At 39.2% G+C, this 72,089-nt stretch overlaps 2 protein-coding genes across 3 annotated transcripts; one reads left to right on the top strand and one right to left on the bottom strand.

Moving 5' to 3' along the window:
- Positions 1 to 30,475: 30,475 nt before the first annotated feature.
- Positions 30,476 to 44,026, top strand: ZNF518B (zinc finger protein 518B). Of its 2 annotated transcripts, none has more exons than XM_030238991.2 (2): positions 30,476 to 30,623; positions 38,070 to 44,026. In XM_030238991.2, exon 2 carries the CDS (start codon positions 38,276 to 38,278, stop codon positions 41,495 to 41,497), a length of 3,222 nt encoding a protein of 1,073 aa, XP_030094851.2. In that variant the 5' UTR covers positions 30,476 to 30,623; positions 38,070 to 38,275; the 3' UTR covers positions 41,498 to 44,026. The 2 variants fall into 2 exon arrangements, with proteins under 2 accessions (XP_030094851.2, XP_009097732.3); XM_009099484.4 differs by lacking the exon at positions 30,476 to 30,623 and adding an exon at positions 30,701 to 31,018.
- CLNK (cytokine dependent hematopoietic cell linker) lies at positions 42,658 to 70,906 on the bottom strand. The gene is made up of 15 exons (XM_018924972.3): positions 70,708 to 70,906; positions 68,108 to 68,270; positions 66,347 to 66,423; positions 66,004 to 66,049; positions 63,810 to 63,838; positions 63,470 to 63,489; positions 61,901 to 62,029; positions 58,965 to 58,992; positions 56,158 to 56,176; positions 55,069 to 55,132; positions 53,899 to 53,939; positions 51,340 to 51,473; positions 50,955 to 51,032; positions 50,668 to 50,823; positions 42,658 to 45,648 (listed from the first exon to the last, which is right to left on the bottom strand). Exons 1-15 carry the CDS (start codon positions 70,777 to 70,779, stop codon positions 45,520 to 45,522), a joined length of 1,185 nt encoding a protein of 394 aa, XP_018780517.3. The 5' UTR covers positions 70,780 to 70,906; the 3' UTR covers positions 42,658 to 45,519.
- Positions 70,907 to 72,089: the final 1,183 nt, after the last annotated feature.

The following is a 72,089-nucleotide window of genomic DNA, read 5'->3' as shown; positions in this document are numbered from 1 at the left end:
AGCACCTGGGAAGAATCCAGGCAGTCCACAGAGCTGGTCCACAGCATGGGCCAGAGAGAGCAAATGCTCTGAAGGAAAGAGTTTGTGGTACAAAGCTGAACTCCCTTTATGTGCTAATCCTGGAGAGCTTCTCAAGCTATTCCAGTTATTAGTTTTTCACTGGGGAATCATGAATCCACTCCTGTCCTTGCGCTGTGTGTCGTGTGCTGTGATGCAGAACGTCCCAGGCACAGCAGTGAATGGCTCCCTGCAGTTCAGGTGTGACACACTAGTGCCACCAAGCTTCTGATTTCTTGCCCTTAATCCTCTCGCTGCTGCCTCTAATCTGTCGCTGTTGACAGCTGCTCCATGCTGGCACTCAGACTCCTGACTGAAGGAAGCTGCTCCCTCCTCTACATCCTGGTTTGGCTGTGAAAGTCTTTCTGTTCCTCCCCTCCTCTCAGTTAAATCCAGTTTGACCATACCCACAGCCCTTTGGGCATCTCTCCTCCCTTGATATGACTTCTTTCCTTGCAGTCTCACTGGGAACTGTCTCTCTTCACTCCCCCTCACTCAAAACACAACACTCTCCAGCATCTGCCACTGTTTCTCCTTTCCCGTTTCCTCAATCACTTTAAAAGCCTCATCTTTGCCTTGAAGGTCTTTGTAGCTCCATCTCATTCAGCAGTCTGATCTCCTCTCTTACCTTGCTCCCCTTGCACCAACATGGCTCCAGTCTTTTCTTCAGATTGTTTTCCTCCTTTATTCCTCTCTGCAGGACTTTTTCCACATTGTATTTTTAGAGCCAGACCTGCCATCAGAGGTTCAAAGCTTTCATAAAGGGTGTCATACTTTCATTGTATATTTCTGGGAAGCTGCTGTGTAAACTTCACACACTACCACTTCTTTAACAAGGGGCTGCTACAAAGGCTTGAATCTCTGATTGGTATCTCCCTGTCTTGACCTATGTCCACTGTAGGACTGCAAGCTTGTTAGGACTGGCTCTGACTCTGACTCTGGTCTCTTTTATGAGCCTAGCTGCCAGGCTTTGCAAGATACTTTCTGAGAAATCTATATTGCTATAGTTTTTAAGATACAAGATATATTTTGTTTTTATTACACTGTATACCCAAGCAACCCTTTTTATATATAGGGTGACATATCTTTCAGTTTATACATTTTTATATATAGGGTGACATAGCAGTTTGGAATGCAAGTGCAGGTGTTAAGAACAAATTTCAGAATAAATATCCTACAGCACAGCTGTTGCTTTGATAATATTTTTTAATCACAAGTTTGATTTTTTTTTTCTATTAGTGTTCCAGAAAAGGAGCTGAGGGATCTTTCTCTCACCTGTATTTAAAATACCTCTAAGTTTGTGTGAAGTCCTTTGGTGTTTCTTGTCCATTGATTCTATTATACTTGAATCTCATAGCTGATAACATGGACTTATTAAGGAAGATGATGGTCCTCACTTGCAGCATGAATTATGTCAGTTTAATTTTTTAAAATATTATCTTTCATCACTTTTCCTATCAGCTGAATGTGAGATCGTACATGGATGGTGGAGCCTGGTGACAACTGAAGTACAATATCCAGTTGTGTTCTGCAGTCTAGGAAAGCATTGGTGTTCTCCCCATCTGTTCTCACTTCCATTGTAGTGGTTTGCCTACCACATAATATTAAAATGCTGATAATCCCCAGCAAAACACAGACTGAATGTTTGTTCCTGTTCTTATCATGTTCAAACAGACTTGCACGAGTTTCTTACTTTACCATCACAAATTGAAATAATACACTCTGATTTAGTTGCAGCATTCCCACATTACCATGCTTGTACCTGCAATGGGCTTCATAAATCAGCGCTTAATGAAAATTAAATTGGACGAAAACTATTTTATTTAGTTGTTTTATTTAGAAACAAATAGGAATTTTATCAACAGATGTGAAAGTCAACATGGTACACAGCTATGAATGTGGAAGAGTTAAAATTCAATATACATAAAATAAATTGATTATAAATAAAGAGTTTATAATATTATATTAGTGTTATGTCTATTCAAGAAGTACCTATGCAATGAATTTCTTTTTTGCTAGTTGCTATAACATAATTATAAAATCCTGCCTTTCCCAGCCTGCTGAGTGGCATTCCCAGAGCTGTAGGTGCTGTTTGCTAGAAGACAGTAATTGTGAACAAATTCTGACTTTATAGTGTATAAAATAGGGAGATCACTCTCAGTTAGGAGTATGCAGCTTCAATTCAAAGCAGTTGTGTGAATTGGGATGTATTTAGCATCTTCACTTTTCTCCATTCCAGAATTATTATTTAAACCTTTTTTTCTCATTATATAAATGCAGAAAACATAAAGTACTTAGTGTATGCTATAAATGCTGTGAAAAAATCAAACCATCTGTAGACACATGGTTAAACTCTGTGTGTATGAGAGAATATGTATGTGTTGTGCTTCTCCTACCAGCTGGGTGTGTCATTAGTTTGGTCTGATCAGACAGACAGTGCTCTGTGTGGGATTATAGCATGGACTTGTGAGCAAAAGGGGGACAGGGGGACAGATGGACAGAGCTGTGTAATCAATGTAAACACATTTATTATATAAACAAGCATATCTTCTTGATCCAGATAGCTTTTCCTTATGGACAGGTGGTGGCGTGGCCTTCCTTTTGGGCAGATGGGGTCATCAGGCTGATCTGGTTTTTGAAAATATGAGAATTAGGTTTATAACCGTGTTCTTTTATTTGTCTGGGTTTGGCTGTCTGTTCTTAGAGGAGTGTGCACACAGTGACTGATGAGCCCCAGCAGCCACACTGGTGGCACACAGGTTCCAGCCTGTTCCCACCGCTGCACTGAGCTCTTATTGTGGCACAGGTGAGACACTCTAAACACAGCACTGTTCTGATGGCTCAGACATGGAGTCAGTTTGGCTTAGAGTGTTCAAAAGCCAGGTCCTGTAGGTAGACTCCACTCTTTGATGCACTGTTTGCTTGCTGCTCATTTTAGACCAAACCAGCCTTTTTAACATGAAGATATTTTGCTGTTAAGAGCGATGTATAGTCTCATACAGCAATGGCACCATGTAATTCAAATCATGGCTTTTCTCACCCAAGATTAATTCTCCCCAGTGTGCACCTCAGATTTCTCCATCCCTCCACTCTGGGGAGAAGTGCCTCATTCTCAGAGGTGAAAACTCTTCCAGGCTCTTACCCACATGCTCCCATGCACCTTGCTACCCATAACCATACTGCTTCAGGATGCATTCCTGTGTGAAATTCCTAAATAGCTGTATCTTGGAAAAGTCACAACAGGTTCTTGGGACACACCAGTATGTGCATTCTGTTTACCCAAGGATGCTGCAGAGACTGAGGAGCCATTGTAACAAGGCAGAAAGCATCTCATCATAGAAGGGGAAGGTGCCATTCTTCATCTTGACAATAAATTAAATCTCAAATTAAAAAAGTGAAAAGGTTTATTGTTTTCATAACAATGCCCAAGGTACAGGGTGACTGCAGGGCTAGGCCCAAATACCAGATTACTCTCAAAACCAGTGAACAAATGATACACAGCATAGCAAACTGCAAAAACCAAAACCAGCCCTCCCCACACTCTCAAATTTGATGTACACAAGACATGGAATGTGGCATGGAGCAGGTAAAGGAACAAACAAGTCAGTGTCAAGAACAAGTAAGTCAATATTGCAGTGACCAACTGCTAAATAGATATAGAATTAGTTTCCTCTACCATGCTCTGATTGAATCTGTAATTATTCTGAACACCTGATGCCCTGTGTTGGGTGCCAGGAAGGACTGTGATGGGCTCACCCTGGATGTCAGCTCAGCCTCACAGAGCTGCTTGCTCACAGCTCCCAGCAGAATAAAAGAAAGAACTGGCATGGCAGAAATGAGAAAAGATGCTTTGAGATAAACTACAGTATAGTAAGAAAAGGATAAAAAAAAAAACAACCAAAAAACAAACCACATAACCCAAAGTGATGCAGAAGCAATCACTTCCCACCAACTGACTGCTGCTGATGCAGCCCCTGAGCAACAACCCCTCAGACAGAAAACTCACCACCTCACATTGCTGAGCATGGCACCAGATGTTATGGAATGTTCCTGGGATCAGTTGGGGTGAGCTGGGGTCAGATGTCCTGGCTGTATCCCCTCCCAAACCCTTGTCCATCCCCAGCCTCCTCGCTGAGTGTGAGAAAGAGAGGGCCTTGTGCTGTACAGGCAATTCATCTCAGCCAGAACCCACACACTACCATAGCTCTGTGCTTGTGGGTCTTAGAGATTTAAATTTGGATTTCCTCTTGGCCACAAGAGGGGTCTTTGATGATGTCAAGAGAAAGTGTTAGAGCCCTTCTTGAGATTCATACAGCCCTGACTGGATCTTGCAGAGAAGAACAGAGTGTCAACTCAGTGCTCCACAGCCTGGAATCTCTCCTGGAATCTCTTGGGTCTTTATTCCATGTTGGGAAGCAAAAAGGCAGGTTTTGGCATACTCAAAGGGGCAAAGAAACACAAAGGTCTGCTGTATTGCCTGTTATCTAGCTGCACAATGAATGTTTTCTTTTTCTTTTGCATGTCACATTCGATATTGCTTCCCCTCAGCCTGGTGGGTGGTGTGCACCAGCCATGATGAATGTGGATCAAAGGAAATTCTTTCAAGCGTAATCAGTTTTATTCCTTAATTGACCTGAAGGATGCTAAAACAAATAAACTAAAATTTAGCTGATAATTTTTGTTTGCCTGCTCTGCTGTGCTTGTGTTGAGGAGATTTCTGGAAACACTAAAAAGTCTGCTAACTCAGAAAACCATCCCTGGTTTGAAGCCTGACAAAACAAACAAATTAGGACAATTACTGCAACAGGAGTAAGTGCATAAATTTGGAAGCACATGGAGTACATAAATAATTTGTGCATATTATAAGAATAATTATGAAGACATGAAACTACCTGGAAATGAGGGTAAAATACAATATAGACATACCAGAATAGATGGCACCAGGCTGTCCTGATAGCTCTTCCCAGTTTTCTAGAGAAAGGCAAAGACATGAATCTCATATGGCTTTCTGTAAACACTACATTATCATTCTTTTGTGAAATGTGCTTGACATTTCTGTAGAAGTCCTTAAATTTTAGATTGATTGATGCTGTCAGGTTTTATTAATCAAGAACTCTCCCAGTAGCCTTCCTGCAGCCCAAAGGCTCTATATGGAAGAGTGGTAACTAAGGCATAGAAGATGGTGTAGAGACCCAGAGAAGTTGGCTTTAAGTCACAAGGTGGATCAGGAGCTTCCTTCCCCTTGTGGGTGGGTCATCACAGATGGGAGCTGGTGTGAGAATGGATGGGGAACTGTGAGAAAGGAGGGAAAAGTGGGATGTGTTGCAAAGGAATGCATCAGGACATGCAGCAGTGACCAAGGAAGCTCCTTGAGCATTATTCCTAGAACTGCTCATGTCTGAAATCTTCTCTTGTGATTCTGACTCAGTAAAAGCTTAAAAATGAAAATTCCTGATTGCATTGAACTTGAATGCTTTGTCAAAACAGAAGAGCATGAAATTCAGAGCACAAAGTGAAAGGTTAAGGTCTTGTAATCAGGGTGTGGCAGATACAAGTCTTCCTGGAAGGTCAGTGTTCCATTACAAAGCAAACACAAAGAAGGACCTGATAAGAAGAAGAAGCTGGATATCATTTTCTGTTGCCATGGAAAAGGTGAATGTAACTCCAGAACATACCAGGACAAGCATTTCCAGCAGTGCTGGTATGAATCTCAGTGAGAGGGCCTGCAGAGATTCCCCAAAGACTGTTTTGGCAGGACCACTGATGTTCCAAAAGGACCAGAAAAAGAGAGAGGCTACTGAGAGAGCTGGGGAAGGGGAGGTTAAAAGAAGATCTTTTTTCTGCCTGTGAACTCTTGTAGAAACTTCCCAGGTGAAGAGAGGAGGTATTTAAAATAAGAAGGAAGGTGGCACAAAAGCAGAGGCACATGTCCTTGTCATGAAGATACTTCAGAAAGACTCTCTTGAGTTTCTGTGCTGGTCCCTCTATGCCTTGCCTGAAAGGAGACCCTAAGGAAGCAGGTTCTTGGCTCTTTGTCAGGATGCCTCAGCCAGGAGAGTCTACCCAAGGAAAAGAGTGGCCTTTGAAGCTGTGTTTGTCTCATGCTAGTCCCTTCAGCTGACATTAATCTGTTAGGGTGGGTAAGAAGATTTAACCATTAGGCTTTTGAAGCGTCTTTAAATAATCCTGATTCTTGAAAATGCTGTCAGTAATAGAAGAAAAGCTGGATAGAAAAGAAAAATATCTCATTGTATTAAATACAGATTTCTGATCACAATAGTATAATTTCTTTTAGAGATATAACTGGTATTTTTTAACATTGGACATATAGTTGTAATTGTTTTTCTCCTTAAAGATGTACAATGGCTTTAAAAGAATAGGTTTTTGGCTAGTTATACAAGAATGAAAGGAATTAAATGCCTGAATTGTGTGCTAACACCCCTTCACACAGACCCTCATTCTTGCACCAGATTATTGTCTTTTTCTGCCACAATAATTACAAATTCTCTGAACCATGTAAACAGTCATTGACTATTTGGAAAAAAAAATTCTCTTCAGTGTCTTTTGTAGATGCCTACAGGATAATCCAGGAACAAAACTGCTGATTTATACAGCAATACTGCATGCCACTGGTCTGATTTATTGGGTAGCCCCTGTTTTGTTAGTTCAGCAAAACAAGAATGGTATTTTAGGAACCAGAAGTGCCAAAAAATATTGTTCATCATTAAAAATCCAACTTTAGGAGCAAGTTGAATTACTGGGGTGCCAAAGTAGCAGAGTTATGTCATGTCCTTTTTGTTATGGGCAGCTGTTAGCTTAGAGAACCACAGAGCTCCAAGGTTAGTGCTGGCTCACACGTGCCTGTCTCGATGCCTGTCTCAAGCAGGCTTGATGGTCCAACTGTGGATTTGCCATTATTGTGACATGTTCTGGCATTGTGTCATGCTCCATTTCATGCATCCTCTGTTCCAACTATGAGTAAATTGCAAAATGTGATACTCTTCATAAGCAAATCCCTTTTCTATGGGTTATATCTGAGAGTGTAGATGTGATCATGTATGAATTCTATTTGCTAAAGAGGTTTGATTTGATTAAATTTTTTTTTTCCAGACTTTTTATTTTTCTGAATCTCAGCCTTTAAATAATAATCCTCTTGCATGTTTTCATTGGTCATGATATCTAACATTCTTTAAATGTACAAAACAGAAGCTTAATTTTTTTAATGATTAACATTATAGCTGTCAATTGTGCTCTTGAATTTGGAGCAAGTATCACAGTAGTATCATTTCTTAGAGAGATATAAAAACTCCACCCACAGTTATTATCTTAAACTTTTTAACTCACTCTATATACTTTCTTCATACAGCCCTAGAAATATTTTCTCACTTATCTTAATTTTCCCTGTCTCCTATTCTTAGTACTTTCAGTTTTCTAAGAACACTGATTTCTTACAATTTTGCACATTTATTTTAAACAGTGACCAGTTGGTGAGGGTGGCTTATTTAAGTGCATATATATCTCTCCATACCCATACAGTGATATATATGGTCATCAATATCTCTCTATATAATGATATAACTGTACATCTATATCTCTCTCTGTAATGTCTGTTGAGGGTTTTCATCTCTATGCACTTGATTCAGTATTTTCTCCCATTTGCTTATTTACTACTGTTTCTAACAGTACTCTGTGTAAGCCAGTTTGTCTGCAATGTTACTTTTTCCTGCTTGAGTAAGAACAGTAGGTGACTGCAAGACTGATTTCCTTGTCAGTCAAAACAACAGTAGCTAGAATTATTTTCTAAGCATGTATTTACTGTTTGTTTCCATGAGTCTCACTCTTGATCATGTAAACATGTGTTATTGAATTTCATGGGTAGATTAATCCATGTCTGTACTTCCCTGTGTATTGTGGTGTGATCAGAAATTACAAAACTCCATGCATGTTTAATTTTTGAAAGATACCCTAAAGCAATTTGGAGGAGTTCAGTCTTTTTATCCCCATTTGACACTTGGTGGTACAATATGTTTCTGTCATGAAGAGAATAGAAATTATACAAAAGAAGTTTTTCTTCATAGCATTTTCTGTATTTTGATTGGATTTTTTCACTGTATTGTTTTAGTTGGTCAAATTTCCACCATATGCAGAATAATTATTACCTACATGAGTTATTTTTGAGACTTTCAACTTGAGATTTGGAGATATGTTTTGGTGCATGGGATTAGCTGTCTCTGAGGCCCTCTAATCAGTAATTCCTAGAAGGATATATGTTTTTTTGATGGGGTGTTTTCTGCATTAAGATACCTGTCACCTTCTTACACATTGCTTCCTTTTCTGGTGGTATCTAACAACAGTTCAGACATTGTTGGGGTGACATAGAACCAGCAACAAAGTGATTTGCTCAAGTACATCAACAAGCAAGTCCATAAGAGAGGTAAATAGTAGCCAGGATGCTTTCCCAATGATTGGACTGCACAGCCTGCTTTAAATTTGCATGTGTTACTATAAATATTTTTAACCCCGAAACTAACCAATTCTTTTTTCAAGAATAATTGCCATGGATATTAGTGTGCATTCTCTAGGTAGGTGCAGTAGATCCAGCATTATGCATTTAATTTTAATTTCTGCCCATTTAAGGGATTGTTCTATAAAATTAACAACTCTCATGCTCAAGATGCCAAGGCAGTTTTCCCTGTATAACTGAAGTGGTTGCCAGAGAAATGGCAAAAGAAACTTATAATTCTGTATAGCACACTGAAACGCAGGCTCACAGCTGTCTATACTAAATGTCTGATGCTGTCTCAGCCCTGTGTCCTAGGAGAGAAAGTGAATAATCACCTCAGACACACATGAGCTCTGTTTCAGGGTTTCACTCTGGTACCAAGCCTCAGCAACCACGGTGCCCAGCCCCCCTTGCACTAGGCTGACAATGCCCTGCTCATTTTTCAGACACTGCTTGCTCAGAGCTGCCATCCATGTGTGTGAGCTACCTGCACTGCTCTGAGCTGCTCACTGCCAGTGTTTGGCACACCTGGGGGACATTTTTCTCTGTGTTCTCTGAATGCAGAACCAAAAGGGGATTTGCCCAGTAGTACTTCTTAAATGGCAAGTCCTGATGCTCTGAGGCTCATGGAGGGACTGACAGACACTTGTGGAGCTTAAAAAGGCTGCAAAAATACAGATACATAATTTTAAGAAATTGTGATCAGTGTCCAGGGGTCTCACAAGAGCAGAGGATCAATAAAAATTTTAATTATTATCTGAAAAAGCTAGAGGAACTTGACAGAGCATTGTTTCCTCTTGTGCTTTTTCACCCCACTTTTTGGGGAGCTTTGACCTGTGCTCCAAGCCAGATCCTTTATGCAATACTGACACTAAAACAATTGCCATTTTGAACACAGGCAGAAGATGCACTGAGATGGCATTTCAGCAGTTGTTGACGTGCCTTCAGCAGCCAGCATGGTCATACATGATACAGCCAAGGGACACACAGGGCAGCTCACTCTTGAGCCAGAGACAGCCAAGGGGGGCAAATGCTGACCAGGAGGGTGGGACTGCAGGCCTTGGCAAGTGGGGCTGCCCTGCATGAAACTGGTTTCACCTCAGGAGATGCAGTGGAAAGAGGAGACCTCCTCACAGGGCAGTCAATTTATTGTTGCACTACAACAATGTCTTATCTGCACTCAAATGTTCAAGTATTTCAGATGTTCTTCCAGTTGATTGCAACATCTGCACAGTCAAGGTCTGTGAAAGTCATCCTGCCAATTAGTCTTCCAGAGCTACTCAGGTGGGTCAGCTGCCTGCCTCTGGCATGGCAAAATAATGCAGAAGGATGTGGGAGAGGGCTGCAGCTGCTTCTGATTCTTTCCTGTTCTTCTGCAGCTCCATTTCTGTCCTGTGGAGGAAGAAAAAGACATTTAGCAATAAAGCAGCTTTCTGTGCCTTGTAGCAGCATGGGTGAGTTCTCCACAAAGATTATGCATGTGGTTTTTGAAACATGCTCTGTCTGTGTTGTATTGAGGCCACAGCATATGATCATTCCCTTTCTGCTAAAGGGAAGGTGAGTAAACAACCACAGAAATAAGAGAACTGCAATGCTGAGAAATCGACCCATGGCACACAAGGATAATAAAAGCAGAAATACTGTCCCAAGAGTGATTATTATTCAGACAATTTACAAGAAATCTGCTATAAAGTTCAGTGTGTAAATTATTTTCATTTACAGGAATAGCAGGCTGAGCTTTTAGAAAATAGCTCTGAACTAGGCTGCATCATTGTCTGTAGAAAAACCAGCTGGTGGATCTCAAATTTGGTATTTTTGTTTCCCACAGCTTCAACATTTATGATTCTTCCTGATATATGCAATTCAGGTTTCATTTCTGTGCTGCAAATAGATAGTAAAATGACATCCAGGAGGCATTGGTTCATTGCCTTGAGACTTGCAAGAAAATAGTTTAAAAAGCAATCTAACAAGGGATCTAGCTTTCACATCCCTCACATTATCTGAACAAAATTCCCCTTAATTGATGAAATATTTGAATAAAACACAATATTGACAAGGCTCATTGTAACTTGTAAATTTTGGCTGTCAGACGGGGATCCACAAGAGGAGGAATACTAGACCAAAAAATTTGGTGTGTTTTCAGAATAAAATTGCACTTCAACAATATTTTATCATTGAGAAGTTTTCTAGCCAAATCCACCCAGAGTCCTATGAAAAGACAGGGATTAGATTTCAAAGGCTATAGAGACACCCTGACTAGTCTGGACTTGAAAACAGGTTGTAAGTCGTGTAAAAGGAAAGACTCACATTGTACTAATAACTTCTACTATTCTGAAGTGATTTAGGTCAGACAGAGATTATCTTTCACTGTTCAGAAGCACGTTAATCTCACAGTTTGTGTTTTCTGAATGTCAGATTCATAGGTATAACTGTGAACTAAAATACTGTCCTTGAATAAACTGAAATCCTGGACAATTTTACACATTTTTGCTGAGTGTTGCAGTGTAACAAGTCCTCTGAGTGTTGTTGATTCCAGAAGAATTATAGAAAAAATAAGCTAAAATAAAAAATAAGCTAAAATAAGCTACACCCAAGAAAATAAGGACAAATTTATCCTGGATAACTGGAAAATCAGTTCATGCAAATGTTTAACCTTATTTGAAATGATGCTGATTACTGTCTTGTAAATGGTGCTGTTTTAAGAAATGGCTAATCAATAGCTGTATGAACTTTCCAGAAGACAGAACCAGAATGGGTTCCAGATGGGCTGGGGGTAGGTGGGGTGGGAAAATAAAACACATCTTGATGGAATCCCAGTTTGGAGGAACTGGTCTTGTTTGTCAACTGCATTAAATGCTGAAAATGTTTATTTATTGGTAAAAAATGATGTAGAAAGATTTGATTTGATGGCACTTTTCCAAGCAAGTTTTACAGAAAGGAAGAACATTTATTTTAATTCTCGTCAAAGCTCAGAACAAAAGGGACCCATTTAACTTTCTGTTTTCCATTAAGATTAAAATGGCACCTCTGCTAAGTTATTTAATTATTTCTACACAAAATCTCCATTTCATCAAAGTTCAAATGCGCCAACAAGGGAAGGAATTCAGTATTTATCAAATGAAAAATTAAACTATAGTGTAGACACATTCATGAAGGACTTCATCTATAAAACATGAAGGCCATGTTACTCAAACTTCTACCTTGACTTTGTCCTCTTTTGGTAGAAGAAATTGATGTTTAGGTATAGACATTAGCCAGAAATGCCCATTCAAGTTTTTAACTTGCCTTCTTTATTAAAGCTGGTAATTATTTGGCAACAAAGGAGATGGTTGATGTTTCCAGCTGGCATTTTAATAAAGCATTATTAGAGTAAATGAAGGACAGCTATTGCATCTGAAAATCTTTGCTGCTATTTCAGCAGGCTCCAGTCCAGCTGTTAATGCATCACATCCTGCTGCTGCCAGGACAAGGCCATTTCCTGCCAGAAGTAACAAAGAGGTAGCTCAGGCATGATATAAATCTTATAAATGTTAGAATAATCTAATATCAGCTTCTACAATTTACATTTTATAGTCACTATAAACATCATTCAGTGTCTCTTAAAAGTTGTGTTGCTTTGTCTGGAACTTTTACCGATATGAAGCATTTGCAAATCTCTGGGCAAAGGAACAACCTCCCTTCAGTGTTACATCTGAGGCCTCCACAGACCTACTGATCTCTGCTACAGCTGCCTCTTGAGTTGTGATGCTTGACTGGATCTTCCTGACCACCTCCCCAAATACTGTGTTCTGTTTCTGCTTCATTTGGCATTTCTTTCAGATTTGTTTTTCACTGTTTCACTCATCTGTAATTAATTGCAAATTTTGCCTCATGTTTGACCATGTTTGGTGGATTTGGGGAGTAAACAAATGACTTATAGTGACTTCTCATTCCAGTTTCCTCTTTGAGGAAGTAACTGAAATCACTGTTTTACTTCCCACACCTCAATCAGTGACTTAAATTGAGGTAACTTTCCACAGCTGTGTCCTGACTGCAAATGTACATTAATTTGACATTTTGTCCTCATCAAGAAGGTTTGCAATACTCAATCTTTATTTAATAGCAATCCTAAATTCTTTTTCAAGTGCACTGCAGCTTCAGTTTAATCATTTGGACAGAACTATGGCTAAGGTTTGGTTCTCTTCCAAACAAAATAGATTCCTCAGGCTCTATTCTTGCACTGGTCTGACACATTGAATGCAACTGGTTGTTATTTACAGCTGGCTGACAGCTGCAATACATTTGTAGCCTTCACTGTTGCAGTGTATTGCTGGCAGGAAACTTCTAGCAAGGAGCACAGCTGGAGCCATAACAAAATGGTTCAGTGATTCTGTTAACACTCCGAGCGCTGCATCTCAACCCGTGATGTCCAGCCCTGCACTGGGAGCTGATGGAGTAGGGCTGGGCAGCATCCCCAGAGCTGCAGGAGAGCCAGGAAAACAGGGGAAGAAAAAGTATGGGATCAGACTGCCACTGTCCTCCAAACAGCAGGGCACAGGTAGAGGTGCAGGCACAGAGCATCCTCCTGGCCCACTACCACTCTGCATCATTTCTCTTGCTGCTTTTCAAATGATAATATTTGTGTAATTTTATTTACGCTATACAAAATACAAGGTAAAACCCAGGAGGAGTGGGCTGTGTATGGACTGGATATGACCTTCATCCTTTCAAATATCTTTCCTATGGTTAGCATGCAGTTTGTAATGTATTACTTTACTCTTCTTATGAACTACTGGAACTTTGGTTATTTTTCTTCAATATAAAGCATATGAAGGATTTTGTCCTATTATAACTGTCTCTTTTCAAGAAGTTATCTCTCTCATCTGATGCAAAAAAGATGAGAGAGATAGGTTAAACATGCTGAAAGCACCTGAACAGTAATATTTCTCAGATTTTGTTTCTGTTCTGAGGTAGTTCATTCAACATTAAGAAATGTGAGACAACTGTCATTTCAATTTAACACAGTTCTTTTCTCTTTTCTTTTGTCCATTATCTTTCTTTTATATACCCCTGTTTGAGGCACATGCTCTGTTCTTTTGTTTATATGCTTTGTTCAGTTTGTAATTCCAGCTAAAATAAGGTGCAATGGGAAGTTTTGGTTTATATTTTTGTATGCCTTTACGTAAATTGAGCTGTAAGTACTGTTCCTTAATTAGAAAAAGTTTTTTGCCTTCACTCCAATTTCATCTTATGCTTTTTGTTATGTTTTAACATTGTGAGCTTAGAGAGTGGTATAATTCCATTAGATGTCTGAATTCCATTGCCAGTGCTGTTACTAAGTAGCTGTGTTATTTAGTGCTTATATGCCCTTCTTTTAAACAGGTGACAGGAAAAGTATTAAAATCATGACTGCTTACTGCAATTAACTTGGTAATGACTGTAATAATGATTACTGGATAGAAGACTTGAGAGGAATTCCTAATGCTTTCTAACAATTAGTGAAAAAAGTGTGCTAAGCTGTATGGAGAAGTGACAAATGCTAGATATCCCCTGGGGACTGCTGGGTGTCAGGCACAGTCCTCAGTGTGTTACATCTTTCTTGACTCTTATGATTCTACATCCCAAACTGATTTAAACAGTTTTTGTGGAAAAACAATTTACCATCTGAATATCCCAAAACAGCTTGCTGGGACAAAATGTCATCATTGAAAATTTCAGTCTCCTACTTTTGAGGGCAAAAGTTGCGTAATACTATCAAAAGGCTGATATCCTGTTTCACTTGATTTAGATTAAGATAACTGGTGTAGAAAGTATTTGTTTACAACCTCACAAACAGCCAGGGCAGCTACACAGTTATGATTAGCCTTATAAATGGCATCAATGAAAAAAAATAAAGAAAATTGTGCTTTTATATTTTCATACCAAAAATTAAAACCAAAAAATACATTAAGTGTCTATGCTAGCCCACACAATCAGAAACTCCTCTCTTCATCCAGGTTTTGTGTTAGAGGTTACATTTATCAGAAAAAAAATCTTCTTTATTGGTCCCTTTCTGGAAGTTCTCCATCTCTGATATCCTTCGAGATTGGTGTGACACTTCTCCCCTAAACTAAGGACTTTCTCACCCCTTTCAACAGAGCTCATTTTTTCAGATACATCCTGCACTTTATTGTTCTATTATGTTGGTTATTAATAAAAAGTAAACATTCCCCAGCCTGTACCTGGTGAGCTATGAAATTTGTGTATTTGACAGGCATCCTTAACACAAAGAAGCAAATGAGATTCACATATGCAGTGCATCACTGGCACCTGGCTGAGAACAAACAGTGTGGGAGGCACCTACTTTGGGGTGATATTTGCATTGTGATGACTGAACTGCAGAGTCTATCTTTCAAAGGTGTGGCAATACATAATTTCAAATGCAGCAAGCTCCAAGGTGTAAATCAGGCAGGGTGCCTGATGAAGAAGGTAACTAGAGAAATTATGGTGGCAGCTACAAAGGAGGTTGTGCACTGAATTTCTGTGACTTTAGCTACTAAAGCCCTTGAAGTGTGTCATAGTTCAAAAAGTGACTATTTTGCTCCATGTCAGCATAGTCATACAGGAGGAAATAAGATTTACTTTACTTCATCTGGAAGACTTTTTCTGAAACATACGAAGCCTTTTAAGGAGACAAACAAAATCTAGACCACTTAGCAATGGGATGTCCTATTCCATCTATGAAGGAATAAAGAGACACTTCTGCAGGTCAGCAGCCATTGCTAAGTACTGTACATTAAATAGGTAGAATTCAGTTATCTACTCTGGAAATAACTTTTTGTGTGTGCACAAGTGCCATTTTTAAAACACTATGGAAAAACTAGTGACATTCATTGAGTTCCTCATATTCTCTCTCATATGACAGGTATTTTCACAGTTCACTTTGCCATCTCATAATTTTAATTTCACTTCTAAACTGTTAAACATTTCCAATGCATGCACTTTATCACAACTCTTGCACCCAATTTCACATTGGTTTGATAATAAATCACTGGGGTAATAAATCACATAAATCTACTGTGGGAAAGTAGAAGGAGAAAACAGAGAGATTCAAACTGCTCTTCAATGTACTTATTTACTTAACCTGAGCATTTGATAAAGGAAAAATCTTTCCATTGAACTGCTGGATCATGGGAGCAAAAGGAAGGGGATAGCAAATCAGAAAGTGTTCCTTCATTACAGAAGGTGAGGGAGGTGGTAGCAGTGACATTACTCTTCTGTAACTGGAGGAGAGGGTGCTGGAGCAATTTCTGCCCTTCCTTTGTCCCCTAGTAGGGACTGTCTGTTATCTACACTTCCCTGTTATCTAGCTTGTGTTTTCACTATGGACAGGATGGTTTAAATACATAAATTACATCTCTGCTCTTTTCAATTCCCTGCTCCCCCAGTCAGCCCTTCCCAGCTCCCCAAACCAGCTCTTCCCAGCTCCCAAGGCTGCATTCCTGCACCCATGAGTCATTGACCTTCTGTGGTTTGTGTTTCCAGCCAAGCTGGAGCCTCTGCTCTTGGCCTCCCTGGCACTCTCAGGGGCTTTGGGATGCTACTGCAAAATCCAACAGGCTTCTGGCATGCAGTGACAGATCTTCAAAGGGCAAGAGTGTCCCAAAGCTCAATATTAGCATAGCAAGCCCAGTGCCCTAGCTGCCTGCACAGTCAGTGCAGAGAGATAAGCACTACAGTGAGAAATTCAAAGTGGTGAAATTAGAATTTCACTCCTGAACCTCTTTCTGAAGGACTTCAGCTCTGACTCTTAATACCAGAAGAAGCCCAAGATGTTGAGTCTCAGTAGGCTATATCAGCCTTTGAATATACAGCCCACATCCATCATCCCCCACCTACTGCCCCCACAGCCTTGCAAAAGCAGTGTAATTGTCCTGAGGAGCAATCACTGCAGGACTGCTGAGCAGCACTGACAGCCTCTATGAGCAGGAAATTCTCCTCTAAACTAGTTCAGCCAAGAAACTGAATGCAATTATTGAAGATACAGAGAAGCACTAATACTTGAAGGACACACTTTAATCCCAGTAAAACCAAAGGAGTGAGTTTTCTGGGCTGGTCATTTTGCAGTATCACTACAGTCTTTGTAGGGGTTCTTGAAGCACTTTTAAAGGACAGAGAAGTTTGGATTAACTGTTTTCAGTCTCTGGTCATTCTGCTGCTACTTCTGAAAAATTGTTTTGGACAGACCTCACTGAGCTTTTCTTACTTTATTCATAGCTTACTTTCCTAGAGTTCTTACACTGCTGCTCATTTCTGTGCTTAGTTAATGAATTTCTTGTCTCTAAGCTTCTACCTTATCTAACATCAAAAGTGTCCCAAGCTTTTGATCAGTTCTCATGGATTATAAATTTGTTTTAAAAGGGATAATATGAAAAAAGATATGCTGAATATACGTATTATGTAACATTTATAAAGTAGTTATGCTGTTTTCTGAAATCTGAGCCAAGTATCAATGGGTAACTTAAATTCCCATACGTTAAAGCACCACAAATGCCTTTGGATTTCTAAGTTGCAATCTTGTTGTATCTCTTTTTAATATTCCTTCTGCTTGTATGGCAACAAACCTGGCTTTATGTAAGAAATTGCTGGTTTTGATGGTAAAATCACTATCATTCACTTATTTAATTCTAGTTTACAGATCCCTAGCAACAGCTCTCTGATGCTCCTGTCCTTTTTGACAGGTGGAAAATAATTTGCATTGTGTATCAACCTAATGCACAATACAAATAAAATTTGTTAAGACAGAAGCACAAAACTACAGCAACCTAAGAGTATAAAAATGACACATTAAGCCAATGGCCCTTCTAACCCACCAATCTGTAGCAAACAACAGCAGATGTTTGGTGCACAATACAAAACCCAGTGATCATGTAGTGCTATTTTCAGAGAGTGATGCTGCTTAACTTAGTTACCTGTGGATATTTCTTCTTGCATTTGCCCAAGCACTTAGTGAATCCAAATACACTTTTGCAATGAACAACCCTATCTTGAGAATTTTTGCATCTTATGTACTTATTGTGTGGAAGATCACCTCCTGTTATTTTTTCTGCACCTGCTGCCTGCTTGCTTTATTTGAGAGTAATACTGCTGTCTCCTGAACTGTAAAACACAATTGGTCTCCCTTTATTCTCTGTGTTGCTAATGGCTGCAGAGGCCTCCACTGCATTCCCTTCTCAACAGCTTCTTTCTCGTGCTGGCACTTGCTCCTCACAGAGCTGGTCCAGACTTTTATCACCCCTGCTGTCCTTCTCTGAACCCATTCTAGTTTCTGGGTTACATTCCAGAATACCCAAGGTGCAGGCACATGGGGTTCACATGGGGAAAAAAAAAAGGTTTCCTGTTGTGTCCTCTATTCCTTTCTTCGTCATTTCTAGCACTTGATTTGTTTTTCTGACCTGAGCACTTGACCATCTAGTTGATATTGTAATAGAATTTTCAATTCCAGTAGCAGTCAGAAAGGCTATTATTTTACATAGAAGATTTTCCTGTGTGAATCATCTGTGCTTTAATATTTTTCTCACTCTTGGTTTTGTTCCCAGTACTCATGGCCTTTGTTCCAAATAATTCAGTGATGATTTTGAAAAATCTTGTTTTGGTTCAGATAATTTTCAGTTGCTGCCTGCTTTACATGTAGCAAGTACATTTCCAATTATTTGATGTAAATCAAAGCTTCCAGGCTACTACTCAATTTAAATTCTCCTTCAAAGGCATGCCTAATTTGAATAGGAAAGGTTAATATCCCCTCTTTTTATGCAGAGACATATTTTAATTCAACCAAGTTTTCATCACACAAGACAGTCCTAAGATTTCTACCTTAGACAATATGCAGTTCTTTTTTAAAAATAAAATCTCCTTATAGTTTTTTCCTTAAAGAGATTTCCATCTGTATCTTTTTTTTTTTTTTTTTTTTGTAAATTTAGATCTATCATTGCTTTTGTCATTGAAAATGCTTCATAACTATCTACTTTTCCTTCAATAGCATGCATATTCCATGTGGAATCTACTAGGTATGAAATTTCCATATTTTCTTTCATTTGACAACCTGCACTTGGTCATGCTGCAATATTCTTTCAGATTCAGGAATCTGGGGCAATGCAGGGTTCACAGACCTGTATAACATGCTATATTGACACTAATTCTCCTGTCATTGCCTAACTTGTGCATTAATGCCTTAAGCATATGGATGTGCAAAAGACTCTTCTGTCAGTGCCACAGAGCTGGAAACTGCAACAAAGGTGTTTTCCCTTTTTGCCCTGTCTTCTTCCACGAAGAGCACCTTCTCTTCTGACCAAAAAATCACCATTAACTGCTTGGTGATAGTACTAAACATTCATTAAAGAAACTGCTCTGGGGAAAAAGGCGATCAACAATTTTGAAGGCACAACACATGGTATTTCAACAGGGAGAAGAGAAGAAAAAGGCAGATATTTCCTGCCCTGAGGTTGTGGATAAGAGTTGACAGACTGAAACAATATTATACCTGATTCAGATTGTCTGTGCAGTTATATGCTAAAGAGGCAGCAAAAAGGCTTTTGAATTGAATTAATTTTTTAATGACCATATATAATTTCTCTGCTTGCAGTACTCCAGCGGAAGTGCACAGCACTATTAAACAAGTATATTTTTTACCATTTAACTGTTTTCAGGCTTTCAGGCCACTTAGAATTCTGATTCAGAGAATCCCAAGAGAATTAATATTGTTTCAGATTGTCAAATATTCTATTTGAGTTTGTTTTTCTTCTTTGTGTTCTTGCAATAGCATGGAGGAAAATATTGTAATGTTGTGGGTTTCTGTAGAGGCTTATTCATCTGCTTCAGTGAGTCTGCTCATTTTACATCCAAGCACTCAGTTGCTAAAATCAGCAGACCCTATCTTGTATACGTCTAGACCCTATCTGGTATAACAGCTGATATGAGAACAAATGGAAATTTAAACAGTTTGTGCAGATTCTTAGGAAAACCATTAGAATAAATTACCCTGAATTCTAAACACAGAAATACATTTGGTAACTGACACTGACAATAATAGTTTCTTCTTTTGTGCTGACAGACATATTTGCAATAGAAGAATTTTGTGGTGCTAGGAGGAACAAGAGGCCTTGGGAACTTTTGGTCTTTTCCTCATGAAAGAGAGTGTTAATTGAAGATCATGCCGGGATTATGAATATACCACCACACACTCTTTCTACTTTCAAATGTCATTATAATATTCCTGGAGATGAACGTCAGCTAGAACCTTATGAGGCTTCTATACTGACCTGGAGTACAGAAGTGAATTCCTCAGAGGAATTGACTATTCCAAGTTTGGGTCACCTACCTGGACTGACAACTGATGTATGGTCACTGATGAGGAGACAACAAAGCTGTGCTGGTTTCTCACAGGGGGTCACTCACCTGAAGTCTCATCTAGGTTTGTGAACTTGTGAGAATTATGGTTTCTCTTAGACATGGGGTGCAAAGGTAATAGCTTGACTTTTCATCCTTTGTTATTCCACATTCCAGAACTGGTGTGCCTGCCATGCAATGCCTACTTCATATTGTCAGCTGTGCTTATCCTGCAGTTTGGGGTCTCCTCCTCTGTTCAGACTTCATTAAATATGAGTGATTTGGCCACTAGCAGAGTCAACACTGGTGGTGCCTTTTAAAAGTCACCTAGTTTTACACAACCTATGCAATAATCCACCTTCCCATGCACTTTTAAGAAAGATCTTGGGGTAGTAAGAAAAATCTTGGAGACAGTTCAATTGCTGCTGACGTCAAACATAGAAGAAAGTCCATGAGAGGAAAGGGCAGCACTAAAACATTGGGCTTTTGGACAGAGGGAAACAGCTGGAGTCAAGGATTTCCCTGGGTGGTCTGACAGGGCCACACAGTCTCACCCAGGGGGTAAAACTCTCTCCAAGCTTCCCACTGCACTCTACAACATCGTGTACATTCAGCCATTATGCCAACATCAAAGGTAATTGAAAACAAAGACAGGGAACAGAAACAGCCTTATGTTTATTCTGAAATGTTCAGTCTCTAGCAGGTTGTATCAAGAGGAATTAAGATCAGAGAACCAAGGTAATTAAATGGCACTTGCACAGCAGGTTGTTCCAGGTCCATCTCTAAAATCTGCCTTTTTGCTAGTGTGCTCTTTCAGCAGTGGCCCGTCCCCCACAGTGAGATTAAATGAGGATTTTGACCTGCTTCATCACTTCTGTAAACAAGGAGATTCAGTGAGTTTCACCTTGTTCATTGACATCTGGGGCTTGACCAAAGCCTAGTGAAAATCAATGGAAATGCTTCCATCAGCTGTAGTGGATTTTTAATCCTGCCTTTGAAACTTAGAATAAAGATGACAGTGAGAAACGAATACACTTCTGAGCATAAAAAGAATGGATCACACATCCATATTTTGTTTTGGTCAGTTGATGACTGACTTTTAAACACAGAATTGAACACAGACCTCATGACCTTTCTAGTTGTGTTATCAAGTGTCTTGATAAACATTTGTTACAAAAAATTAGGAATATGAATTAAATAAATTTAATATTGGTAAAATTGCATTACAGTGGAAAAGTAGAGCCATTTGCACTTCTTAATTTTAGTTCTGCCAAGATATAGTTAAAGGCACTAGCAATCCATGCAGCATTCTGTGTTACTTAATAGGTCAGTGATGTGGGTTGGGAAGGAGCTTTAAAGTTCTTTTGAAGATGGGATCTTGGGGCCATTTTCTTAAGCAGGACTCTCAGAAACTCTCATTAATAACATGAAAACAGAACATTATTTTGCTTCTAGAATAAAATGGCAGTTTAAAGCTGTAAGTCTAAACTCAGGATCATATGCAGAAAAATAATTAATTTTAAAGGACTTAATAAATTTAATCAATTTTAACTCCAGGCCATGTTTTAGCAATAATAATGCAAATTAAAATGCACTTCAGTAAAGTAACAGCCTAAGGAGTGTCTCCATTGGAATTTTACTGTGCTGGTTCCCTTTACGTGGAATAGTTTCCAGAAATGGAGATGAAGACTGTATTCTCTTGAAAAAAAAACCAATCTGCAGTTGCTAGGAAATGTATTCTAGTCTTGGGAGTCTAGCTTGACTAAATTCCCTGTTGAAAACCTCATTATTTTATGAAATTATTTACTGCAACTAAAAATATCACTAAGGATGCCTGTTGAGACAGAAAATTGACTTCAAAAAGCCAAATAAGCTCATTAGGTGTATTCAAAAGATTACCTGTATCCATTATCTGTTCAAAGTAAATTAACTGACTTTTATTTAAAAATAGAAATCCTTTCTACAACAGTGCACTTTTTTTTCAAGAGAGATTATGATCATGAGTTTACAGTGCTAAGTGTGCTGCACCTGATGCTTACAAAGTTGTTTTTCAGATATGTGAGCACCCAAGGTTTTTGAGGCTCTGTTTTGGAGCTGCTTGGTAATGTGATGCAATGGTTCCTCTCACTATGCTTATGACTGTGTCAGAAGATCAAGGATCTTTGGGAAGATTTCTTTTGTGATTGTACAAATTTGAAACATTACTTCTTCCTTCCTTAATATTAGATTGGAGAGAGAATGATTGATGTAAAAAAGCAATGGGACTCTTTGGACATGAAATGGTAGTTCACCACAAGGAGAGTTCAACAGATACTCGTGACTCATCAAAGGGATATTTAAAATGCATTTATTGCTAAAGCTGCCATAGCAGCAGGAAACTTAAAAAACAGATGTCTTAAGTATGGAAAATTTGTGACTCTGCAGCATTTTCTAAAATTTAGGTTCTTTTGCTTCAAATGATAAACTGGGAAATAACTTTCATAGTAATAGGCTTGCTGGAAGACTGTACTAAAAACCAGATTGTTCTCTTAAATTGAACAGGTACAGCATTGGCACCTTTAACTATCAGCTGTCAGAAACATTTCACAGCATCTGCAGGTGCAAGAAAAAATGTAAGCCAGAAGCTATAAAAAAAATTTGTCACCCTTCTCTTTTTAAGACAAATTGAAGAAAATGAATAAAAAAAAATTAAAAGATGCCCCTTAAATGTGATTTTGATCCAAAATGAGGCAGTTTTGATACCACATCATGACTCAGGATCGTATTGAAGGCTCATATTTGATAAAGCATGTCTCATGCTATTCATGGTGCTTTGTGCTGGCAGAGCAGCTCCAGTGCTTTGGGATGTTGAGCAGTCAAAACCAAATGCTGTTCTCAGGCTTGACTGAAACATATATTTACTAATTTTAGAACCTTCACAATGATTAAAAACCATTTCCTTCTACTAATTCTTCACCTTTACTTCTTCAGGAATTAAAAACCATAGATACAAAAGTAAAACACAAGCAATTATGATGTCTTGGATTTCTGAGTAATTGGAGAAAAACAAAACCAAAAATGACCCCCAAATCATATTTTGCTCTTCCTCATTATTCTAAAGAAAAAGGCACTCATTGAGCAGCCTGGATTTGCATCATTACTGGTTTTTTTTTTTTTAATATCAAACTAAGATCCTTTTAGAAAAAGTCACATAATAAAATTCTTTTAAATAAAGGAATGGAATTTAAGACCTCCATATCTTTAACAGGGTTTAACTATGAAGAGATTTAAGAGGGATAATCTTCTGCCTGTCTCCAGTTTTGTCACAGATAGCAAAACAAAATTTCACAGAATGGGTAGTTATCTGAAAATACTCTTGTAACAGTTGCAATGCCTAGAGAAATCTAAGGCAATGAAATCTGAAAGGTCTGAAAAGAGTATTTTGACTTTTTAATGGTATTTGGCTAAGCACTATTTTTCTAATTTCTGTGTAAAATGCAAGACCCAGTTTCAGATTTCTCCTGCTGTATTGGTTTACAGGACACATCATACCATGAACACATTTTACTGCCTGCTGAAGAATGTTATCCTATCCCTAGGTAGCTTCAAGTATTTTTTAGGGAATAGCTGTGAACCACAAAAATAAATGATGAGGGAGAACTGTTGACTTGTAACTGGGTGTGGTTTTGATCTGACTGAATATTAATTATTGCTTTTGCTCACTCCATATTTCCTCCCCATTCTCTTTGAGGCAGCAGTAAGGAATGCTCACCACTGCCCACTGGAGATGTGCTGGCTGATGGCTGCAGTCCCCAGGCCCTTACTCAAGGGCTTTTCTTAGCTCAGCCACCAGCTGGGAACATGGTGCCAGGAGGGTCTCTAGCTTACCTTGGGTCTCCTTCTTGCAGGTAATCATTGCTTGCTGCCCTTCAAAAGTGTCCGAGCTGCCCCCAAATTAAAGACTGCTCACAGCCTGTCTGCTGAAAAGCCTTTGCAGGAATTCCAGTCTCCAGTAGCTCAGGACCTCGTCCCAGTTTCTGCCCTGACCACACTCTCAGCTGGCTATTCTCAAGCTCGACTTTCATTTGCTGAGTTTCCAAAGGATCAAGGCTTATGTGATTGCACAGCCCACAGCCTTCACCCCTATGCTTAAATCTATCCCAAATCAAACAATTCGATAAATGAGCTGAGGTCTACATGAGAGTGTTTCCTGTAAGACTGTAAAACCAGGCTGCTTGCTGGACTGGCCACGGACTCAGTCCAAGAAGCCACCTCACAGCGCTGGCTAGCGGCCCATCCCATCCCATCCCATCCCATCCCATCCCATCCCATCCCATCCCATCCCATCCCATCCCATCCCATCCCATCCCATCCCATCCCATCCCATCCCATCCCATCCCATCCCATCCCATCCCATCCCATCCCATCGTCCCGTCCCGTCCCGTCCCGTCCCGTCCCGTCCCGTCCCGTCCCGTCCCATCCCATCCCATCCCATCCCATCCCATCCCATCCCATCCCATCCCATCCCATCCGTGTTTTACCTGGCGGGAGGCAACAGCGGCGCTGCCACGTCGCTGGAACGCGGGGGCGGGCGAGGTTGTGCCGGCGTGCGCGCTCTGGGGGCAGAGGAGATCCCGTCTGTGCGGTGGTGAGCTCACGGCGAACGGGGACGTAGGTGGAGATACCAGAAAGGTCGCGGCACGAGAGGCCGGAGCAGCGGGAGGGACGCGCGTTCCCTGCCCCGCGGCGCTCCAAGCGGGATTCCTCCCCTCGGGCAGGCGGGCCCCGGCTGCGGGGCGGGGCGGCGGCCGCTGGAGGGCAGCAGAGACCCGCGAGCCGAGCCCGCGCGGACGGGCGGCGCCGTGCCAAACCCCGACCTGCTCCGGAGCCTCCGGCACGGCCCTGCGGCCCAGCAGAGCGGCAGGAGGAACAGACCTGCTCACCAGCAACAACCTGTGCCTAAAGAAACCTCTAGAATGTGTTATATGCTGTAGGCACTTTGCTCAGCCACTTGAAGAGGGAATGTATCAAACGGCACCAAGAACAGCCGCAGCAACGCAAAGCAGCAATTCAGCTGGTTCATTCGAAGTCCAAGCCTGCAATCTGCAGGGCTGGGAAACTCAAAAACTGAAACTTCTGCTCTTGTTGTTTGAAATCCTGACTGCTGTCATTGTGTGCACGTTTTGGAAAACAAAGATTGTACTTCTCTTTTTTAAGTGCTCTGAATGCTTACAAGTAGTATATTTTTATCCTGGAAGCCAAAATGTTCCACTCAAAAAAGTTTAGCTATACAAAGTGCGTTCCCTGAGTTTAGTGGACTGTACTATTGCATTATTGCAGCCTACAGAGTGAAGAAACCCCATATCTACTTGGCTATAGTTTTATCAGTGTCCTGGAAGGGGACAGGAGAAACTATTATGTGAAGGTACTGCAATGGCTCAGAGAGAAATTCTGTTTGTCTCAAAAAAGTGCCCTTCTTCATTTTCACCATTGGTTTTCCAGCATATTGGGTTTTTTTACTTTTCTGGAGGGAGTGTTGGAAATTATCTAACTTTCCTAATAACTTTTCCAATTGTTTTAACTCACTTTTATAATTGTTTCAACTAATCTTAAGAAGTCTCATTTGCCACTTTGTCATATGCCACTGTAGCCCTTTGATATACCAGGGCAGGCAGTGAGAGCCCCTGCCCATCCTCATGGCCTGCTAGGCTGAATTGAGGCTGACAGAGCCCCTGTCCCCATGTGCCTCTCTTTCCCAGGATGAGCTAAGCCTGACAGAGCCCCTGTCCCCATGTGCCTCTCTTTCCCAGGATGAGCTAAGCCTGACAGAGCCCCTGTCCCCATGTGCCTCTCTTTCCTAGGATGAGCTAAGCCTGACAGAGCCTGTATCTCTGCCACCCAGTGTTGTCAGTGAGGTAGTGAAATAAATCCACTCTTTGCACTCCAGCTTGGGGCTTAGTGATCACCCTGGTTACCTCTTTGCATTGATTCACACAAGGTTTGCCACTAGCTGCTCTAAGTGGGAACACGGTTGGGGAAAATTACTGAAACCTCAAGTTTCACTAAAACAACTGTAAGCAACCTTGATATGCTTCAGTGATCTCTGGGCAAGAGATACATTGCTGAAACTGGACACTAGGAATGCAGAACTGATGAACCACGAGGACATTCTGCAGAACCCTGAGATAAAGACAAAACTAACAAAGACAATTCAGCAATTGTACTGAAACCCTCTTTACCTGGAAAAAACATAATAAAAAACCTGAAAATATGGGCTAATTAGCATGAGAAAAAGTAAATCAATCAACAACCAATAGAAGACAGAATAATAATTAATGAAGAGGACTATATAAATTACAGCCAATGAACATTAATTTCTTTGTTTGCTAAAATGTACAAATAGTGAAAAGTCTTGAAAGTGCTTATGCATGTTCATGGGAAGAGCTGGCATGCATCCAGTGCTGTAATAAAGTAATGCCTGCAATCTAGTACTAATAATAGTGTTAGAGAGTTTGATTTATGCCAACATTTTCAGTGACAGAAGGGCTTGTGAATTTAGTAACACACAAAGCAAAACTGTTCCAAGAGAAGCACCTAGAGCACCTGATTCATCTTGCAGCTCATTTACTCATCCTCTTTGTTTTCTTTTTTTGTGAACTTTCTCTAAACACAGCTGTTTTATAGTTTTGTTGTTGAGGTTCAAAGCTGAAGGAGCTGGGCTTGTTCAGTCTCAAGAGACAACTGGCAAGAGACCTCACCAATATCTGTAAGTATCTGAAGGGAGGCTTCACGAAGAGGATGGAAGCAGGCTCTTCCCAGTGGTGCCAAGCAACAGGACAAGAGGCAATGGAGAAAAATTAATGCACAGGAAATTGTACCTGAATATTGAGGAAGAACTTCTTTACTGTGCAGATGACTGAGCACTGGAACAGATTCTGAACAGAGAGTTTGTGACGTCTCCCTCATTAGAGATCTTCAAGAACCATCTGGATATGACCCTGTGCCATGTGCTCTGGGATGGCCCTGCTTGAGCACAGAGGTTGGACCAGATGACCCAGTGTGGTCCCTCCCAGTCTCACCCATTCTGTGATTCTGTCTCCCTGTGGTTCTCATGGATCCACAAGCAACAATCAGCTTTTCATATCAGATAATTTTGTTAGGGGATGGAAAGGAATGTACGATGGCAGTGGGACAAGCAGAGTCAGCTGAGGAGCTGTGGTGAATTCCTGGTGACAGGACCAATTTCATGGACAGCAATACTGCAAAGGATGCAGGAAGTTAAGGAGGCTTCTTGCTTGGATGCTGCTTCTGTTTGCCAATTAGCAGCACTGCTTCCAATGTTTCTTACTTGGGTAACAAGCCTTGGCATTACCAAATGCCAGCCCTTCCTTTGGGAGCCCCAGCAGGAAAGCTCAGGAACGGCAAACCAGCACTGCGGGTGGCTGAATGACAGGACAAATTGAGAAGGAGCAAAAGAGCAGGCAAGAGCTGGGAATTCAGAGGTCACCAAAGACGGCTTGCACATGGCAAACCAAAGGGGACAGACAAGGTGGAAACTGCAGGGAATTACTCCCTGCTTGGTGTTCTAAGTCAGTTCAGGGCTGGAGTCTGTGAGAAAGAGGAGCTCTGGTTGGATCTGATCTGATCGGGTCCAACTCGTGTCTGCAAAGAGAGCGTTCATGCCACAGGGACAGGAAATCCAGTCACCTTGAACTTGAGGTTAGAAAACACAGGAGAGGACTGAATTTATGCAGCTGTAAAACACCGAGGAAGATGCAAATTGTCTCTCAAGTGTTCCATAACAAGGCTTTTTCTGGATGACATCGTTTGGCCTTACTTAAATACTGAATACTCTATTTGCATTTGTTAGAGGAAGTTGTCATTCTCACCTCAGAGCTGGCTAGCTACACATATCTAAGAAAGAGAAGTAAAAATGCTTAATTAATGTTGAGTATCAGATAACTGATTCCATTTTACTGATATGAAGTATTTTTATTGCAGTCTGGACGTTCTCAGATACGGATAGATGAGGTGAGAAAACCTGTTGGCTAGCAAACTATTACTTGAATTATTGTGTAAAATATAATAATCTTGTATTTTAGGAATGTTCCTAATTTTTCTGTTTTTGAAAAAAACGATCTGTTAAGTGTAGTTCACTTTTATGAAAATTTGCAACAGTTGGTGCTGACCAAGAGAGGCCAGGAAACAAAGTATAGAATTACAAGAGTAAATATTTGTTCCTGTGCATGACGTATCCTAGCCAAACTGGGTCACCTGGAATGTGGTTTTACACCGGGTTTTTATACCCTTCAACCACTCCAGTAGAACATGATTTGACTAATAATGAAGACCCACACTACTGATTTCTAATAATTGTAAAATTTTGCCAGGCAACTGTATTTCTGCAGCATTCTTGCTGCTTGTCTATTGATCCAGATGTCCCTGGGGTCAGTTTTGCCAGATAACACTGGAAGGGTTTCAAAGACATATTACAGTGACTAGAATTCTGGCTTTATCTGGGTGATCCATGGGTCTTTTATCTTTCATGGACAGTTCTATGCTTTCAAGAACCAAAATCCGTATTTCCAGGGCTGGGCTGTCCTTTAGTTTGTTTTGAGTATGAACAAACTCAAAGTCTCCAGTAAAATTCCACTATCTCTTTTCATTTCACTGTATCATGTGAACTAATGCATGGTAACAAAGTCAATACATGTTCATATTACAAAGACTGATTGATTCAACAGTTAGGGAAGTAAACTTTCCTAACCTACATAATCACCTTTGCAGAATAGCTGACACCAGTCAGTAATTGCAAATTGTCCCTGGTGGCTTTCATGGGATCCACACACACAACTTCCAATAAAATTTCAGTGATCACTCATGATTTTTAGCCCTTTGTTTTATCAATAGTAATCTTTTCTTTTTTTTTTTTTTATTTCAGATAGAAGCTTCCTTAGCTGTTCCTTTCATGATGTTGAGAGTAAAGTACCTTTGATCATAATTTTTACCTTTCACTGAACCTTTTCCACTACTGTTCTATCTTTCCTGAGCTGAGGGAAATTAAAAACTCAAAGAGCTTTTAAAATGTGTTTAACTATGAATTTACATGGCAGCATTAATTTGCTTTTTTTCAAATCTCAGCATAAGGCTTATTTTAATCAACTCGATTAAGCACTGAAGTGAGATTTTTCACAAAAACTTTTTCTAAGGCCAAGATTTTGCTCCTGTACAGTACTTGTCAGCTGAGAGTTGATATTTTATTTGAAGTCAGGATGTTTTTCTTCACTGGGCATCACCTTTATCTATCCAAAATCTAACCTGCCATTTTACTGCCTAGTTATTCAGCTGCTCAATGTCCTTCCCAGATCTTTAGTGGGTATTTGTCCTCAGGTCCCTCAATAGCTTGGTATGATCAGAAGGTTGTCACCTGAGTGCCCAGCTCCCTTTTCAAATCACTTGTATGTTGAGCAGGTCCAAGCAGAGATTGATCCAGCAGTGCACCCCTCATCTCTATGCTCCAAGGACCACATGCTCTCTCCACCTTTGACCAGCTATTCATGCCAAGACACTTGGTCTTATGCCATTACAGTTTTGTTTCTTTGACAGTCTTCGTCAAAAACCTTCTAGAAATCCCAACCAGCTCTATCTGCCAGAAAACTTTCTTCACAAGTTTAAAGATACTCAGTAAACTATAGTGTTCCAAACTGCCAATTGGAATACTTTCTTACATTGCTAATCAAAAGATCTTGAAGGCAAGATCTCATTTTGGAACTAAAACAATTATAATTGACAGGATTCTTTCTCCACAGACTTTCCTGTACATAGCTTTTCTGTTTCTTTTTTTATGACCTGAAGAGCCTATCCCAAAATCCAAGATCCCTGAGGACGTATGTCCATGCCTAGATGAAATCAAGGACTCTCAAATCATTCCAGTAGAGAACAGAACGGAAAATGTGTCACAGCAACAGAGTTCAACTTTGAAGACATGTACCAAAAAACTTCATTCCAAAGACCTCATCTGGCAAGACTTCTGGCCCTGTGTTAGACATGGTTTGTTTTTTAAGTGGAGAGATTTGATAATGCAGTGACATCAAAGGTACTTTATAGGCCAATACGCAGTTAAGTCCTCTTTTTCTCCCTCCAAATTTTGCTAAGAACACTTAATTTCAAAAGACATCTGGATTTCATAGAAAGACTATGAAAATACACAACCACGTCATTGCAGTACTTTACTGAGTGATGCCCGTGTAATGCGTGCCCACACCATACCCTAGCGAAGCACAACGGAATCGAAGGGTTGTAGAGAGGTTATTGGGAACAACAGCGCATCCTCGGGCCTGTTGTGTCAGGGCGGCCAGCGGGCACCCACCCGACCGGGCAGCCCCTCCCAGGGCGCAGCGCGGGGCTCCCCTCGCTCCGCTCTCCGCGGTGCCGCAGGGCGCGGGCGGCGCGCAGGTGCCGGGCTCGGTAGAGCTCTACGCGCGGCGGGCGGGGCGCGCTGAGGTCAGTTCCGCCGCCGCGCGGGCGGGGGCCGGGCCGGGCCGGGCGGCGGGGGGCTCGCTCGCCCTCCCTGCCGGAATGAGCGCCGCAGGGCGGGGCGGCAGCGGCCGCGCAGGACGCGGGGCGGCGCTGCGCTCCTCCTGTGTCCGGAGACAACGGGAGCGGCGGCGGCGGCGGCTGGCGGGGTCAGCGCCCAGGGACGCTGCCCGTCCTTCATCCCCCTCGTCCCGCTCCGAGCCAGGTAAGGCCCCGGGCCCGCGGCTCCCGCCGCGCTCCCTGCGCGGGGCCGCGGGGCCGGAGCGGGCGCGGCGCGCAGTGCTGCCCCCTGCGGGCCGCCGGCGGCAGTGCGCTCGGTGGCGGCGGGCGGAGGTTGCGCGGCCCGCGCAGCGCCCGCCCCGCTCCGCATCCCCCGCGGCGCCGCGCTCGGGGCGCGCACGGACAGCCGGCGGCCGGGGGAGGCCGCCCTAACGCGGAGAGCCGCCAGCACTGGTGCGTGGGTGGGCTGGATGCCCAAGAAAAGGAGGGTTTTGGTGCTTGCTGTCTCGTGGACGCCATCAGGCCGCTTTGGACTCGTCTGGACTAAAGCTGTTGTCCAGGTTTGTCGTCTTGGTCATCCTGAAGAAAAGGAGCTCTCGGGTTAGTAAATGTATTCATGAACAAAATAGAACATCCTGTGTTTTGTGTGCGGATAAGGTTGTTTTGAGTGTTTGGGCATAAGATTGGCTTAATTGAATCCCATATTGAATTTTGGTGCAAGACAGTCTATCATTGAAAAGTGTAACATTGGACACTTAAAATAATTTAGATGTATAAACCGATTTTCTTCTGAATAAATAATCCAGTGTTATCGTAGATGTAGCCAAAATGTCCTGCAATGTACATTTAATTTAAAAAGTCTGCTTTATAGTTAAGAAGACTAGTGGTGCTTTGCAGGATTTTTCTAGCAGTCTGTTGTGCATTGTTACTGCAGTAGGTGGTTACAGTCAAGGCTCTTTTCTTGCACGTACAAACAGTATGTGGCTAATTTTATCAGGAATGAAATCTGTGGAAATCAATTTTAACATCCTACATGAGTGCTTTGAGATGAGGGTATGGAGGGATATGTGCTTTTAATGGGACTCTTTCCCCCTCTTCTCCCATTTTCTTCAATGCCATACTTCCTTGCTGTATTTCCTACAGGCCTTAGAGCTCAAGAGTAGGGTAATGCTTTATACTAGTCAGTATGCTCTGGATATGCAGAAATACTTTGAAAATAGTTGTAAATTGTGTGAAATGATGAAATGAACAGCACAGATCAATTACATGTATGATCAATTAAAAAAATTGTCTCTATACATGTCTCTGAGCACTCTAGAATACTGTTTTTGATACAGTAGGTATTTGGTAATGCCTTGTTTAGCTTTTTGCAGGAAGACCACCAAGCAGTTGAATGATATGACAGAATTGTGTCTCTTTCAGACACAAATAAAGCTAGGCCTTGTTCCTAGAGCCGCAGGAAGCAGACCTCCATTTCAGTAGAATGCTGCATGGTACATGCATGTGCCTGCATCCATGCAATGACAAAAAATGTTAGTAGATTGGACAGTTTTTCACTTATGCATTCAAAAAATAGTGATTTCCTTTCAATTGTGTTTTGCATGACTTTGTAAGTAATAAACATTTTAAGAGTAATTGGTTTTTTTCTGTAGAATGAAAGAACTGTATATTTTTAATAAAAACGAGCTCTTAAAACTTGGTGCATGGTCCTTGCTCTTCTTAATTGTTTGCATTGTCATTCTTCATTCATTTTGCTTTGAAAACCTCATGTGAATTTCAGCTGAAAACCAAGAACTGTTACGACTGTGTGATTAGCTGTTATTGTGAGACAAAATGGCTTTTTAAGAAGAAATGCTTGTAGACAAAATTTCTTTGGTGCATTTGAATTGTTTGTTTTTAATACAAAATTAATTATTTAAATTAATGCAATATGTAATACTTATGTGAAGCACTTTGGCTCTCTCCCAGTCATTAGGCCTAAAATTAGTGACTGGTAATTGGCAGCCGTGTAGTTGGGTCAGTAGAACAGTTAACTCTCCTGAACAGAGGTAGTTGATGTTAAACAGTCAGTGTGTATATATATATATATATATATATATGTGGGTGTGTGTATATATATATACACCAATATATATATATGTGTGTGTGTATATATATACACACACAAATATATATATATGTGTGTGTAATTGCAAAATACAGGCAAGGTAATTTTAAGCATCATAGAGATTGAAATTTTTCACAGTGGCACAAATTTTATGCACTGCATCCTCCTGATGCAGTGATGCTCAGTGCCCTCCAATTCTGTTTAAACTTCATTTTCTTAGGGATGACTTATATGGGCTTTTCAGTACCAAAGCACACCCTGATTATTGGCTGTGGTCTGTGATCTTTGTGCATGAGAGGTGTGTGCTTTGCTGAAAATAAGGGCTCATTTATTTGTTCACATAGGTTAAATGCATCCTGCTCATCACACCCTTTTCATTGATAGCAGCATATAGTTTGAACTAAAGGAACCTAAAGCCCTGGAATGTACATCTTCTTCTTTGAAATGAACAAATTTTTTGACGTATTTGAAGTAAATAGAAATTTCCAGTGTGACAGTGGCCACATCAGTGGTTGTAACCTACTGCAGTGCAAAAACCCTTGTACTGGTTGAATTTGGCATAGTCAGGCTGCAGAGGATGTTTTGTCCTATTTTCCTTTGTTTCAATGCATTTTTGTTTTTTAACCTTTATGTAGCTGGGATATCCAGAGTTTGGAATGCCTTTTAATTTCTGTGCATCTGTTACTCTCCTGTGTCTTGAGCAGCAAAGTTCAAGATATGATACTGTTGTGTGAAAGATGGAAATGTTTGTTTTGTTGAATGCCTGACCTTTTAATGTCACTGAATTTCAGGTGTTCAGTAGGAGTGAGTGGGAAAATTTGGTTTATCTTTCTTGTGATGTCTTTTTTCCATGTGCTTTTTTTTTTTTTTTCTCTCCAAACTAAGTTCTCTATTTTTTAATGTTTCCTAATTTGGGTACTTTGTTGTATTTCTTAATTTTTTTTTTTTTCAGAATTCATTCCTGTGAAGACAGTAACTGGAATTGACTTTGACACACTTAGTGTCTCTTATTTCATTTCTCAACCATGCCATTCCTCTCTTTGCCACTGAGACTCTTTGTAGACTTCAAGGTCTTCCTTTAATGATATTTTTGGGTTGGTCTGTGTGCACTGCATATGATTATAACTTGAAAATTGACTATCTATCTTTTAATTAAATCTTCTGAAGCATGTTTCTGCCAATCCTTCAAATACCAAAACAGATCTTTAGGGGAATTCCTCCCCCTCCCCACCTTCCCCAGTGGTATGGAGTGAATGTATGTAATGTTCACCTCCCTGTGTACATTGATGATCTTGGCTTTCTGAAATAAATAGGAAAAAAATTTAATACAGGCATAAAATTACAATATAATTTTGGCTTTTTAAAATCCAAAATAAGTATAAATTGGAGCTGTTTGTATCAAAACCTTTCTTATTAACTGGTCAGTGTTCAGGGTACATGGTGAAAAACTAGCAAGGGAGACAGCAGAGATGTTACTTTGACATCAACTGGTTATTGAGTTCTTTTTTTACCTTTTACTGGGTCTAGCTGAGATGGAGTTAAATTTCTTGAAAGCAGCCTGTACAGTACTGTGGCTAAACCAGTCTTGATAACACACTGGTGTTTTGGTTGTTGCTGAACAATGTTTGCGCAACGTCAAGGTTTTCTTCCCCCCCTCACTCTATTGAGTAGCCATGGGGTGGGCAAGACATTAGGAGGGCACAAAGCTGGGACAGCTGCCCAGAATAGGTCTGGGGATAGTCCACATCATACAATGTTGTGCTCAGCCATGAAAACTGGAAGCAGAGGGGGGTTGCCTTCCAGGGTGCCTGCTTCTTGGAGACTGGCTGGGCTTTGATATGCTGGTGGAAGGTGGTGAGTGATTTCCCTTATGTCACCTCCCCACTTCTTTCCTTCTGTTTAACTGCCTTTGTCCTGACCCATAAGCTTTCCTGTGCTTCTTCTCTCCTTTGCTCTCCTTGCTACTGAGAGAGGGAAGGGTGGGACAGCAGGAAGCAGCTCTGTGGCTGCTTGGCTGCTGCCTGGGACCAACCTGGGCACATATGGAATGCAGGCACACACCAATGCTTGAAACCTGCATTCTAGGTACATGGTATTTGTCACAGGTCTGCATGAAAACGTGGTTTTGGGCTTAAACCATGGCAGACTTTCCTACATATACCGGTTTGAATTAGAAAAATTTGGAAGGATTACTAGCCTGTTCTTTGAATTATCTCTGTTAAATTTTTCTGGCATAGTCTTGGATTGAGAAGTTCAGAACTGTTAAATTGAAGTCTTCTGAAAATGTTGGACTGTGTTTCTTGTACTTTCTTGCCCTTTAAAGGTTGTGGATTATTTTTCATGTTCTCCCATAAAGTGAAATCTACTGAGTTTAAAAATACAAGAAAATTCTCTGGGTTTACACTTATTTTTTTGTGGTTATGGATTTTGATGGCATTAATTCTCTATACTTAGATTTCAGTTAGTTCACATGGAGGGCAGTTTCAGTATTAATAGATAGATGTTAACAGCAGAAAAAGGCAAATGCCAATATAGCTTCCCCATTTCCTTTCAAATGCCATGTTACTTCTTTCTTAAAGCTGTCTAGAAATGCATAAAGCATCTTTGGTCTGGATCTTGAGCTTATGAAGATCTCTTATCATCTTTCTCCTGAAACAAAACAGTGGCTGTCCTGAACATAGGCCTACCACCACGTTTGTGTGTCAGCAGGTTAGTCTTAAGTCTAGAAAGTGGTAGTAGCCAGGGAAAGATGTTCCATCTGAACCACCACAAACGTTTTGCTTTTCAGTCTTCTTTAGAATCAGGGTAATAGAGCACATAATGTCATCCACATTAGAATTGCTTGAAGAAAATTCTCCAGATCACAATACAGCATTCAGGTATACTTCCTTCCTGCAAGGCTGCCATTGATTTGTTTTTCAAATTGTGTGTATTTTCACAGCTGTCTGCATTGCAATGAGATAAGATTACTACAGTTCTAGAACTACCCACTAAGGGGTTTTAGTGTACACCCATCCATCTGCTTAAGAGTGAAAAGCTTGTTATGTTGTCCCTAGCCAGTTTTCTAACTTACTTTTACTGATGTTTGTGGCTACATCAGAACACTTTGAAGAGCCCTGTATTTAGGGCAGCATTGATACAGCAGTTACTGATGGAGTACAAGGAAAGATCATGGAATCACTGAGTGGTTTGTTCTGGAAGAGACCTAGTTCAGCCTCCTGCCATGAGAAAGAATGCTTTCCACTAGACCAGCCTGGCCTTGAACACTGCCAGGGATAGGGCATCCACAGCTTCTCTGCACAGCCTGTTCCAGTGCCTCACCACCCTCACAGTAATGAATTTCTTCCTAAAATCTAATTTAAATCTACCTTTCTTCAGCTTGAAGCCATTCCCCCTTGTCCTATCACTGCATGCCCTTGTGAAAAGTCCTTCTCCACTTCTTGGAAGCCTCCTTTCAGTACTTAGAGGTGCTATAAGGTCTCTGTGAGGCCACCTCTTTAGGCTGAACAGCCCCAACTCTCTCAGCCTGTTCTCATGGGAGAAGTGATTCAGCCCTGTGAAAAGCTTTGAATGGGTCCAGAGGAGAGGCACTGAACCTTTTCCTTGTGTTGGGGGCCCCAAAGCTGGATGCAGCTGCACTGCAGGTGGGGTCTCATGAGAGCAGAGTGGGAGAATTGCTTCCCTCAATGTGCTGGCTATGCTGCTTTTGTGCAGTAGTATGGTTGCTTTCTGGGTTGTGAGCACATAAGATGCAGGAAAACCTTCTTGGATCAGATATTTAGTCCTGTCAAGCCACTGGGGAGATCACAGAATTATTTAGGCTGGAAAAGACCTACAAGATCATCCAGTCCAACCTGTAACCCAGCGCTGCCAAGCTAACCACTAATCCATATCCTTGAGTGCCCAGTTTACATGTTTTTAATATCCCCAGGAATGTTAACTCCATCCCCAGGAGGTAACTCTGCCACTTCCACAGGTAACCTGTTCCAATTATTGACAACCCTTTCATTGAAAAATTTTTCTTAATATTCAATCTCAGTGTGCTCTGCTGCAACTTGAGGCAGTTTCCTCTCTTCCTGTCACTTCTTACCTGGGAGAAGAGGCTGACATCCACCTGGCTACAGCCTCCTTTCAGGTAGTTACAGAGAATAATAAGGTCTCCCCTGAGCCCCCTTTTCAATGCTCCCAGCTCCATCAGCCGCCCCTTGTAAGATTTTCTCTCTAGACCTTTTACCAGCTCTGTTGCCCTTCCCTGGACTCGCTCAGGCACCTCAATGTCTTTCCAGTACCGTACTTTAATTTCTTGATTACCACATGATTATTGTGATGGGAAGCTGCTTAAGTGAACTCAGCACTGTGTTTTTGGAGTCCAAATCAGGCCCTGATCTCTGTAGGTACACTTGGTGAGGATCTGGATTTCAGAAGCAGAAGCCTTTTGTAGGGTGTATTGGAAAACAGAAGTAACCTCATGCAGTTGAGTCTGTTCGTGATTGCAAGTGTGTGCAACAGTATAACTAATGATGTTAGAATAAGAAAGGTGTTGACTGGACTTCATGTATGTCTCAAAAGCCTAATTTGATTGTTTATTTTCCAAATAATAGGGTTTCATAGTCTTGCCAAAAGCTTAAAGGCTGAGATCTTCCTGTTAAATATACTAGAGAGACAGAGTGCTGGAACCTGTGGGCCAAGGATATTGCATGTGTTAATTTGATGTTTTACAGTGATATTACTGCTCTCCCTCTGCCTTATGTTGCATTGTTTATTTTGCTTGATTGACGTTCTGTTTTATTAGGATGAAGTGAATTATTTATATGCTTGTCCACATATATAGAAGTGATTACACTGTAATATTAATAGAAGAAAAAGTAATTAATTTTGCAGCCACAGATTGTTTTGACTTCATTGCTTTGAGAACATGTGAAGCATAAATCGCATCTTGTTACGAATTAGTGTTCAAGACTGTTTGTATCTGAAACATTGGCACTGATTAGAAAAGAACTTCCTTCCTTATGTCAGGAATTTCCATGCTAGCTTGAAAATTATTTTATTTAAAAACAAACTAGTAGTTCTGTGTTTCTAGTAACCATCCTAGTCACATTCTGTTTCCCTGCTATTCACATATGAATGGAACTTGCATGTTTCATGATATCTTGTCCTGAGTTGAGGGCTATATATGAACTGAAATCATATTCTGCTGCTCAGTTCTGTTATCAAGTATCTTGTTTGGCTTATAAATATGTTTCTTAAGTATAAAATTTTTCATGACATGGGACAAATACCATGAACTCTTCAGGTTTTGATGCATAGCAGGTAATTACACGAATTTGGGAATGTTTTGAATGAGAGCAAATGTTAAAGGATTATTTGATTTGGTATGTTTTAGAGTTATTGGTTGTATATGCAGAATACAATCAGTGGTATATTGACAGCGGACTTGCACTCTGTAATGCAGCTGTAGTCCACTAATAGTTCAATTATTAGTTCATTGTATTTCAGTGATCATTGAATCTTAATTGACTTAATGTTCTGCTTTTTATTCTTTAGTGCTGCAAGTGGATCGACTAAGAAAATGGAATGTAATATGGATGCAGTTGCTTGAACATCATTTCTTCCAAAGCTTGTATTCTGCAGATTGGCGGCCTGAATGATTGATTGATTGATAGGAAATATACACAGGACTAATACCAAGAAAGCATTCTGTCTGTTGATGTTGTGTTTAATGAAAATGATGCAGAGTTGCTTCATCTGATATGCAGTTGAAAAAAATGAGGGAAATTTTACCAAGATTGTACTCTGGCCAAATTAATGATAAAAATAATTCTTTAACTACATCCCCAAAGCAATCTGATGATAAAACAAATCTGTCAAAAGGGGCAGATGACCAAAACTGCTGTTACCAAGGAACTGAGGCTGAGAACAATAAGTTGTCACTGATAAGCTGTATAAAGTGCAGAAATGTTCAGAAAATTTCAATGCAAGATATAGAGAAGCATAAGAAGCTTGAGTGGACTGAAGACAGAAATTTCATCTGCAAGAAGTGCAGTCATATTAAACCACCAGCTTTCGATTTTGTTCCTGAAGGTGCCAATGCTGCAGACTATGAAAAACGTGAAAGAAAAATCGCAAGTAAAACCCAGAAAACGTTTAAAGTAAAAAACTTTCTGCCAGGCAAATACTACTGTGATAAGTGCAGATTCTCAACAAAGGATCCTTTACAGTATAAAAAGCACGTAGGGCAACATGAAGAAATTAAGTTTCTTTGTTCCCACTGTAGTTATGTATCCTACACCAAAGGAGAATTCCAGAGACATTTGGTGAAGCACACTGGAACCTTTCCGTATCAGTGTGAGTACTGTGAATATGGTGCTGTTAGACATGACTATATAGTTAAACATACGAGAAGAGTACATGAAACACCCAGAAAACGCCTGTCAAATACTCTCATGAACCACAAGCAAAAGAAGCAGAGTCAAAGCACTTTATGTAAAAAGCAGAAATACAATAAAATTCCTTTCCAAAATGAACTTTCAAGTTTGCCTTCAAATATGGTTTGTGAGATTCCAAGTAAAACAACTAAAACAGTCTGCCCATCTCAAAATGTAGAATGTAGCATAAACACATCATCAGTCCAGGATAAGACACTATTGGAGCCATCTGAAATGAGTGTATGTGAGAATCAAAGTGTGGAGGTTGAGGTTTATTCTCCAAAAACAGAGCCTTTACAACCTGGGATGCCTTTAACAGTAATTGCACCATCTGAACTTGTAGTTCCTTCCAACTGTTTAGCTCAGATAGTAGAGCTAAAAATAGTGAATGGAGCACAACAGCTGGTTCTTAAACTAATTCCTATGAAAGAAGCAACTTACAAACCTGTGAACTGTGCAGAAGAGGAATTTGAGAATCAAGGTACAGAACAATCTGCAGAAGTAAAGAAAACATCTCTGTGTCAAAATGAGTTACTAACTATGGAAGTGAATGTAAACAAATTATCTAGTGTTAGTAACCAGCTTAATTTGGATAGTACATATGACAAGAATTCTGAATGTTTTTGTTCTTCAGATTCTCAGCTCTCAGGCTATAGCTCTGTACCTGTACAGAGGGAAGATACATCAAAATTATGCTTTCATTTGGTGAAAGGTATTGATGTCCATTCAGGTGTTATAGAACTTTGTTCTCAATCTCTGGTGAAGAACAGTGCTGAAAAAAAAAGTGATCTTAAATCCTCAAAGGGGAAAGTAGATGGAAAAAATAACTTGCATAGTGATCTGTATTGTTATGAAGAAGGTGAAGATACATACCGTCCAAAATACGCTTCTGTTTCCGAAGGTAAAAGTTCCAAGAATGTTTCAGTAGAAGCTGCTCAGGAGGGAAAGAATTTTTCTGCTGTCCATAAAGAAAAGGATACCTTGTCTATGAAGAGGGTTGGTAAAGAACATAGGAGTCTACCAGTCAATTCTGCTGAAGCACATTTAGCTGGAAAAGGTTTTGATAAAAAATTTATTACATCTTCTGAAGGAGGAAAAAACGTTTACATGACTAAAACTCCAGCTTTTGAGGATATAACATCTGGCTTGAGCAAAGTAAAGAGAACTGAAACCATAAGCCAAAAGAGTAATCATCTTCTGGAATCAGTTGAGCTACAAAAGATGCAAAATAAAGGCAGTCCTTTTGAAGGACCTGTTATTTCATCTGTATTTTCTCTTAGCTCTGGGACTGAAAATGTTCCAGAGGATGTCAGATGGGATGACACAACACGCAGGAAAAAATCAGCAACATTGCTGTGTAGAAAGATTGCTCAACTCATGTCTGCTGCTGAATCTAACACGAAATCCGTGCCCTTGAGATGTCAGGCTTCTAGTAAAAAGTTGCTTTTGCCTCAAGAAAGTTCAGCAAGCTGTGAGGGAGCTGTTTGTGCCACTGAAGTGGAACAACCCGCGACTTTGTCTGAAGCACATGGTGGAAGAAGTGTGATTAGTAATGAAGAACACAGTGAAGATCAGCTCTTTACATTTGCAAGAACTTCTAAAAACAGGGTAACTAAAAATTCCCATGTTGCTACCCCAGTCTTTATCCCCAAAGGGACAATGCTGAGAGTGCTGAATGCTACTAGCAGTCAAAGCTCATGTGGAATAGAAAACAGGGGTGAAACATCAGCTCCTGTGCATCGCAATGAAATGTTTCTGCCCCGCCCAGTCCCCGTCAGTGTTTCTGAGGCACTCAGCAGTAATTTCCCATGTTTGCCTAATCAGAGTGAACCAAGTGCTGAGTCCCAAACTGTATCACTCAGGCAAAGACCAAAGCGAGAGGCAAGTGCTAAAAATAGCAAGCAAACTGGTGTACTATTTCAGAAAAGCAGTGATGTGAGCAAGCAAAGCAAGCCCTATTCAAAAAGTCCCAAAAATAAGGCAAAACAAACAAGCCTCAGAGAACTTCCTAAGAGGAAAACAAGAGCTCAGTCAGAAACCACTTCAAGTTCTGATATGTCATACCTGTTGACAGCAAGACGTCTTCGACTTCTTCCTCTGAAAATGAATCAGTTGATAAAATGCCCTCGTCGTAATCAGCCAGTTGTAGTACTAAACCATCCTGATGTTGATTCACCAGAGATAATTAATGTCATGAAGACTATCAATAAGTATAAAGGTCAAGTTCTGAAAGTAGTTCTGTCAGAAAGGACAAGTAGTTGTCTTGGTGTCAAACGTTACCGAAAGCGTCTTACTCTTCAGAATGCTGAGACAGGAAACCAAGCAAAAAAGCGGAGTATGCTAAAAATGAAGCTAAAAAAGACCCACAAAAACAATTACCAAGTGGTGGAAACTTCATCAGCTGAAGCACTTCGGTGTCTCTTTAAGTGTTGGTTTTGTGGGAGAGTATATATGGACCAAGAAGAATGGATAAGTCATGGACAGAGACACTTAATTGAGGCAACCAAGGGCTGGGATGTTCTTTCTCTACAAGCAAAAAAACGTTAAATGAGAGCCTAGGGGAGGTTTCCCCTCTTGCTTTTAATGAGTGACACTAACTTGCTTGTAATGGAGGATGGAAATAACTGCTTTATTTTGCCAAAAGTCCTCTGCTGTTAGCAAAGTGAAGAAGAGAGTAGAGGTAGAGAGAGCTAGAGAAGCTGATAGTGAGGATTCAGCACCACTTTGCACTCTTGTGATTGAAATTTATATTGGAGGTCAGCTTCATCTGTTCCATAGGAGAAATTTGAAGAAGATTTGCTATGCAAACATCTTTCTAGTTACCTTAGGATACTGTGCTGTATGTGGTTTGTGCTAGGTCTGTATGGATTAAAATCTTTGATGATGAGACCTTTGTAAATTTAACAGGATTTAGTTTGCTTTATTACAGCATGGTGTTTCAGAGATCGAGCACATCTGTATGGAAATGCACTTTTGGTCCTCCATGGACAGCAAGTGTAAGTCATAGGTTTTAGTGGCAAATGAAGCACTACACATAAAAAGTAAAATTTAAATGCAAGTGCTCTGTTTCAGTGAAATAAAAACACTTCTGACTTCAGAGGCGGTACAAGGGTGTAAATGAAAAAAACTATGGAATCAGTTACTCCTGCTAGGTCTGATAGCACAAAGAAATTTAATTTTGTTTAGTACTGAGTCTTTACCTAGACTGTATTGTGTAGATGCAAGGGAGCAAAACACTGAGGATTCTGTGCCATCAAGCCAGAGATACCTTCAGGCTTGGGCTGATAGTGAAAAGTGCTTCTCTAAATGGCCTCAGGGCTGTTCAAAAATAGTATTAGCCAGACATAAACTCTGTACCACCTTGTGTGTGATAGAAGCATTTACAGTCTCGGTATTTGGTTAGCACTCTAGTTGGTGAGGTTATTTACTAGGGAACTTGTTGAAGACTTTTCAAACTGAAAAGGCACGTTGCACAGCTTTTACATGACAGTGTTGAACCAGATTTTCAGTGCAATCTTTCATCGTATTTAAGAATTTAGATGTTGTTACAATTTATTTTTTGTAGGCCTCAAATTCATACAAGCATGTGCCTAGTTACGGATTATGTCTGATGCGTACTGACTTCAGTGCAGTGTAAACATTGCTCAGTTGCTTAAACACTTCTCTAAATCAGGGCCAAATGACAGCTTTTTAGTAAAAAAGAGGGATGGATGACACTGAAGTTACTGTTTTTGTATGTGAGCTGTGGATGTTTCTCTTCATCTTGTCAATTTTAAATCATTTTAGAATGAAGTATATCGAAGCACATACTTACAATTAAAATAATGTGTTACAGTTTTAAAAATATGAAAATCAATACTGACTCTAATGCTGGATGTGTGTTCTATGTTTGAACTGGGGCTTCTCTGGTAAACTGGTAGTCCCTAACTCTTTTCACTGATGGTGCATTTTTGTAAACAGTTTAGCTGGGAATATTTTTTTATATACTCCAGCAGATTATACATTGTTTTGATAAAATATTTATCATATCTACATTAGAATGTAAATATTTTAAAACTACATCTGACTGAGGTTTACTTTCAAAGCCACTTACTGCTTTCCCATAATTCTGCAATACAGTGTTGAAATCCTTCCGATAGCTGGTGCTTTAAGTCAGATCTTTTCATCCTGTACACATGGAAAATTTTTGTATCATTTGTATCAGACTAAACTATTCCACAGAACAAACTTTGTTTTTCCTGTTTTGTCAATAATAAGGAAATGACAGTTCTCATTTTGTATTCAAATGGAATTATATTTTTTTAGATGGGTACACTAGAGGGTTTTTTTCCCCCACTTCATACGCTTTGATGCCAAACCTAACAGTGCTATTTGCATTTTCAATGGTGAAAATAGTTTCCATTTTAAAATTATAGCATAACATATAAAATGAATACTGAAATGGTTAACATGAAAAACCCCATGGTTAGCATTCCTTTGTTTTAATTCCTTCAATACAGGTTACTGGTTGAATTAATTTTGTTTCTGTAGAAGCTACCAAATAAATAGTTTTGAATTTGCTTTGTAAGAGTTGTCACTGGCAAAATCAGAACATTGCTCATGAAAGCTGTACTGGGGGAAATGGAGAAGGTGTTGCTGCTCAGCTTTGTGGATTCTGGGTGGTTTAAGTACACTAGTAATGCTTGTCTTCTGTAAGCAAGTTTACTGTTTACTTTAGTAAACATCTGCGAAGCTCTGTACGTCACTGCCATAATCTGTTATCTAAATTGTTAAACCTTGGGGTTTTTATGTTTTTAATTTAGATTTTTTTTTTTGTTTCAACATGAAAACTTTTTGTAAGTTAAATTGTATTGTGGTTTAAAATTCTTAAAGCAGATTATGTCATGCTTTTTGTTATGAACTCTGCTGAACTCTATTTTAGCAGCTTCTGTTTTGTTACTTTTATTAGATAAAATTATGTCAGAATAATTTCCTTCAAGTTTAACAGTGTCATCAGTTTGAGAGAAATAATTTACAGTGGATGTTTTCTTCCCTTTTGACTCAGCATTGAGAAATAAAAAGGTTGAAAGAAAATAACAGTCAACTGCTGAATTTTTTTATAGGTAGTTTGTACCACTACATAGTACGTCATAAATTGGGTTGGAATGTTGTAGTTTTGGGCTTGAGTGGTTTTGTTCTTCTTGTTCCTGTTCTATAAGGATAAAGTAACTGAGGTTCTAAAGTAACTAGGTTATTGTAATATACCTTTTTTGGTATATTATAATAACCTAGTCAGACTGCTAGTGTGGTTAGGAAGGTTATCAGTGCTGTGCAGAAATATCCCTTCATGTACATATGGAATTGTAGTTTGCCTTCATATACATATAGAATTTAGTTAGGCTTCCAAAACTCAAATTGTATGAATAAATATTTCTGTGGTTTTTTTCTGGAAGAATAATCACATTCTCAGGTTCTCTGCTCATACACAGTAGAGCACGTTTTCTTGCTGATTTTGACGTGCATCTACTTTTTCTACTTAAGATTTTTATCTCTACATTTGCATATGGTATGAATTCAGTGACTTTGCATAATGGTCCTGCCATGGAAGCATTTGAAGGCTCAGGTATGGCATACAAGTATCTGCTACTTAAGCTAAAGAGTAAGTGCTCACTGAATAGTAGAATTTACACAATTACAGCTAGCTTTAAAATCTCCAGTACCTATAAGCATCAACTGACACTAACTTCAGTGGCAGCTGAGCACAGCTTGTTGTTGAGCAAACATATGCACACCACATGAAATTGTTAGACAGTGAGAACTGTCTTAACTGTTAGACTGTGACATGCAGTGTTTCATGTGTATTTTTAAAAGCAAGAATATTATTTAATGACGGTATACTTTTAGTAAGTTTTGCTACTTGGCAGAGTTTAAGTGACATTTAGGTAAGCAAGGGCAAATTTCATTTTCATTTGAAGTTAGAAGATAGAGTGCAAGATAAGCAAATTGGTCAGTCATTGTCAAGATATCAGGAGTCGGTCTCAACGCCTTCCTATGAATTAATATGTTAACATATTCTTTATTTGTATCCTCAGAGTGAAAATGCAACAATCAAAAAATGGAGTAGATGTGTAGAATGCTTCATTATATTATTGGGAGCTCCTTGCTCAAGAGGCCAATCTGATTTTTGAGACGTTTCAAGAAGTGTTCTATTTATATCTGTACAGATGAATCAGCGACAGTGAGGCAGCACAGGTCAGCAGGCCTTGACTGGATGTGTGAGGCAGCACTGTCCATATCAGCAGGCCTTGACTGGATGTGTGAGGCAGCACTGTCCATATCAGCAGGCCTTGACTGGATGTGTGAGGCAGCACTGTCCATATCAGCCAGCCTTGACTGGATGTGTGAGGACAGCACTGTCCATATCAGCAGGCCTTGACTGGATGTGTGAGGCAGCACTGTCCATATCAGCCAGCCTTGACTGGATGTGTGAGGCAGCACTGTCCATATCAGCAGGCCTTGACTGGATGTGTGAGGCAGCACTGTCCATATCAGCAGGCCTTGAATGGATGTGTGAGGCAGCACTGTCCATATCAACAGGCCTTGAATGGATGTTTGAGGTAGCATTGTTCTCTGTGGTTTCCTGACTGATCCTTTCCGTCAATGAGCGTTATGGGAACGGATCTGTAGAAGTCAATGATCTCTTCCACAGAATTAAATTTCTGTGGGGGGAAAGACAGTAATCAGTGACTGAAAGTGAAATTGCTGGATGGTTTAATCTATGACAGTAAAAGACTTGCAAATAACAGTATTAAAAATAGAGAACATTTTGCATGGAGCTATGATTAGATGAAAGCAATTCTAAAAGGAAAAGCACCATGTTTTGATCCTTATATTTCTTTTTTGTGTCTCTGTCATGTGCAGGACAAAGCAACTAGCTCCTTAGGGAAAGGGAGCATGTCTAAGCCCTGATAATGCAGTATCACATAGAAAACAGTGTGATGCCAGATATGATAGATATTGAAATGATGAAGCAGCTATGAATTGTTACTATTTTTTTTCCTGCCACCAGTCATACTTAATTAGCAGTACACGGTATTTTACACTACAAGTTTTAGTGTACCTTATTAAATGTACACTTTGTTTTCCCATTCAGTTTATTGAGACAGTTGCTATAGAATCCCTTTGAAGTATGGAACAAGAAGCATCTTGTTCTCTCACGCCCAGAAAAATGACATTCTCCAGGCAACTCCTCAAGTGATAAAGGACTGGTTCAAGGTTGCTGACCTGATCAAAGAGCAAGAGAAAGCTACACAGATGTTTATTCTCATCTGCCCTAGTGGAAGAATCCCATTCCAATGATTAGCAGTCCTTCAGTTCAAGCAGTTCTCTTCCTTGTGTGTACCTTCTAAGCACTCATCACACCATGAAGCTCTCATCATATCAGTGCTTTCCTCTTGAGCTAGTCTTTGTACTTATTGGTATTAAACCACCAGAAATGCACACAGTAATGAAAGCTTACTTTGACATTAATACTTATCACCTATTTATATAACATTTGCTGTAAGCATGGCTCTTCATTGTACACTTGGTGGTGTCTCATGGTAGTGTCTTTCACCCCCACCTGATTCACCCCTAGTTTATAACAACTGAATCTGATTAAGGATTTGATTTGGGCAAGCTGTTCCTGCATTAAGATGAAAATTGTTTGATCTCAAAGCTAGTGTGCTAATTTTTTCAAGCTTTGTTTTGATAATTTTTACTCATTTGCCTTTGTTTTACTTTGCTGTTTTGTCTTTGCTTATGTTCAAAGTCACCGTTGCTACTGAAAACTGAGGCAGAACTGTGGTCTGAATTTCATGCCTTATGAAAGTAATCCTTATTTTATTCTAAATTAACTCTTCCAGCACCAGTTCTTTTCCTGTTTTTGAATGTTTTCTGCTGGTTGGAAAGTCAAAAAGTCTACAATGATTGTTCATCTGCTTTGGAAATTTAATTAGGCTTCACTAGGTTAATGCTACATTGCTCATTTTTCTAGCTCTTTGCTAATGGGTAAAAAATGTCTCAGAATGTTATGTCCTCAGCTCTTTTAATGGAACTCCACATTTGCTTCAAGATGCTTATCTTGTAAACCTCTCTGAGTTGAAGGTACTGGCTGTTTGTTGTGCCACTTTTCCTGGCAGGAACTGTTGACAGATCACTGTCACTGGGAGCGAGGCATTGTGGAAGTGCTCCCTAATCTGCTGCGATGGGCCAGGCCAGTTTGGTGGCTGCTGAAGGTGGGTGCAGCTAATCATTTCAGCTCACATGGAAAGGAATTGAGTGAAATGGTGTGACTGCTATGACTTACAGTTTGAAGATGAAAGGTTATCTGCAAATATGAGGATGGAGAGAGTATCTGTGGCTGGAACAGGGAGATCCAGAGATACACATCAGGCTCTGCTCTAAACTTCTGTGTAAAGCAGGCACCAAGCTGAAGAGAAGCTTACTTCTGTCTTTCATTTTTACACATTTTTCACTGCAGTGGAAGTTGAGACTGATGCTACAGACATGCTAAAACTATGTGTTTTGCATGTGGCAGATCTAGTTTTGAAAAGGAGATAAGAAAAATATGTAAACTCCGTGTTGTGATCCGCTTTAAATACGAGCAAGGTTTGCATTTCATCTTTTTCTAAAGAACTATGCAGATGAAAAAAGCCAGTGTTACAGGGACCTCTGGATCTTTAATAGTGAAATTGTCTGGAGTAGAAGAAGGCAACAGCCAAGTAAAGGGAGCTCAGTTTTGAATGTAAATTCCTAAATTCCATGTATGATCATTTGGGATCTGATCTTTATAGCTTTATGTAATTTGGCCTTTAGAAAGCTCAATATAGTACTTTAAGTATGTATGTAGGTGTGAACATCTGTGGCTAAATAGCTAGCAAAAATGTAGCTCTACTAAGAGAGTAAGGGATTTTCTTTTTTTTTTTCCTTCTGTTTATATTAGAGTTTCATGCTAATTTAGCTGCATGGAACTTGAGTTTTACCCTAAAAATCTGATAATCAACCCCTTTTTTCCCTCCTTATGACCTTACAGGGCTACATGGGAACTAATGATAAAAGCACTCATGAAAGTTAAATGAAATACATTTTAAAAAATAACTGTTAATTTAAAATCTTATTTGGTGATCCAATATGTTGACAACTTGTAGGCTATATAGTAAAATTGGAAGTTGCAATAAGATATGGAAAACTTTGAATAATTATATTTATGTGTGAGGAAAATGTGTTTTTAATGGATGAAAATAGACTAATTCAAAAGGAAAACACACTGCAGAAGATCTGTTAAGACCAAACATCTGAATAAAATCACCAACTGTGGAAAAATGTAATAGTTCTGCACATGTTTGTTGGTGTTTAGTTTTCTTTCTCCTTGGCTGGTGAAGAGGGAATATCCAGCTAATCTAGGTAGAGCAGCTAGGTCTGGCTGCACTGCAAGATGTGTAACAAAGGGTATCCCTGCAGAGGACCAAAGCAGAATGCTCTGGAAAACTTTTTAATGAGTACTAAAAAATTACAGGCAGCAATTTTCCGTAATTCACAGCCTTCAAAGTGTTGTCACTTTCTTTGGGGAAAAAAAACCTTAGATGAGCTGCAAAAATTGGGGTGAGAGTTTTCTACAAAGTGCCCTTTTGGGGAACCCTATGAGATGGAAGAAGATCTTCTGAGCAGTGTTGGTGCCACTGATTGCTCATTACTGCATATGTGCTTTGTGCCCTGTTCTATTTTCATGTCTACTGCTGAGAATAATACATAGGAGTGGAAGATTGCCATGTTTGTGATTCCCTGGCACAACACTTAGTTGACCAGCAAAGCAATTCTGATTTCTTCTGGTGTGCTTGATTCAGGGGAATATTGGATTTGAAAAGAAAGAATCCTCATAGAAAAGGGCATAAGGTAGGCAGTCATGATTACAGATTTGGCCTGGTGGAGCCAAGTCTTGGATGCACTGTGTGTTGTTAACTGGATGCTTGGAATCCTTATTTTGGAGCTGTACTTTGCAATTTGACTAGTCAGTCCAGACCCACTGTTTAAGATATGAACTGTCTGCGCAGGAGTTGGAACAAACAACAAAGTCAAATATTTTGGTATTTCCTGAGATGGGAGGGATTGTGTTCTCCTTCCTTTTAGTTCAGTAAAAACTGTTCATGTACTGTTCAAGTAATTTTCCAGTTACCTTAATTGTTAAAGCTGTTAACCTAATGAAAATTTAGTTCTGTGCCTTTATTCTCTAGTCAGAACACACATAAACTACATTATGCTGTAGTGTACCTTATTTCTGTCATTGTTTCTGTTCTGAGCCTGTTTGTGTTAGAGCCATTACAGGAAGACTAAACAATGTCAGAACCACGGAAAACTAAACTTGCTTTCTCCTAAGTCATACTAAAATTCCAGGAAATCATCTGGGAGTTTCAGTTCAGAAATGCAGCCAGTGCTTTACAGAATACTGATGGTCACTACAGCAGCACCAGGATGATGCACTACAGTTTTTGATTTGTGCAACCATTGAGCTTCCAAACTGTTTCACTGTGCTTCCATAATGAAGGATTTTTTCCCCCTTTTATCATTAAACAAATGTTCCTGAAGAACAACTTGCCAGTGAACATTGTTCCTCTAGTGAAAGCTTATGAATCCTATCCCATGTTTTCTAATAAAAATTCTAATATAAATTTTGAACCCATCAAATGCCTTAAATCAGCTTGGGTCATTTGTGATTTCAGGCTTTTTAAAGTCTAACTATACAAAAGGTAAGTTCTGAAAAGTGTTGACATGCATGAAAAGAATATAATTAAAGATTCAGCTGCAGAGTTTTTGCTGGTTCACCTGAGTTGGATTTCTGTCAGTGATTTGCATAGCTAATGACCCATAGGAGTTTGTTGCTTTGCTTTTTTGTTCTGCAGCTGAGCATTCTTTAAGTTTTATGCTGTGTTTCTCTTTTTTTAAATCTTTTTTTTTTGGTTGGTTGGTTCTTTTGTTTTGTTTTGTAGTTTTTTGTTTATTTTGTTTTGCAAGTATCACATTTTTATAGAGTTGACTTTCAGTTTTAATTATTTTTTCTTTTGTGAAACATTTGCAGATACAGTGTTTATTATCTAACCATATATGTAGAATAAGAATTAGACTTTTGTCATGACTATAATTGAATTTAATTATGTAAAGAAGCATTGCTCGTCTAAAGGGATTTTCTAATTGAAATTTACCATATCTGAAAGACTGATTGTTAGGGACCCACATGATTTAATTGCTTCTGAATATCCATAACAACTGTTATCCTATTGCTTCATAGCACCAGGTCCTGCTGTCAGATTATGTGGAGCTGTATACATTTGAAAATGCCTGCTTAAATTATCACAAGTTTAAAAATATGCTAAAACAACATGTATACCAGAAAAGGTAGAACTTCTCTTTCCTTTTTACTTTGCAGGTGTTACTTACAGTAGACAGAAGTATTGTAAGTACTTAGGAGATTTTAAAATTTATTAAAATCTGAATTTGAGCATGGTATGCAAAATTTGGTATTAAATTATGTTGAAGCTGCTTGAAATTTGAGACATACTTAAAATGAGGGTATTGTAAAAGAAACTTCAATGAAACAGCAAGTTTGTTATGTGGGAGAGTTTGTAACTAATATTTAGTATTAAGAACTCGTGAAGTCTAACATAAAAGCCATGGGCTGAAACGGCAGATGGGATTTTACTTACACACTCTCCTCGGAGCCCTGTTCCCAAGGCATATTGTTGGCTTTCTTCCAGAAATCGGACTTTAATGTTGTACACTCTTCTTCCATAATAAACCACCAAAACGTATGGTTCAGCCTTTGATTTCTTTGAACAATCTCTAACCAAGAATGTCTCATCCTGAATGATACAGATTTAAATTATGGATTGTATGGTTAGTTCACAACAAAACTTGCAGGCCATTGTGGACAGCTTACAGAAATTTCCCCCCAGGAGTTCACATCCCATGTTTTGAGAGAAATGGTACTTACAGTGTTTTTCTGTAACAGGACTTTCTCTGCTTTGTGGCGATCATATTCTCCAACATACCACTCACATTTGTGTAAATCCTTAATTTTAAGATAGTATAATCAGTGTATAGAAAGTAACAACAAGCAGAAGAAAAACCAGATTGTATCTAATCTGCATTTAAAGCACAGTATGTAATGGTAATGCATCTATATTGAGAAGTCCTGTTAGGAAATGTTAATCAAATTAGACATTTAAATTCTTATCCATGGTTTCAAGAGCTCATATTGGACTTTCTCAATGGTGCTGAACACCCACAGCTTTCAGAGGGGATCAGGGGTGGTGCCATATAGTGTTAATCCTGTTTCCTAAAAACTTGTATTTTTATGTAGCAAAGCTGGTTTTTACCTTTTCAGTGGGTTTGGTAAGAGATTGCATTTCCTGTTCAACAAGCAAATGTTTTGATTTATTTTTGCATGCTGTGTATGACGTAGGAGGTGGTGGCTTCTTCACTGTCAAATTATCTACACTTAATGTGGAACCTGTAAAAGTAAATTCAGAAGGAAAAAGGTTGTATTCTTAAAAGCTATAATTTATTTTTACACTTTGTTTTACTTAATAATTTTGAGAATAGTACTTTTAATTTACAGTATTGTGATATTAACCTTTAAAATTTAGAGCTATCTGTTAAGAGTGGTCTTATGCTAATGCAGCATCAGTGATTTCAGATTAATGCACCCAGAGATTTAACACATAAGATTCCTGATGGTTTTTCATTGACTTCAATCTGTCCAGGCTTTGTGGACATAGCAAAATAATAAACTGTAAATAAAGCAGCAAATGCTAAATAAAATACTAAATATGGGACAAGGATAATGATTCATTCTGTTCTTCTTTCACCTTTGAATCCCTTTTATTTGTGTTGGATCCCAGTTACTGTTACGTTGGATCATATTAAAGCCTCTCGTTATTCCATTGCCAACTAGCATTGTTTCTACCAAGCTGTTGAAACCTCAGATGTTTCAGAAGTTCTGCCACGCTGCTGAATTCCAGTTTTCTCTGCGACTTGTTTGAGTTAACAAATTCAGGACCCAGGGGTGAGGTTGCTCTCGCATTAAGGAGAAGCTAAGTTGGTCTTTGGCTGTGTGTGCCTGCTATGCAGTGCTGCTGCCACAGGGGGCTGGAGTAGCTGAAATCCTTCTCCCCCAGCAAATGTGATTTTGCTGTCTTTACAAGCTAGACCCAGCTACCCAGGTCTCTGTGGAGATAAGGAAGTGCAGGGGTTGGGTCAGGAACACAAGAAGTCATGTAATGACAAGGAGGCTTGGGCTGACTCTGAGGATGCAGAAACAACCTCAGAAAAGCAAGGGCTTCCTTTCAATGTAAAGATCAAATGTAATTTTCAAATATGTGACGTGGGGAAAAATTGTTAATTGAAGATAAAAAGCACCATATTCTGCTGTATAACAGAAAACAGATTTGTGTTTTTCATGCAATGCTGGTGGGAGAAATGACCCAGTGTCCATTTTAAAAGTGAATGAGGAAAATGTGTTTATCAATGGCTTCCATCTTTTCCTTCTGGTTACTGTCACCAGAGACAGTGCTGTTTGTCAGGGTGGTATTTCATTGTGCTTTATCTCTTCATGCTTTATCAGTTTATTGTTGTTATGCTGGTGTGTAGCATATGACAATATTAAATTTTACTAGGAAGAATTTCTTTTACAGAGGGGAGGCAGTTTTCACTGCCTTTCACTGTTCCATTCATATTTGTACTGTGTTCTGATTTATAACTGCATTGCTTTTGTTTTTAAAACAAGATCCACTGATAGCAGTAGACAAAGAGCCATGATCTTCAGCAGGCAGTCAGTCTGTTCAGTAATGAAACCACTGTTCAAAGGGCCTGGCACCAGACATCAACCTTTTGTTTCTGCAATCACTTTGACTTGTCAAAATGTGACATATTCTTACTGTTCAGCTTATTGGATCATGATTTTAGCATTTTTGTTCACATTGCATTTTTAGTGGCTGGCATCTCCAGAATTTATTTTTAAAGAGACCCCACTGCTAGGACCACAGTTGCTTTGTGGACCTGTGCTGTGTATTTTTTGCAGATTTATTTTTTCTGCTGTGTCTTAAGGTGTGGGACAAGAAGGGTAAAATTAAAATTCTCTTGCAATGCTTATGTACCAAGTCTGGCTGAGATGGAGCTAACACCTTGTCAAGAAATAAGATTTTATAAAATGTGTTCTTACAATATTTTTAAAGCCAAATATAGACTTTAAAGGCAATTACAAGGTAACAGGGAAAAGGCTACTTATTTTTTCTCTCCCTGTTGCTTCAGGAGGGCAAGGAATTGACAGAGGAAAAGGATACTCTGCTGTCCCAGAGAGTCTAGAGGAGCAAAAGCCCTGCTAAGAATGGTAGGAAGTGTCTGAAATGGCAGTGACCATTTCAGCGACCAAACAGAGACCTGGATGAGCTTTATGGATTCTGTAAAGAAGGGTTTTTAGTAGGTGTCCAGAGGGCAATGTGTGCAATTGCACCCCAGCACAAGAAGGAAGGGATTCAATGGAGGGAGCCCACGAGAATCTGGGAGCTGGGGCCTGTGAAGCAAAGCTGGGGGAGGTAAGCTTGGTTAGCCTGGCAGTGACCAAAGTTCAATGAATCCTACTTGATCTGAACACATAATGCAGTCCATATGTTCTTCCTGGTGGTATTTGCTTTTACCACAAGTTCATGTTATGCACTCATAGGTTCTTGGCACAGCTTAGGGGTTTGTTTTTTTGATAAAAAAAGGCATTTGCAGAGGCATTTACAGGAGAGTAAAAGTATGTTATGTAGTCAAGGACAGTAGGAAGTGCATTGAAAATCCTTACTGCAGACATACAAGCTTAGCAACCTGAATCTGTTTCTTACTCTTATTTTTCCATGTTTAGTTTGGCTTTCAAAGCAATCTCTGGTTCTTACCTGATCTGCAAATGTTTTTAGAGCTCCGTGTGCATTGAGGACTAGGAGAAAGCAATGAATAAAAGTAATGTCAGAAAAATATTTCTTATAGTGGCAGTGTAAGAGTCAAATTAGAGAGCAATGCATAGCTGTGCCTCCCCAGAATACCCCTTTCTCTTACTGATGGCAGCTTTGGGCCTTCCCAGGTTTTGGGTGGTAGTTTTGTATTTAGTTTCTTTTGACAGGTTTCCGTCATTTTCATGAGCCACTTTTTCAAGTTGCATAGAGTTCTGGGTTTGTTTTAGTCTCCATAAGAGTTCCATATTTTAACTGCATGTGTAGTAAAGCCCAGTTGCTTTTGTTCACTGCAAATTTCAGCTGATGTTCCCAGTGCCTCTGTAGGAAGACCCAGGGAGCAGTTCTTCCCTGCCTGTGCTGATTTTCTAGACTGCTCCTGAGTGGCTGCCCAGTTAGTATTTTGTTGTGTTACACTGGGAGAAATATTGGCCAAATAACTTCTCATAAAAGAAGCATAAGAAGAAAGAGAATACTAGTGGTCACAAATATGATCAGATTTACTCCATGCAATAATATTATCCCAGAGAAATGCCATTATTGTAAACAACTTTGTGTGAGAGATTCTGTGTTTGTCTAGGAAGGATGTTAAATCATTCATATACTTCCTACGCTGTCTCCTGCATTTTTGGGTTTTGTTGCATATTTCAGTAGACAAGAGATTACAGACATTTAGAAAGGAAAGATTTGTATAGGTTATTAAAACAAAGTAGGTCTAACTATGGAAGATTTCTGTGGAAGAAAAATCAGCCTTTGGAAAGCCAGGTGTGTATCCTTTGTAAATAAAAATAGAAAATGAGGGGGAGAGGAAATGCCGAGGCTGGAGATAGCAAAACTACTTTGTACAATATATTTAACACCCTATCACAGAAATAGCAGCAGAAATGTAATACAGCAGCATGCTATTAAAGATAAAAATTGGCTGTGCAATTACAATAGCTTGAAAGCAATTCCCAAAGATGTTCTTGTCACACATCAGGGCAAAACACATCACTGCATGGCATCAGAAAGTGGTATCATTTTGCTGTTATTGCATAGTGAAGTACAATTTTCTAGGGCAGAATGTTTAGTCTTTGAAGCATCCAGTACAAACTCATGAAATTCTTCTATTCCTACCTGGCTTCAGGAGGATGCTGTTGTGCTTGAAAAGGTACTTCAAGTTTCTTCCCCAAACTTGTAACTGTTAGTAAAAAGGATAAGAACTTAGTATTTCTTCTTTTGTCTAACTGACAGCATCTGGCAACTACTGTGAAATAAATTAAGTAAATTCATACATGAGGGTGAGGCAGTTCAATAGAAATCCTTAAAGGGCTGTAATCAGTCTGGCTGGAATGAGTCAGCTAATGATTTCAGTGGGAAACATTTGGTCTAGTACTGAATGTTACATGGGGGACGTTACAGGGTTTGCTGATGCCAAATATGGCTTCACATGATAGTAAATAATGTAGAATGTTGAACAAGAAGTATGTGGAGAGTTCACAAATCCTTTTTATAGGACAGGATAGGCATTGAATTTATTAATACAGTCGATTCTGTTTTTTGCTGAAAATCAGGAAATGGTGCCTTAATCCACAAAAGGAAAAGCCAGAGGAAATTATGAACTTAACATAAAGTGTAAACATCATGAAAGCCAGGTAATCTGTATCTATCTTCAAAGTATTTTGGAGTAACACTGTCTGTCATGGACCTTTGTGCACATGGACACAGTGAATGGTTTGAGCAGTTTTGTCAAAGCTGTATGAAAATCTAATGAATTGACGTATTTTTACAACATTGGATATTTCAAATCTTTTAAATATTTTTTTAGCTTTAAAAGCCTAAAGCTTTTAAAAATGTTTATTTCAAAATTCTCACCCTCCAATAATGGCAGCAAGATTGTCAGAAGGGTGATGTCCTCTGTGCAGATCTCTGTTGGAGGTTTTTTTAGGGACCAACACTCTTATTTTCCCCAAAACCTTAAGACATTTGCTTAGGACAAATTTGTTACCCTGGCTCCCCAAACAGCTGTAGCTAAGGCCAAGTAAAGTTTCCTTTTTTCTGCTGCTCATCAGCAACTGCTGAGGTCTCTAACTCTCTCCATTCTTAGCAGATGTACACCTGGAGGATGTCTCTTTCTTCAGTTAGAATTTTAATGATAGAATATTTTAGTTTTGGAATATAATAAAGGAAAGAAAACAACAAATTATCATAATATTGAATACTGACCTTGCTCTCTTCCAGGTGCCTGTAAAAAATGATAACATAGTAAATATTTTTCTTTGCATTCGTAACTTGAATTTGCCCTAACAGACCCAATTATCCACCAGTTTTCAATAATTTATAGACATTCAATCATTAATACCTGATCACTCTGTCAAAAACCTGGGCTGAATACTGATCTCAGTCTGCTAGCAACAATGAGAATTATACTTTTTAGGGGTGTAAGTGAACATGTGGTTTACTGCAAAGATCACCATTTCATGATGACTACTGTGTATAAATTTAACTTACAATATGGTTTTCCTTCCTTGATCTTGTATTAAATTCAGATTGATTATGGTTGACTGGAGAGACACAAAGATTGAAATCAGTCACTTCTTTTTAGGCTCCTTAACTGACAGTACAATTATTTTAGTGTCATGGCAGATATTTCATTTAAAATCACTGTGTGGAGAGTCTTAATCCAGCACATTATGTTAAAATTAAGAATGATAGCTTTCTAAAGATTGGAGTTTGGCTCCTAAACTTTCACTGTATTTCTTTATTATTTTGATTCACAAATCAAAATGATGGTAATATCAATTACTTTGTTTGTTAAGATGCATCTAGGACTATAATGCATAAATATTAAAGAGAAAAATAATTTTTTTTGGGTAGATATTGCATCTTGAATCTTCCTTATAAGTTACTTCCCCAATAATGCTTATCTATTACTTAGAAATTTTAAGTCTAATTCAGGCTGAACAAGACCTGGGCAGATCCTAGCCCAAGCTCCCGCTTAAAGCAGGGAGAACTGTGAGATGAGACCTGGGGTCTCAGAGCTTTAACCAGCTGGGTCTTGCAGACCTCCCAGATCTCACAGCCTCTCTGGGAAACCTCTTTCAATACCCTTATAATTAATTTTTTCCCCTATTTCTGATCAAAACCTACATAATTTTAAGATTGTTGCCTCTTGTACTTCCACTGTGCATTCTGTGGTGCACCATGCTCTGCCTTTTTGACAAACATCTCTCAGACACCGACTAGCAGCTGTTGGGTTCCCCCAGGGCTGTCCCCTCTCCAGGCAAGGGGAGCCCAGTCCCACCAGACTCATTTCACAGGGCAGGTACTGCATGTCCTGGTGACCCTGTGCTGACCCTGTCTGCTCTGTCAGCTTCAGCCTTGAGCAGGACTGCAGGTGTTGTCTAGTGAGTGATGAGTAAAAGGGAACAGTCCCTTCCGTTGTTCTCTTGGCAATGCTTCTGTTGACACAGCTTGAGATGCTCTTGGCCTTTATGGCTATCTAGGATACACCAGTGGCTCATGTTCAGCATTTGGTCCCCAGGTCCTTCTGAGCTGCGAAGAGGGTTTAGTTCATTCTTAGGTGCATTTTGCCTTTGTCCTTTCCAATTTCAAGAGGCTCCTCAGCAGCCTTTCCTGCAGCCTGCCTGGGCTGTGGTGAAGGGCAGTCCTTGTCTCAAACCTGCTCTTTGGTGTTTGAAACCCTGGCAAGGGCACACTCTGTCTTCTCCAGGTCACACTGAAACTGTTTAGGCCTTCATATCTATAGGAATGGGAAGTGACCAAAATTAAATTTTATCTTTTCCATGTCATGAGACACACCATATTTCTCCTTAAGATGTAACCAAACTAAGAGTCTGTTAAGAGCTGAAGTTGTGCAGCTGTACAGTGTCCAGCCAGAAATATTCATTACAGATGTAAGATATTTATTTTTCTTGGGAGTTTTTTCATGTTTGGTTTGTAATGAGTCAGTATCCAGGACAAGAAAAAGCTCTTTTAAATAGTATCTTTCTTGCCAATATATCATTTTTTCAAGCAGTAAGTGTTGATTACAGTATTGCTATCAAACCATGTTTTCGTCACCATCTTTCAAACTAAAGCTCCTAACCAAGGGGAGTGAGGTTTGGGGCAGCCTCCCTGTCAGAGCTGTGAGGAAGGAAAAGTCAATGGATTTGGAAGTTAGACAAGTCTGCAGATTTGAGCTTCAACCTGCTGTGGAAGGAAACAGTTGGGATTAACTACTACAGATTCCTGTCTTCTGTTCCCTTTAATGAGAAAAAAAATAAAACCAATTCAGTAGGAACAGATTAGTGCAGGAACTGAAACATTCAGTGAGAAGCACAAACTGCTATAAATGATAACCTCTTTCCAAATTTTACAAACATCCTTTAACACTCTACGTGATTGTAGGGACTGTATTTCTTAAAAAGTTTTATAGGAAACCACTTGTCATAACTAAACTCCCTTATTGCTAAAACCTCTGCTTTACTACACTGGTGTGAATAGAAAGTGAGTGGGGAAGGAGAGGCCAAAGTGAGCTGGGGGACAGCAGGCACTGTTAAAACTGGATTTAAAATTTGTCCATTCTTGTTTCATACTGAAATGGGTAATCTTATATTTGAAGTATTTATATTACATGAATGCTATTACACTCCTCTATTGACCTTATAATTTCAGTTCTCTGCTTGTAAAAATGTATGTGGAATCTCTGTCTGAAGGAGAGTGTCTCCTGCTGTTCCCTCTTCACAGCCATCCACATCAGGCAGTTCCAAGAGATGCTTTATGTGGATAGTTGGACAGGGAGCTGTGCACTGTACCTGTATTTTTATTTCTTCAAACAAATTCAGAAACTGACCCTGTTCAGGAAGTAGCAGTATTGAAATTGCAACACACATTAAAGATGGAAACTTTTATGACACAAAGCTAATATGACTGTTTTTTTTAACCTAATAGGCTAAAATACTATTACATACTGTAGCCATGGAATGTGTTTGGCTTTTATGGTCCTAATACATACAAAGATGAATACTTACTGTATTTGATTCCCTAACAGATGAATGTCTGGAAAAGAAAGAATAATGAAAAAAACATTTCATTATGATAAAATAAAAAAAATCACTTTGAGTACATCATCACTGATGATTTGATCTTGACAAGGGAAGGGCTTTGCTACTGCTAGAGAAGGTCAGTGGCTGGTTATTTTTTACATGAACTATTTTAAGGAGAATTATCTTGGACCTTCTTAAAAAAAGAATAGCATCCTGTGAATTCATTATGGTAAAAGACAACTTTGTTAAGGATTTATAGTGGAAGGAGGGGAAAAAGAAGAGTATCAACTTCAGAACTTTTCATCTCATGCCAAAAAGTCTTATTTACACTTTAGAGTCAGCTATAAATGGAAGTAAGTTCCTTGAAGACTGAAGAATTTAAAAAAATGAAACAGTCACAGAGCTGAAATGGAGAGTGTAGAGGAAAGGAGGTGCAAAACAAGGAAGATGAGTGGAGAACGTTCCTCATGGCCCCGATTAAGCAGGTTTTAAGGTATTTTTCTGTCTTTTCCTGATATGCCTGATCAACAGAAATATCATCCTTTCCTGGGAAGGAAGTATTCTCTCTCCAAAAAAATATGGACAAGGTATTGAATCTGGCATCTTTTGTTAGATGTTTTGATTGTGATGAAAGCTTACACTTTTAGCAGTGTGCATCTCCTAATAAAAGAGACAGGGTAACAGATTTTACAGCTATTTAACAACATAAGGTGTGAATAAGCATCTAGTAGTTTTTGGAAGGCTCTGAGATTTAGTCCCTGTTTAGCCTATCTCATGGACTGAAAAAATATGACAGTGAGATATTTTGCTAAATCAGTCAGAAGACAAAAGAAAGATCTGGTATAGGAAACCCTGGGAGCTATTTTTCAACAGTGACAAGGGCTCTCTTCCTCATGTCTGTGTTGAAAACATCAATCAATACGGAGGCCTGAGGCAAGAAATTTGGAAATTATCAGTATTATTCAAGAAAGCTAGGAGAAAGGAGAGGAACTGTTTTGGTTTGGATAGTTGTTTTTGTCTTAGTTTCTTCAATTTGTTAGCTTGGTCTCCAGGGCCATTACTTAGTGTGTGAAAGCTCATTTCAGGTCTCTGGGTGTGAGGTAAAGTTCCTTGACATTAAAGATGTGCTTGCAGGGCTGGCCTCCACCTCCAAGGGACATGGCCCTTGCATGGCCTGCTTACCACAGGCATATAAAAGTTTCAATCACATCAGAGCTTCTAATATTCATTCCAGGACCCTGTGTTTGCCTGTTTTTTTAAAAAGCTATTTTTTAGAGTGTCTAAATAATGATGTGTTACATTTTATAAGTCTTCCAAATTTTGTTGGAAAACAAGACTAGCACTCCCAAATCACATCTATGGTTGGACAGCTTTTCTTTCAGTCTAGCAAAGGGCTGTAAGCTGTGGTGCCATACTCCTTCCCTCTGCAGCTCATGGGTTTGTTTTCTCCTTACAAAGCTGTAACTGGACTGAGGATGGGTGAGAAATATTTTGAGTGAAGTGCTTGTGGGAAATTTGTCAAGTGCCTTCCCCAGATATTGTGTTGTCTTGTTCTGTTCCACTTCTGTTTTACTCATGTAATAAAAACCTCTAGTACAATAGTCAGGACATGTATTCATATTACAGAATTTGGCTTTATAATAGGACCTTTTAAATGGAAGTGCTCTGCATACTGATATCTGCTGGAAACATGGATTATAACATTTCTCAAAAAGCCTTCAATCTGTGCTGCCCTACCAAGGGAGGGGATCAGTCATGGGATTTGGAACTTTGCAGCTCTGTGTCAGGTCTTGCATCTGAATATGAAACTCCTTCATATTTATAAAATGTCTTAGCAAACAACATATTTTGGAACCTAAGCCATGAAAAAATTTAAGCACCATTCAGGAAAAAAACACAACCCAGTAACCCATAATTAGAGCTCACTCATTAAATACATACTTTAAGCCAAAGATTATTTTCTTGATTTGTAAGCTTATTTTCCCCCCAAAGGATTTGAAGTGACCTCTGTAAAATGAAGCAAAATTCCATCCTGATGAGCTGAAATTGAAATCATCGAAGGGAGGATGGACAGGATTGACACAGCTTCTGGCTGCTACAGGAGTCATTTGAGCATCATACCCTGTGGCCCCTGGATTTGTGTCATTCCTGTTCCCAGCATGTGTCCAGCACTGTCCCCCCTTATGAATGTGAATTCTGGTCACACAGCAGGCTCACATCTGCTTGTGTGGCAGTGAGCAGAGTGTGTTGGTGCTCATCTGGCCATGTATGTGTTGTGTGGAAAAAGCAAGCAGACTCCTAAGCTGGCATAAGCATGTGCTGGGTCATTCAGCTGGGCACGAGCATTGGTGCTTCAGGAGGCTCATGCTCACTGCCATGTCAGGATGCTGGATGCCCACGGGTGCTGTGTGGCTGAGGAGTGCAAAATGGAAAGGGCAAGAAGTGATTTGTAGCTTGGATTCATTGGTCCCATGGGCTGAAGCCAGACTTCTGCCTACAGATGAGTAATTTCTTTTGCTGCATGCAATGTTTTTGGGATGTGGAGTGAGTTTCTCTATCTCTGGAGCTGTTGGTGTGTTTCCCCATCACTTGATTCACGGACTGTGATAAGTAAATAGCACTTTTCCACTTAAAAGTGGTTGCAAGACCTCTAAATATTATTAAGGAAAAAAAAATCCTAAACTAAGTGTTCATGAAAGTTCTGTCTGCTTTTCTACTCCTTTACCATTATTTTGTAATTTCTTCTTTTTTTTAATGCCAGTGTCACATTACACTAAATACCACTTCTCTCAATTATTCACAGCTGTCTAAAGAATAATTTTCTTAAGTAAAAGCAGAGGTGTGACAGAAGTAAAATGTTGTGGTTTGAGCAGGGAGAGTGTTTTGATTGTCAGGGAGCAAAGATGAGGAGTGCACTGTACCTTGTGACTTTTGCTGACATTGGAAAAGTGGGATCTCGGCTGAGCGTGTTCCTCTTGTGTAAGGCTGGGCTGCTTATTCTTGGCTCTGGAGGAAGGGGCTGATACTGCTTTGGCAGCATCTTTGGAGGCCTAGAGAAGTCAAAAGAGACCTTGAAGGGCTATTAGGGAATAAAGGAGGTGCAGGGACTGTGCTTTAAGTGCAAGTTCTAGAAGTGAGAGACTGGAATTTTCTGAGAGTATTTCAATGTATTTGTGCTGAGCTAAGCTCAGACCCAGGAGCTCTTCAGGGCCCTTCAACAGCAACAGTAATGTTGGATAATATTCTACATTTGCAAGACATTACTGCACTGTGCTGTGTGCCACTAAATAGTGCTCTTGTGTGCCTCCTACCAGTGTGTGCCAAGTACAGCTCTGTAGTGTGGATATTTCCAGGTGGGTGTATGTATGGTCCAGTGAACACAATCCAGTTTCAGACCCAGAGGAAAAAACGTTCTTTATCCCAGAAAGCTCACAGGTACCATGGGCCTGGTGTTTTCTGAGGGATGTGGGCACGCCCTGCCTGTGCTCTGAGACCAGGCAGTCACAGCCCAGCTCCACCTGGAAGCTGTAGCATGGAGAGGTTGGCTGGACAAAACTGGAGGTGCATCCAAGGTGCCTGGAAGGTCTGCCTTCAGAGGTGGGCTCCTGGGGAGGGAGCCTTGTGTGTTTGCACATTAAGTCAAGTGAGAGAATTAAGAATCATTCTGGCCACTACAATACAAACAAACAAATTTTTAGAATTTTGTAGAATAATGGAATGAGAATGTTCTTATTCCTGCACTAATACAGTTTTGAATTTGTGAAGTTTTACTGCCCTTTTATGCTATTTCATATTTTTTTAGAGTCAAATCTAAATATGTAATGCTAATCATATTTTAAAATTCTTTTTATCTTTTAGAGCAGTCAGTGTAGGCATGGAGGAATAAACTTGCTATTCCTAAATGACCTTTTGAAAGGATTTTTTTAATTGTAGCAGTTATTATTTGAGTTTGACCAAATTAAGAAGTGTTTAATTTTTTGTTTATGGGCGTATCAGAGAAAAAAATATTTGTGGAATAGAGCTTGGTCTATCTTCTGAGGGAGTAAGAGGAAATATTTCAGTTGATTTCCATACATGATTTAGATGTGTAGCAGAAATTGATTTTAGTGAGAATGAAGTCAGTATTATCACAGTGAACAGAGCTTAAGGCACCAATACAATTAGTGGAATATTTTTTTTTCCCCCAGCAATTTATATCTGGGTTGAACCAGATTCAATATTTCTAGGCTTTTGACTTGTCTGCAGGCACAGCCAAGTTGGTTTTGAAGATGCAGGCCTGAGCTCCTGCTATGAATGAATGCTTAGAGCTCATGAGTTGTTCTCCCTAACTCCATACCAGAACCCGTTAAGTCCGAAGAGAGGCAGCAGTAAAAGGATGCTGGCTCACTTCCAGCCACCTCATTACCATGAGCAGCACAGATGGATGTGAGCATTCATTAGCACTGAGTTCCCCGGGGAGCACAGGTAAGTGATCTCTGATGGGATCTTACCGTGGGGGAGGTGTAGGCTCCTGGAAAAGAGAGGAAACAAAAATTTCTGTAAGCTTTTTTTCCCCCCCTTAGTTTACCTGAGAGAAATGTGAAGAATTTAGATTAAGTAGACATGCCTGTGTCAAGAGTCAAAGGGTTTATGTGCTCTACAGCACAAAACATCATTCTGTAACATGGCATTTTAAAATCACTGACGAATAAAAGACAACCTCATGTTAGGTAATGCAGACAGGAGTTCTCTTTTCCTTTAGCTTGTGCTAGCAAAATGGCAGCCTGCTTTTAAAAATCTATTAAATGGCAAAATAACCAGTAAAAAATTGAATTGAGAGATTCTGCTTACCTGGTATCCATGTATTTTCATTCTTCCTCCTAAGAACAATTACAAATAATTCTTAGTAGAGTGCTACCCATACAATTCACAAATGAAGTTACAGCTTGATTCTGGTATCATTGTTATTATTATGGGCAGTCCAACCCCATTCCTTGCTTCCCCTGGCTCTACCTCTAGAACTCTGCTCTTGCTTTCAGAATGAAACATTTGAGGGTGATATTTATTCAGGTACTGTAAATTTAAATATTTTCCAGAGACTTTATATGTGTATATATATGCTTATTGAGTTAGGGATGCATTTTTTGTCTGTTTTTATTTTTGTATAGAAATTTATAAAATACTGAAAACCAATGAAATCAGTTCTATTTTTTCAAATATATCAAAATATGGCATTATTTAAATTAACATCTTACTACTAAAAAAATCTTAATTTATTTTTGCTACACTGAAATTATTTTTCTAAGTTCTACATGCTGAAATCCTAAATAATGCAAGGCACATGCAACAGATCTCAAGCTCTCCTTCAAATAAACCATAACAAATTGCTCTGAATAAAATAATGATACCTGAAATGTTTAACATTTCTAGAAAATACTGCTGAAAAAAAAAGTCTTCTGTGCTATTTATGCCATCTTGTGGCAAGGCCACTTAACAGCACTGGGCATTTGAAAAAATGTTAGGATGTATTTAAAAACAGTGCAACTATTATGTAAAAATAATCATGTTCTCTATAAGCACTGTTCACTCAAGAAGTACTAAAAGTATGTATCAGTTGCATTCTCAAACACCAGAGTTTCATTTACCTTCCTGTACTGGCTTTGGCTCGTCTTAACACTAGCACACATCACATGGACATGTAAATTCAACCTACTAAATCCTGGTGGAATTCAAAGCTTTAGATAAACTGGCAAACTGTCCTTGCCTACTGATTTCTGCAGATTTTGAAGCTTGCTTACTCGAATTTATCTCAATTCAGCTTTTTCCAGGCTACATGGGGATTTGCTCACAAGAATTAATCTAACCTTCCATTTTCAACCTATATAGTGCTTCCTTTCTCATCATCTGTAGGAATTACTTTTCTCTACATTTTGCATTACAGTGTGAAATAAGGGGAGGAAAGCAAATGCTGTTTTATATGGAATTCTTTGAGTTATTTTTCTGGCTAGTCAAGTTATACTACTTTCTAAAAATCATCTGTTACAGCAAACACAAAAGGGTCAAATTTTCTTGGCTTGGCAATTGCAATTTTTTGGACCATATTACCTTGTGGTTCAAAGACTTGAAAATGATAAGATAAAAACCACAATTTCTTTTCAAAGATAATCATATATTTAATCCTTCAGTAGCTGACTTCATGACAGTACTGCTATATCCAAAGCAAATAAAAAAGTGTATAGAAACCTACTTTTAAAACAGTCCTACAATTGAGTGAAACTGTCAATCAGAGAATTTTCTTTTTGGACACTTCATTAGGTTCTTGAAGAATAAGATTGCCTGCCTCTGATTTCACCACAAGAAACAGAACAAAAATTAAAGGTACATTTTGGACTCAAAATTAAAGGATTTTGAATCAGATTTAGGGTTAAAGGTAAAGCAGCAGAGAAAAAAATATGCTAGGTGATGTGCTCCCCCATTAGCACATTCTGAGTAGGTGAATTTGTCAGGAAACCTTTGTAAATAGTCACCCTAGGATGTAAATCCCTAGTGGGAATTGCTGAAGTTGGTATCACTAGTTAAAAATAGTTATTAGATTATGTTTTACAATATATTCATGGAAAAACCCTGAGAAGGATAGGGAGTGAAAAAGAATTACATCATTAGAAGCAAAGCCCAGCGGGGATCTTGCAGGTTTTTGGTGAAAGAGTTCAGGAGGCACTGGCTGCTCCCTGCCCCTTATGTCCTTACAGTGTAGTGAAAAGGAAAATCTGATTTTTAAACTAGAGGGCTTTTTTTCCTCCCCTTGTAGGAGCAGGCAATTCCTGAAGAAAAAAATATATCTCTTTCTGTAAATAATTACTTCAGTGTTAGATAGTTGAAAGAGTATTGCAAAATTTGCAGGGTGACTGTTCTGGAAAGCAGCTGCTGTTCTGAAAACCGTGTCTATTCTATCACGTGTAACCTCTGCCTAAGTACAAAAGGTAAATCTGGAATAGAAATTACAGTTTCTCTTTGCAGAAATGGGTAGATTTTTTTTTTTTAATACCTCTTACATTTGGCACTGTTCTCCCCTCCGGATCAAATGTGTGAATCTGTTAATAAACCAAAAGAAAGATGTGATGTTAGCCATCATTCCTGAAGCTATGGCCAGTAGAAAGGGTGCTGCTCCTGGCTGGGATGATGCCTCTAAGTCTTAGCCCAGCAGCCAAGGAGTGAAAGGAAGAGATGAGGGCATCCGTGCAAAGTGAAACAGGAACAGCTCACAGGAACTTGGGCTGCCTGGTGCAGATGAATGTGATGTGGCTAAGACTTTAAATAGACTGCACTTTGGGGGATAGCACAGAAAAGGGGAAATCTGATTGTGAATAAGGTTTAGTGTCTCTACTTACAGCTGAGTGTGGAGGGGGCTGAGATGGGCTCTCACTCGTTGGGGAAGTGGTACCTGAAGGCCTTAAGCACCGAGTATCTGCAAAAGAGAAAGAAAAATCAAGCCAGAGTAATTCAGTAATATGATGTTTGAAGGAGGGATTTAATGTCCAAAATGTGTTTTTCGGGCCAGATCTCACCATTTATATAGCATTTATTTTTTCCTCCAGAACTTAACAACCATTATAGCAGCTATATTGAGAACATAAGCATGACCCTGGTAATAGCTTTATGGTTAATGTCCCCACTGTGGTTACAAATAAAAGCCTTCATAAGCTGGTAAACAGTTAAGGCAGACATTTGACCTTAACTGTGGTTAGATTACTGAATTTGTTTTTCATTTGAACCTTTGCTCTTGGCAATGCCATCATGTTGTTCTGGTTTTGTGAGGGTTGTAGGGGTTTTATTCTCTAGGTAGTATTTTAATTTTTTTCTTTAGCTTTTAATAAAAAACTGCATCCCTGGCCATCAAAAAGAAATGCTCCAGTAGTATGCTAACATGTGTTATTCAGTTATTAATTTTATATCTCAAGGGCACTTGTATTTTTCTAGAACAGAGAGCAAAAATTTTAGCATTGAATTTTACCCTTTTGAAATATATTTTCAGTCCTTTCTTTGCTCTTCTGTCTTGCCACGTTATAGTTACTGGGCATAATACACAGGCAAAAAGCAGCCTTTTGTTTAATGTGTTTTACCTTTAATCACAAAACAAAAATTCTGTCTTTTGGCTAGTTCAGCACAATCTTACATAAACCACAGAAGATGCTGACTGCTAAATGAAAGTTTTTACTACTAACCAAGATAGAAACTGTACTTGGAATTCACTTCAGGTTTCCAAATAAAATGGACAAATTAGTCTTGGAACATAATGTAGACTATCTGGTTGTTCAGACTGCTTGTGGCCCTTTCACAAACTGATGAATTTACTCACTTTAAAAGCCATCTATTTGTTTTGACATCAAACAAACTCCCACAAAAAATGAGTAGAAAATGTGTTTGCTGAGTTTGATGTGAACTGGAGCGAGCTATCTGGTTTATGGTTTCCAGTCTCTCTCATCTAGGACTCCCCCCTATTTTTAAAAACTGTTTAAAACCTCTAGAGTGTTTATATTGGATTGGTGCAATGCACAGCTAGGATGACATTTCACTTCCATAAATGGGATATTAATTGGCTCTGTATGTTTAGGTATTAAATGTGACTTAGAATAGCTTTAGTAAACCAAAAGGTGATTAATGCAGCTGCCTTACAAAGTTAAGAACGCTTGAGAAATACACTCCAAGTAATTGCTTATTACTGCTATTTAAAGCATCAGAGAACTCCTTTAGAAAGGATACTACATTATCATCTGGAGGAAAGTTTAGTGTGCTCTTTGATATGTTTTCCATCTTAAAGGTTTCTAGGCTTAAATAGCAGTGAGATTTTCTAAAATGGCTGTGTTTTATCAGCCAGTTGTGGAATGGGGTAATAGAATTTATCCTGTGAAGGTAATATTAACATTAAAAAGCAATGTGTAATTATTAATTTAGCATAATCTAATGAAAATCAGGGTAACTGTTGAATATGAAGAAGCAGACAAAGCTCTTCCCATGTTTCTACCTACCAGTGTTATTTTCCAGTTGAACCATTTAATTATAAAAAAAAAATCTGGACAGAAAACTCCAGGTCTGTACTGTTCCCCTGCAACTCTAGGTTTTGCTCAGTTTCCACAGACAGAAAATGTTACCTGCATATTCAGATTCTTGTAGAGGTTTGGCAGGAAGGATTCTCAAAGAATGAATGGCCTCCAGCACTGAAGAATTTACAGTCTCATACATATTGTCTTCCTCCTCGGATAGCTCAGAGGGAAGCTGGAAGTCACTCTTGCCCTTCATTGTCAAGTATTCACTCTGGAGAGAAGAGGAAATAGACAGATAATACCAATAAATTTAAATTCAAGATTGATTTCAGTGTGGAAACATATGATTGCCATAACCAGAAATTCTGGTGCATGGGAAATTTTCTAATGGAAACTGAAAGGTTGGAAAGTAGTTGAGGAAGTGGTTTGAGTGCCTAAATTTTTAATTTAGACTCATGAAGTAGCCATTTGGGAGACAGTTTAAATGTCCCTCTGAATTTTGCCTTTCTGCTCTTGGAAATATAATGAGAGTGTTTTATTTATGATCATTGCAGACATTTGAAACGGTATCTTTTATTATAATATTATCCATGAGGTATTTGTATTGTACTGACTGTTTACATATGTTACTTGCAAGAATATATTAACTAGCTCATCACAAATGTCATGCTTCAAAATAAAACCATACAGTGTTTTGGGGAATTTGTGCTAACAGATGTGCAGTCCAAGTGACTGCAATAGTGAGTATGTATTGAACAGTGGAGTCCATGGAAATATGGTGCTGAGAGTGACTCAGGATGTCTCTGGATGTGTCTTTACAAGGTTGTGTTCTGGAGTGCTGCTCCACCCTTCATCCTCACTGTTTACTCACTGAAACATTACTGCTGCCTTTCTTCAGCACCTTTCTTCAGAGCCAATATTGCTGCTGAGGAAACTTGACTGAAGGCACCCCTTTGCCTCCAGAAGTCACATTTTGTTACCAACAGATTAGGTGCATCCATGCACTTGGGTCTTCTTTGGTGTTTATTCTATTCTCAAATTTATTTTATTCTCAACTTTATTCCCTGATGATTGTTTTATTCTCTTTACTAATGAGGAATCAATAGCTTCCTGACATATCTTCTACCAGTTAACTGCCTTCAGTTCATGCTTTTTCTCTTGAGTGCTAGAATTGAAGCCAATTTGTTTTACTCTCCAAGGACACTAAATAAATTGATTACTATCCACTTTATTTCAAACTTTATTATGCTAATGCCTATAATTATATATTTTTTTATTCTTCTCACTAAGCAAATATACTTCTTTAAATCTTTCCTGGATTGTCAACCAACTTAAAAGACTTTGAATCTCATATTCCCAGTGTTACTTTCCTGTGAGCACACTCCATGTTGTACACATCTTTGTTACAACACGAGGCAGACCTTCCAGAAGGGTTCTTTACAGTACATTGCAGGGTGAGGTTTGTCTTTATGACAGTACATAAAAATGTCACCACACCCTAGACAGACCCTGCAGGGTACCTGGGTTTTCAGGCTCTTCTCTTTCAGGCACCACTCTTTCCAGTTCAATAACAATACTGTCAGCTAGGCTGAGAGTGGCTATTTTTTAATCAGTTGTGCAAGCACTTTCATCTAGGTGAAATCATTTTCATCTAGACCAGGCATGTACTTGTGAGACTGTCTTCTGGGAAATATCAGAGGCCTAATAAAAAGCAATATATATCACATTTACTGTTTTCTTTCACATTATTGTAGTCATATTTCTGCTGAAAAGGAAATTACTTTTAGTTTGAGGAATTGACGAGATGTTTTTCATGTCACATTAACAAGTCTTTACATAATCAGACTTATTATTTCCAAAACATGCTTTCAGATTGACTTTGTTTAATAATCTTTCCAGGTACCAAATAAATCCTCAGGACTTGCTTTCTTTCTTGCAAGAAATTGTGGTTACCACTGTTCTTTTCCATAATTTTAGAAACTCAGGACTCTGCAGAATTTCCAAAGAGAATTAATACCTCAGAAATTTTAAAAATAATTATTTAAGTGTCTTAGTTTAAGTAAAGAATTTCCTGACCATTCTTTCCTCATTCTGCTCTGTGCTGTTTTTGCCTTTTATTTGGTATTAATCCCATAAAGCATCTGATTGTTATTAATCATTCTGTGAAATCTGAAGCAAAGTATTGATTGCATCAGACTTCTTAAGTCATCCTTTATTTGTCCAACTTGCTTATTAAAACACAGACCTGTGCTATCATCGTTTTGTGATTTAAAAGGTATTTTCACTCTTTTCTTATACACCTGAACTGAAACTCAAACCCAGATTTCAAATACAAATGGAAAGACATTGAAATGTTCTCTGTTTGCTTTCCAGCTTTCATTTGTATTGCTTACATATTTAATCTTGAGATTTATGATTTACATCCTTGTTCAGCTTGACTCCTGTTATTTTTATGTGATCTTATCATAAAGGTGTATTTTAGATTCAGCCCATAAATGGAGAATTGGCAAGTGAGTCACTTCTCCAGTCTAGATCCCACTAAAAAAAGGTAAAAGTTCTCATCTATATTTCACAATTCTTATGCCTTATTTTGCATTAAAAACCAGTGATGATTGCATTTTTTTGTTGGTATTATAGCCAAGATGATATTAACATACATCAGGAAGTGAAAGAAAAGTAAAATTTTAGGAAGAACATGTGGTACTTACAGAATTATAGGTGTTAGCAGGAATGGTTCTCTTTTCTGTATGAAATGGAGAAAAGCTGTCAGAAGGTCCCATTCTGTTGTAAATTATACAGTAGCTAGTAACTTATATAAAGGAATAAAAGTCTGCCAACTGCAGCTTTTAGAGTATTTATTTACAGTATTTTAGAGAAATGTGTAAAAGGACATGAAGCAGGTCCACCCAGGAGTTTGTGGACCTGTACAATGCATGAGGAAGTAGCTGTGTGGAAATGGGATTCACAACCAAGAGCATGTCTAAGCCTGCCCACCAAAAACACCCAAAAAAGGATGTGCTTGAGCTCCTGTCTCCCTCCTGAGTTTTGCTTCTTGGTGCAGAACTTTTGAGATCTCTGGGACTCCTGATCTGGAAATCCCTCTGTAAATAGAAATGTGTTTTGTTGTCTTCATAGGAGAAGAAAATCCCAGATCTGACAACACTCAGCTATCAGGCTATAAACTGTTCTCAGCGGTGTTTGTCTGCCCGTGAAGCTGTTTCACGGTATAGCCAGGAGAGCATGAGCTACAGGGACAAAGAGCTGGTGAACAGAGACTCCCAACTTCTGCACTTCACCTGATTTACACATTTAACCCAGTGACTTTTAGTGCAAAACTGCCATGGTATGACCTTGCCCAGTATGTGCTCTCATTCTGGACTGTTTAATCCTTAGTCTGCCTGTAACCTCACAAATCTTGAATCTCTGGATACATGATGACCTGATTTCAAAAGCAGTGCATGAAAATCCTTCTATCAAGACCAACCAATAACAAATAATAACTGCATGTTGTAATGCTTAGGAAAAAAAGGGATAATTGTGCACTTATATGCTAAGGAGAGAGTTAAAACCAGAATTACTTCTTGTCCAGGGCTTGTACCCCATGTCTGAAGGGTATTAAGGATAGCCAGCATCCCACAAGCTTTCCTTAAATCTCTGTTTTGGAAGAAGCAAGTTTCTGCCTAAAATCCCTCTTTGCATTTGTCACTCTGGTCCTGTGAGCCTGGTATTGCCTATTTTTGTATACCCCAGCAGATGGCATTGAATGCTCATTTATTCAATAGATGAGGCACTTAAATCTCTGCTCACAGGATCATTCCTGGGTGACAGGGAAGGACACTTACTCATGCAATTTACTTGTCTGATTTTCTCTTTAGTGATACTGGTGCTAATCAGAAGTAAGCCAGTTAAAGGTGGTATCAGGATAATAATAAATAAGGCAGTGTCTTAATTTGTAGCCTTTGTACTTCTGTTCATAAAAAGAGCATGGTTGATTTATCCTCAACAATAAAAAGTGAGTAACAGTGGTAAACATCAATGCCCATGCATTTCAGGGCTTAATGCTAAAAAGGGACTGTTTGACACAAGCCTT

This window comes from Serinus canaria, chromosome 4, assembly GCF_022539315.1.
Source record: "Serinus canaria isolate serCan28SL12 chromosome 4, serCan2020, whole genome shotgun sequence".
Classification (NCBI taxonomy): Eukaryota; Metazoa; Chordata; class Aves; order Passeriformes; family Fringillidae; genus Serinus; species Serinus canaria.
The sequence above is the reverse complement of the archived record's forward strand: the minus strand, read 5'-3'. Positions and strand labels throughout refer to the sequence as shown.

What these genes read in the sequence shown, in the direction of transcription:
- ZNF518B (XM_030238991.2), top strand. Translation starts at nt 38,276, where the DNA reads ATGCAGTTGAAAAAAATGAGGGAAATTTTACCAAGATTGTACTCTGGC.
- CLNK (XM_018924972.3), bottom strand. Translation starts at nt 70,779, where the DNA reads ATGGGACCTTCTGACAGCTTTTCTCCATTTCATACAGAAAAGAGAACC. An exon ending in TGAAAATACATGGATACCAG is followed by an intron (nt 63,490 to 63,809) that starts GTAAGCAGAATC and finishes TCTCTTTTCCAG; the next exon opens with GAGCCTACACCTCCCCCACG. An exon ending in TAAAAACATTTGCAGATCAG is followed by an intron (nt 51,474 to 53,898) that starts GTAAGAACCAGA and finishes TTACTTTTACAG; the next exon opens with GTTCCACATTAAGTGTAGAT.